Source organism: Euphorbia lathyris, chromosome 2 (assembly GCF_963576675.1).
Source record: "Euphorbia lathyris chromosome 2, ddEupLath1.1, whole genome shotgun sequence".
NCBI lineage: Eukaryota > Viridiplantae > Streptophyta > Magnoliopsida > Malpighiales > Euphorbiaceae > Euphorbia > Euphorbia lathyris.
The window spans coordinates 35,791,970-35,864,058 of NC_088911.1; the positions used below are offsets into that span (position 1 = coordinate 35,791,970).

At 35.0% G+C, this 72,089-nt stretch overlaps 1 protein-coding gene, 1 long non-coding RNA gene, 2 other non-coding genes and 1 pseudogene across 8 annotated transcripts; 2 read left to right on the forward strand and 3 right to left on the reverse strand.

Moving 5' to 3' along the window:
* Positions 1-8,133: 8,133 nt before the first annotated feature.
* On the reverse strand, positions 8,134-9,305 carry LOC136217602 (uncharacterized). Its single transcript, XR_010683505.1, has 3 exons — positions 9,224-9,305; positions 9,010-9,114; positions 8,134-8,477 (listed from the first exon to the last, which is right to left on the reverse strand). It is a non-coding gene; the product is annotated as an uncharacterized lncRNA (long non-coding RNA).
* Positions 9,306-23,190: 13,885 nt separating this feature from the next.
* Positions 23,191-23,351, reverse strand: LOC136221078 (U1 spliceosomal RNA). Its single transcript, XR_010684869.1, has one exon. It is a non-coding gene; the product is annotated as a U1 spliceosomal RNA (small nuclear RNA).
* A 3,528-nt stretch (positions 23,352-26,879) lies between these two features.
* LOC136221356 (small nucleolar RNA R71) lies at positions 26,880-26,986 on the reverse strand. The gene has a single exon (XR_010685125.1). It is a non-coding gene; the product is annotated as a small nucleolar RNA R71 (small nucleolar RNA).
* Positions 26,987-36,795: 9,809 nt separating this feature from the next.
* LOC136217763 (phosphate transporter PHO1 homolog 10-like) lies at positions 36,796-42,311 on the forward strand. Of its 5 annotated transcripts, none has more exons than XM_066004412.1 (14): positions 36,796-37,370; positions 37,623-37,959; positions 38,068-38,116; positions 38,660-38,734; positions 38,837-38,966; positions 39,055-39,175; positions 39,264-39,525; positions 39,675-39,779; positions 39,860-39,904; positions 39,994-40,143; positions 40,262-40,543; positions 40,627-40,763; positions 40,868-40,995; positions 41,600-42,311. In XM_066004412.1, the coding sequence occupies exons 1-13, from the start codon at positions 36,923-36,925 to the stop codon at positions 40,971-40,973; spliced, it is 2,247 nt and encodes a 748-aa protein (XP_065860484.1). In that variant the 5' UTR covers positions 36,796-36,922; the 3' UTR covers positions 40,974-40,995; positions 41,600-42,311. The 5 variants fall into 5 exon arrangements, with proteins under 5 accessions (XP_065860484.1, XP_065860485.1, XP_065860483.1 ...); XM_066004413.1 differs by having other exon boundaries at positions 41,630-42,311; XM_066004411.1 differs by having other exon boundaries at positions 40,868-42,311.
* Positions 42,312-67,880: 25,569 nt separating this feature from the next.
* Positions 67,881-72,089, forward strand: part of LOC136217765 (probable ribosome biogenesis protein RLP24) — a 5,395-nt pseudogene continuing 1,186 nt past the window's right edge.

Below are 72,089 nucleotides of genomic sequence, written 5' to 3' on the forward strand. Positions count from 1 at the left end.
ACCTCAAAAGAGGCGATCCAAGCAAAAGGAGAGATAGAGAAAATCAGTGAGATATAGAAAAGATGAATTGAAAACCCCTAGGGGCAGTTCATGCAAAAGGAGAGATAGAGAATATCGGAGAGATCCCGTTGAGTTGAAAACCCAAAAAGGGCAGCTCAGGCAAAAATTAGGGAGAAAATGAATACGTTAAACTCTGGTTAAAAGCGAGAGCCCCTTTGACACGAGCTCATCAAGACCAAATCCTCATCCTTACAACCCTTGGTTTCAAACTTAACCTCGCCCTCATCCTCGCACTCCTTGGGGACGGCCCGAACCATCATTTCTCGATCTGAAGCTACGAAAATCCTCCAAGCCTATGAAAAGGGAATCCATCCGAGTATCGCATCCACATGTACATAGTTTGCATTCCCACATGTCCATACATCCATATAAAGCAAAGCACATAGGCCACACGTGCACACATTCAAACACACACACGGTCACCTGCATACGCACATATAAGTGTTTACATGCATCCATAGATTAGGCTACATCCACCCATCTCTATGCATCACCACATACCTTTCCTTAACACAAGCTCATCAAAACCAAATTCCCGTCCTTATAACCCTTGGTTTCAAACTTATCCTCACCCTCGTCCTTGCACACCTTGTGGATGGCCCGAAGCATCATTTATCGATCTAAAGCTACCAAAATCCTCCAGCCTATGAAAAGGGAATCCATTCGACCATCTCATCCACACATACATAGTTTGCATACACACATGTCCATACAGCCGCATAAAGCAAAACACATAAGCCACACTTATGCACATTCAAACACACGCACAGTCACCTGCACACACACACATAGGTGTTTACATGCATCTATAGACTAGGCTATATTCACCCATCTATATGCATCACTACACGCCTGCGGTCGATTTAGAGACTAGGGTCGCTAGAAAGAGCTATTTTACATGCGGTCGATTTAGAGACCAGGGTTGCTATTGAGCCATTTTGCCTGCGGTCGATTTAGAGACCAGGGTTGCTTTTGAGCCATTTTACCCACGGTCGTGGACCAGGGTTGCTTTTGAGCCATCTGACCCGCGGTCATGGACCAGGGTTGCTTTTGAGCCATCTGACTCGCGGTCGTGGACCAGGGTTGCTTTTGAGCCATCTGACTCGCGGTCGCAGACCGAAGTTGCTTTTGAGCCATCTGACTCACGGTCGTAGACCGGAGTTGCTTTTGAGCCATCTGACTCTCGGTCGCAGACCGGAGTTGCTTTTGAGCCATCTGACTCACGGTCGCAGACCGAAGTTGCTTTTGAGCCATCTGACTCACGGTCGCAGACCGGAGTTGCTTTTGAGCCATCTGACTCACGGTCACAGACCGGAGTTGCTTTTGAGCCATCTGACTCACGGTCGCAGACTGGAGTTGCTTTTGAGCCATTTGACTCATGGTCGCAGATCGGAGTTGCTTTTGAGCCATCTGACTCACGGTCGCAGACCGGAGTTGCTTTTGAGCCATCTGACTCACGGTCGCAGATCGGAGTTGCTTTTGAGCCATCTGACTCATGGTCGCAGACCGGAGTTGCTTTTGAGCCATATTTACCTAAAATCGTAAATCGGGGTAGCTATTTAGCCATTATCCCCGCAGTCGCAAATCAGGGTAGCTATTTAGCCATTATCCCCGCAATCTTAAAATAGGGTAGCTATTTAGCCATTATCCCCGCAATCTTAAAATAGGGTAGCTATTTAGCCGTTATCCCCGCAATCTTAAAATAGGGTAGCTATTTAGCCATTATCCCCGCAGTCGTAAATCAGGGTAGCTATTTAGCCATTATCCCCGCAGTCTTAAAATAGGGTAGCTATTTAGCCATTATCCCCCCAATCTTAAAATAGGGTAGCTGTTTAGCCATTATCCCCGCAGTCGTAAATCAGGGTAGCTATTTAGCCGTTATCCCCGCAATCTTAAAACAGGGTAGCTATTTAGCCATTATCCCCGCAATCTTAAAATAGGGTAGCTGTTTAGCCATTATCCCCGCAATCGTAAGCTAGGGTAGCTATTTAGCCATTATCCCCGCAGTCGTAAACCAGGGTAGCTGTTTAGCCATTATCCCTGCAGTCGTAAACTAGGGTAGCTATTTAGCCATTATCCCCGCAGTCGTGAACTAGGGTGCAACCCAAAGCAGAGTCTGAAGAAGTCAGAGAACAACGCCGGAGCGCGCAGCGCAAAGGTCAGGTATGTTCCCTCCTACTCTTTACGTGTCTTTTACTTTTATATGTTTTACATTGCATGTGTTACGTTAGCAAAAAACGTTTTCGAAACACACACATCACTGTCAAAATAGAAAAGTAGGGGCAACTGTAGACACCGAGTCGGAGGACCTGTGACGAAAACCTGAAAACAAGACAGTTGAAGCGATTGATTCCGGAAGTTTTTGAAAAATATACATAAAGAATAATAAGCGAAGGAAGATTAACGGCACGGCGTGGGCGCGCAACGGCGTCCCGCACGCGGACGACGATGGTTGAACGCCCGCTTGACGGCTCGAGACGTGCGCGCGGCGTCCGTCGGACGCACCGCGAGTCGCATGCTCTCGACGTCCAAGCGATGCCGGGGACCGATGGCGGTGCGCACCCTCGTAGGCCGTTGAGCGCACATGCCTGGTAGCGCGAGGCACGCGTTCGGCGGCCGCGACGTGCGAGCGTCCGGTGGCGCAGAACGCGCACTCGGCGGCCACGGGGTGCACGCGTTCGACGACGCGGGGCACGCCCAATGGCCGTCGGGCGAGCGCCCAACCACGTCGGGCGGACGCCCAACGCGTCGGGCAAACGCCCGACGAAGGTTTGGCGCGGGCGCCCAACCTCGCGTTGGGCGGCCGCCCAACATTGTTAGGCGGTAGCCCAACGCATGGTTGGGCGGCCGCCCAACCTCAATGGGCGACGCCCAAATTTTTTTGGGCGTCGCCCATTGTTACGGGATCCGTGGGCCTATATAAGGCACGAATCCCAAGGTGAAAAAGGAAGGAGGCTTTTGGAGGGATTTTTGGATAAACTTTCTCACTCTAAACATTTTTAGAGAGAGAGAGTGAATTTTTTTGAGAAAAATATTTTTTTCCTCAAAAATTTCAAATTTCCTAAGTTCAATTTTTTACTAAATTTTCATTAAAAACGGGAGCTCGCGGTTCGTGGAATCAATCGGCTTCGACTGTGAGATACCGAATTAAAGGTATTATCCGAGGACTAGACTCTTTATTTTATTTAATTTATTCTCTCCTTCTATTTATTTTTTTTATGCTATAGTTTTTATTCCTTTAGTTATTTATTTATTTTGTCACGTTTTATTTAGTTAGCGTATTTATTTAATTTTCGTTTTGTGTTAAATAAAATTCGGTTTTGTTTTAAAATAAAAACCTCGTTTTGATATCCCAATACGAACCGTGATCCGATAAAAAGGTAGTTCGGGTGTCGAAAACGTTGTAATTATAAGTTTTTTTTTAATTTAAAAGATATTTCCAAATAACGTTTTAAAATAAAAACATTGTTTTAGGAACTTCCGTTTTCGACTATGATCCATTTTTGGTAGTTCGGAAGTCCAAAATGATTGAATTAGATTTAATTTAAAGCTTTTGAATAAATCTGGAAAATATTGGAGTGCTGCTGTAGTTTGTCAATTCTGTCACTAAATGCTGTTTACCGACGGATTTTCCGTCGGTAAATCCGCCAAAATGTAAAAAATGTCATTTCGGTCCCTTTTTCTTAACTTTTAGACTTTTAATCCTTAGTATATATATATATAATTATGTAATACATGTTTTTCAACTTATTTTAGAACTTTAGTATATATATTTATTTTAGAATATTTGTATATCTCTTTTTATTCTATTTTGTAATATAAGTATAAATATATATATATATATATATATATATATATATATATATATATATATGTATTTCCTTTTTTTATTAACTTAGGTTATATTTAAATATTAGTTACTTGATATTTTGAGAAATAATGAATAGACATTAGCATATGGTATTTTTGATATTTAAACTATATTATTTATGTATATATATGTATAGTTTTTTAGAATATTTGGGTTATTTTAGTGATTATTGAATTAAATTATTTTAGATAAGTATTACTTTCTTAGTTATAGGATTTACTCATTACTTTCACATTTCAAAGTATAAGGTATATTGTGTTTATTATCTTCATATACATATAGTGATTTTTGGTTAAAATCTTATTTTCTTATCTTCCTTTTTGATTTAAATGTATACATATATATATATGGTCTAAAACCATTTTCTTTATTCTTTTGGCCCATTCATGGGCCCATGTTCTAAAAGGGCTTCATTTGAGTGTAAATGCTAATTTATTGTAATTATAATAGCTAAAGAGTCCATTAAGTAAGTGGGGAAAATAAATCACCAAAAAAAGAGTTTTCAACTTAAACTAATGAACTTTTAGAGTTTCCTAATTTGGATAAATAGAGTCATTTTGTTAGCATTTCGAATCACTTCTCAAAAGGTCATGTTTTACCTTAGCCCGTTCCAACGACGGATTAAGCGAACATTGTAATTAAAATCGTTTTCCTTGCAAATAATAGAGTTTTGAACCACTTTCTTAAAGAATTTGTACAAAATAAAATTGACTTGTATGTTTAACCATGTTTTCTCATTAAAAGGTTTTTATCTCAAACGTTTTTAAATACTCGAGTCGTTCCAACGGCGATTCGGGTAAATTTCATCAAACGGGGTTTTAAAACGCACCTAAATCGTTCCAACGGCGATTCAGGTGCGAACCATGTAAATAAATCTGTTTTGGGGAATAAGTTAGTGTAGTATAAACACACAACATGACATGTAAATGGACTGTAAATAAATCACTTCTTCCTTTCCCCTCTCCGTGTATGTATAAACATAAATTGGTGATTCTTTACTGATGTGGCTTTTCAATATCATATGCTCAAAACGGTTTCCAAAAAGAGAAAGAAAAGGGTTTCAAATGAATTTTAAACTTAAAGAAGTATACGATTAGTCCGTTATCGCCTAACATGCTGAGTAGGAGGCCGGTGGTTCATAACCGGGCGATGTCGGGGTGCCTAGTAGCCTTTCTCCGGAAAGGAGCTAGCCTTCTCGGCTCGTGCCTAAGTTTCCCGAACCCACACCGGTCTCCCGCAAGGGATCGGTGTTCATTTTCCCATTCGTGGGTGGCAACTCTTCCATATCTCCGAGCTTCGGTCCTGCCGAGCAGCTTGATTCCACGATTGGTTGCTTTCGGTGCCAATCACCGCTTACATCGCCATGAGGTTGTCCACCCCCCGGTCCGCCCGGGAGATTAGGCCGCGGCACCTCGTCTAACAACATGCACGATTTTGTTAACAGTAATGAAGTGTTTGAAACACATATTTTGAATTGGATTGGATGAATTAGTGGTTTCTTTTCTTGGATGTGATATCTCAGTTTTGAGAATGAAGGATATAATGAGAACCAAATGACAGCAGTAAAATTGATTATGGTGATAATTATGAAGATTGGAAATGGGTACATGTGATGAATATTGTAATTTACAGAGAATGTTGAAATGGAAGTTAGATATTTAATGGTGGAATCAGGTCTATTGAGCCAAACCTTGAATTGTGATTTTGTTTAACTGAATGTGTAGGATTTGTGAATTTCTTGAGTAGATTGTATATATCTGTTTAAAGTGGAAAGTTGTGTAGGTTAGTGGCTTGTTTAACAAAATATGTGTAATCATATGTAAATTAATCAGAATAGCATTAGAAGGTTGAAGTTAAATTTTAGTGCTATACATGTTTAGATGCAATATAAACATGTTAGATCCAGTTTGTCATCAAAATATTGTACCATATAAGAAAAAAATTTATGTTTCAGCTTCTTACATTGGAAAAAAATTATTGTATGTTCCAAAAAAAGATCGTATGTTCTAAAACATGTATCATATGTTCTAAATCTTATATCATATGTTCTAAATCTTATATGATATGTTCTAATCAATATATGAGATCAGTTCTCTTTTTCTGGATAGTTTCTGCTATCATGGTTAGCAAGCTGTTTATAGACTCTGCATAACCTCTTTTTTTCTGGTTTTCCTCAACAGCTTTCTCTCTTTCACCCTTCAATCTTTTATCACTGTTTCCTTTTGGAATATGTACACCTGTACCTTTGTTCTTTGATATTTTCGGTGCTTTGACATTAATTTCTGTTGGTACACTAGTTCCAATCAATATCTCAATGTCTTGATTTTTTGAACGAGTTTTGTTTTTCTCAGTGTCTTTTTGAGTGTTTTTAGCTTCTAAATCCATTATGATTGCTTGAAACTTCTTCACAAGATCCTTTATATTTTCCTCACTACCTTGAGCTAAATAGACACAAACATTAATCTCTGACCATAGTTGATTCAGCCATGTTTTCTTATCAATTGTAGCAGCACATTCTTCCATAAGATTTCCTTGCAGATTTATATTTTTTTGACTTGTTGCTAATGTAGTCCATCTGTTAAGCACATACCTTTTTGGAATTGATTCAAGCATTTTTGCCTTCCAAACCCACACCATGTGTCTGCATGGTAAGCCCTGTCTCTCAAACTTCTTGCACGAACATTTTGTTTCGTCTTCAATGTTGGTGTACGTAACCTGAAAGGTTTTTGATGTCCTTTGCTCTTTGATAGTGTAAATTTCAAAAGGAGGTTGTTTATAGAATCCTTCTATTCCCCAAAAAAAAAGATCCATTATAAACCTCTTCCTGAAACTCATAAAAGACAGTGGTTGTATAAACATCAGCTCTATGTGTTTCAATACCCATTGGTGTTTTGCATACATGTCTTTTATGTTTGGCTTCATTGTCATTGTGAGCTTGGTTATGCCTTTGTGCATCCATTGCACTATCAAATCTCATATAAAATTCTACAAGACTTAGATGAGAATTTGTAAAAGCAGTGAAAAAGTTGTTCTCACTCTCTGACCTTGATGTAGTTCTCATAATTCCTCCTAGGAATAAGTCCCTGAAATACGCTGGAATCCACATTTTTCTAATTTCAAATATTTGACATAGCCATTCATGTTTCTCCAAATTAAACTCTGAAAGGATTGCTTTCCATTTTTCATCAAATTCTGCAGGTTCTATCTCAACACTCCAAACAATTGGTTGAATCCTTTTTAAGAAATTGGTTTCTTGCATAATTGTACGACCTATTAAAAGAACGAGTTAGTATTTTCATAATATACAAATATTTTGAACATGCGAATAATATATTGGAACATACAATTTAATACCTGATCAAAACATATAGTAGAACAGTCAAGCAGTAAAAAATTTAATTGTAAACAAAGTTTTAGAATGCTTACCTAATTTATCATTCATCTTTTTCATAATGTGCCACATGCAGAATCTATGTTCTGTTTTTTTGAAAACATTTTTTATTGCAATCTTCATTGTTGGGTCTTGATCTGTTATTAAGCAGGTAGGTTCATTGCTTCCCATTGCATTAAGAAACGTTTTGAAAACCCACTCAAATGATGCAATATCTTCTTTAGCAATGAAACAAGCAGCGAACGTAACACATTTTTTGTGGTGGTCTACTCCAGTAAAGGGGCCAAAGATCATGTTATATCTGTGGAAATAGTATAAAAAAATTTGTAAATAAGAAAACTTATTAAGAATATAAGAATAAGATTTTAGAACATGCCAATAATATATTGAAATTCATTAATAAATATTTAGAACATTGCAATAAGAAATCAGTACATATAATATAATACCTGTTTGTTTGGTATGTTGTGTCAAAAGATACCATATCACCAAATAGAACATAATTCTTTCTACAAATTGGGTCTGCCCATAAAGCTCTACAGAGATGATCGTCTTCATCCATATCAAAGTCAAAAAAGAATGCAGACCATAGAAGTTTTTTCTTGTTGAAAATGTCAATAAACATTTGGGCATCTGACTCATAAATGTAAGCCTTTAAATCTATGTGGAAGTTTTTGAAATCCTGCTTAGATGCATCTACATTGTTGTATCCTCCAACATTTTCTTTTATTTGTCTGTATGTTCTTACGGGTCCAACATTCATCTAAAGAAAAGACATTAAGAGATTTTATAAGGAAAGTAAATACAATTTGAAATATTGTAGATGTTATGTTCTATGTTTCACTATGAACTGTTAGAAATGTACAAGTAAAGATGTTTGTAAACATTTTAAATTTATAATATGACTCACCTTAGAATTATCAACAATCATCTTCTTGTGTAGTATTGTCAGATTTCTTCCCTGTTTTTGAAATTTCATACATCGTGGACTGTAAAGTGGGTGTGTATGTTCCTCTTTTAAACGAAAGACAATATATTTTCCATCATTGCAGTACTTTAAAACAATTTGCGCTTGACATCCAACACGTGTTATTAATCTTCTTCTTGGTATGTGTCCTTCAATTTCTTCAACAATTTTTTTCTGCTTATGGCCTGCTTTATTGCACAAACAGTATTGAAAAATGACAAGATTTGAGTTTTTTCTTTTTTTAACTGTAGATTTTCTAATATTAAATCCTGCTTCAGTGGCATATGCTTTGTAAAATTCAATACCCTCATCAATAGTATTAAATTTTGTTCCTACAGTAGGTATTTTTTCTAGAGAGCAACATGGCTTCCATTCTTTTGTTCCTTCAGGAGTCTGCCCAAATTCTACTTGTTGAGTGTAGGATATAATTGCAGTAGTAGAATCATTAGGCTGCTCTTGATTTGACACTGCATTTAAGTTGAATTTTTGAACATATGTGATAATATATAGAACATATGAACAAATGTTTAGAACATTAGGTACAGTTTGAAGAATGTATTGAACTATATATTTCAATATACTCAATTTTATTTTTTCAACAATTTTTAGAACTAATTATAAATAAGAAACGAATAATATGTACTATTATCTATAGAACACATGAACAATTATTTGGAACTAGTTTTTTTAGATTATGAAGAATGTTAATTGGGAATGTACCTCTTTCTATAGTTGAAGACAGAGAAATTTGATGATGATCATCATTCTCCTGTAGATCATTGTCTATTATTTCATGCAAATCCATTGTTTCCATCTGGATAGAATCTGAATTATTTCCAATTTGTTTCAGATTTAACGAATTTCTGAATAATTATAAACATAAGAAACAGAACAGAGAATAATATTCATTTATAGTTGTTGGATATTTCATTACCTGATTGATGCTATTGAGATCAATTGCTTTCAATCTTTTTGTTTGAATGTAGATCGTCTTTTTAATCTGATTTGCGATTTTTGAATGACAGAGCCATGAGGAAGGAGGAACGATGATGAGGAAGGAGGCTGATCTAATTAATGAAGGAGGATGGATGATGAGGAAGATCTGAGGTTGAATTACAGAAAAATGATCTGAGGTTGAATGACAGAGCCATGAGGAATGAGGAATGATGATGAGGAAGGAGGCTGATCTAATTAATGAAGGAGGATGGATGATGAGGAAGATCTGAGGTTGAATTACAGAAAAATGATGAAGATCGAAGTGATGGAGGAGGTGCGATTGTTGATCGTGATTTTGCGATGATGGAAGAATGATCTGCGATTGTTGATCCTCAATTTGCAAGAGTGAAACGCTGTAGTTTTGTAATTGGGATAAGTTGTTGTTTTTTTAATGTATAAAACTACGTAGTTTTGGGGTGGTTCTCACCTAAGGTGAGTTCTCACCTAGGGGAGGGTTCTCACTTGATCCCTCCCCTATATATATATATATATATTTCTCATTTTGCCTTTCATTTTTCTAATTCTATTCATCTCTTACACTCCCATCAAAACATCATGTTTGAAGGCTTAACGTCTTCTTTCTTCCTCATCACCTCCAAACTCCAGCAAAAATGTGAGCTTTTGATATGTGTTTATTCTTATTTTGCTTTAGTTTTTAGATTTTCTTTCTTCCTCATCTCTACGTTCTCATACTATTTTCTTTTTCTTTTTTCAGTGTATCCAAAGGTTAAGGTTAGAACTGAAGGTGAAGATCATGAATATAATTGCACTTCTTTGCTTCCATTTGATAGAGTTCCTAAAGAGAGCAAAGAAGTGCAATTATGTTCATGATCTTCATCTTCAGTTCTAACCTTAACCTTTGGATACACTGAAAAAAGAAAAAGAAAAATAATATGAGAACGTAGAGATGAGGAAGAAAGAAAATATAAAAACTAAAGCAAAATAAAAATAAACACATATCAAAAGCTCACATTTTTCTGGAGTTTAGAGGTGATGAGGAAGAAAGAAGACGCTAAGCCTTCAAACATGATGTTTTGATGGGAGTGTAAGAGATGAATAGAATTAGAAAAATGAAAGGCAAAATGAGAAATATATATATATATATATGGGAGGGATCAAGTGAGAACCCTCCCTTAGATGAGGACACTTTGTTAGGTGAGAACACTCAAAACTACGTAGTTTTGAGTATAAAAATCAATTAAAATCAATAAAAAAACACTCATTGCTACTTATGGGACACGAACATGGCTCTCCTATCTACACTCCACCCTACTTACCACTAAGACAATTACTTCTCTTGTTTATTATATCACGCGCGCTGCTTAATATAACATTGTACTAGTAGCTTCTATTGTTTAATATTTGACGCATGCACTTATTAATATCGATTAAATATTCATAATAATGAATTATTAATAGAATGAAAAATGAGAAAAACAAAAAATATAAAAAAACTTGAAAAAAATGCAATAAAAAAAACAAAAAACAAAAAAAAATCGCGATGGAAATATTTCATCACGTTTTTCGAGTTTTTCGTTTTTCGTATTTTCAAGTTTTAACATTTTTTTCATTTTTAATGTTTTCTAGTTTTTTTTGTTTTATCGTTTAATAAGAATTGTGCATAATAAGTATTAATAACAAAATGCAAGAGTTAGTCGTAATGAGGATTCATGTCTATTATTTATGTAATTCTCATTACATAAATTTGTAAAGAAAACTTGAGTGATGTATTTGTGATTCTAAAATCTAAGAACATGCTCTAATTTCTTATTTATTTAATTCCTTTATATTTTTGTAATTTATGTTATATAAGAAAATATATTTTTTAAAACAGACGTTAGAACATATTTTAACTTTTAAAACACGATCTATGAAGTTTAGAACGTACGACATATTTTTTAGAACATACGATATGTTTTTTAGAACATGTGTTATGTTTTTTCAAACATGAGTTATAAATTATATTATAGAACAAATGAAAAAACGATCCAGATATCTACTGATTTTTTTAGAACATTATACTTAATTTTTGGAACACAAACTATATATTTTTAAAAAAAATATTAGAACATATATTTTAACTTTTAAAACACGAACTATGAAGTTTAGAACATACGACATTTTTTAGAACATAAGTTATGTTTTTTAGAACATGTGTTATGTTTTTTCGAACATGAGTTATAAATTATATTATAGAACAAATGAAAAAACGATCGAGATATCTACTAATTTTTTTATAACATTATACTTAATTTTTGGAACACAAAATATAAACTTTAGAACATACGTTATGTTTTTTAGAACATACATTATGTTATTTAGAATATGAGTTATAAATTATATTATAGAACAAATGCAAAAATGGTCCATATATTTACTATTTTTTAAAAACATTATGGAGTGTAAAATTAATCCAATGGTGAAAACATACGAAGTAAGGCTTACTTTGTCAAAAACAAAGTAAGCATAGCCTTTACCATGTAACAATATTTAGAACATCGTCCTTAACATTTTAAAATATAAATTACAAAAATATAGAGGAATTAAATAAATAAGAAATTAGAGCATGTTCTTGGATTTTTTTTCTATTAATAATTCATTATTATGCACATTTCTTTTTTTTCCTATTAATAATTTATTATTGTGCATATTTAATCGATATTAATAACTGCATGTATCAACTATTAAACAATAGAAGCTAAAAGGCAAATAATATATTAAGCAGCGCGCGGCATATTATATAAGAAAACCAATTGGCTCAGTGGTAAGCAGTGTGTAGTGTATTTGAGAAGTCCAAGGTTCAAACCCCCCTATAAGCAACAGCGATTTTTTTTAATTTTCCTACTCAAAACTACGTAGTTTTGAGTGTTCTCACTATAAAGAAGTGTCTTCACCTAAAAAAGGGTTCTCACAAGAGCCCTCCCCTAGTATGATAAATACCATATGAAGATTTTTATGGTTTTTTTTTGTTTGAATGTTTTCCTTTTAGGGTAGAGAGGTAAGAAGCCGTATGCATACATCATTTTGATTTTGTATGTGTGGAGTCTAATTATTCATGTGGGCAAGAAGTTTTTTTTATATGACTATCCATTCTTTAAAAAAAATAATTCTTCATCTCCGAATATTCCAACTAGGGATGCAACTGGGGCGGGGAATACCCGTACCCGTCGGGGCCCCGCCCCGTTTGTTAACAGGGACGGGGACGGGGACCAATATGGTCCCCGTAGGCGGGTACGGGAAATGTTATCCCTGACCCGCGGGGATCCCCATACTCGTACCCGTGAAGCCCCGCCGGGGATCCCCGTTTATAAATGAAACGCAAAAACATTTAACTTAAAATGTAAATATGGAGGATCAAACCTCTAACCAATTGAAACACCATCAAACGTCTTAACCATCCGAACTCATTTTATTTCTTATTATTCATTCACTAATTAAGTAACAAATATTACAATATATTTATAAATATTAGAATTTTTAAGCAATTGATAAAATAGAATTTTTTTTTTTATATACAGGAACAATTAAAAACAAGAACAACAGCAGCAAAAAAGCAGAAAAAAACCCCAGCACAAAACCACTAAAACAGACTCAATACTAACCATTAAAAGCAGAAAAAAGAAGAAAAAGCAAACATAAAAAAAACAAGGACACAGCTATTCTCTGCTTCTCCACCGCCATTAATATGTAAGTGAGCAAAAATGAAAAGAAAATGGAAATGATATGAATTTAGGTAGTGGTATTTCAATTCATGAGAAAAGACCTAAGGGAAGGCTTGTAGCTGCTACTCCAAATTAAAAAAATAATAAAAGATATATATTTAAAAAAAACCAATTAGCTCGGATCATGTAATTAAATGACCAATTAGCTCGGATCATGGGTAAACGGGGATTCTCCGTACCCGTGGGGATTCCCGTGGGGCGGGGACGGGGACAGCTTTTATCCCCATTTAGCTAGCGGGGATGGGGACGGGGATGGGAAACCAAATCCCCGCCCCGCCCCGCCCCGTTTACATCCCTAATTCCAACATATACCTATTGTAGCACTCTATTTTTTCAAATGTAGGTCTATACGGTATGTGGTTTAGTCAAAGACTTGTTTGATAAAAGAGTGTTTTTAGCTTATTTTTTTTTAATTTTTTGGAAAAAAATACATATTTTGTCTTTAATTTATACCTAGTGTTGATTTTATAGTTTTTAGGTCATTTTAATGTGATTTCAATTTTTACTGTCAACTTTAGTCAACCTTTGGCTTTAGGATTTTCGGTTTTATGTTTCTAGTATTTATTTTCTTTCCTAAAAATCAATTTAGGTAATTAAATAAATAGTTAGGATATTTTGAATTTTAAATTTAATTTAACTTAAGTTGTTAAGATTTTTAGATTTTATTTTGAAATTTTGAGTTTGAATTGTATTTTGTTTATGGACAAGGATTTATGGCAAACAGTCCAAATTGTTGGAGGAGACACGTTGTCTGTTGCTTGCGCTTCTTTCCTCATTTAGGTGCATAATGTCGGACACATAGTCAATTTTTGTGATTCTTATCTTCTGGCTGATTTGCTTCCGTGCCTTAATAAGCTTCTAGATCCTTCTTGCTTTTGGACCAGCAGTGAGGCTTTAGGTCTTTCTAATTTCTTAAGGCCTTCTATTGATTTTCTTTCTCTTTTATTTTTAGTCACAACACTTAACACATTCATTAGTTCAATTAAATCAATATACATTTTTATACTTAAATTATTTTAGGGAATTTAATTTCATAATAAATATTTTTGTTATAATAAAAAATAACTGTGGAAATCGTGTTTCAACAGTAAGACCATCCAAGACTTTGAAGAAGGAAAGTCCACGTTCAGACCTTCTGCAGGCCAACTTAGTGAGATGTCCATTGGTTTGACTGGCAAAGCCAATCTAGGGTTGGATTCCCAGCTCGACGAGTTGGACTTGCGAATCAGTCATATTTTTAGGTTTTCTTTGCCTATTTAAAGATCCGAGGTGTTCATTCCCAAGGCAACAACTTGTAAATTATCCATCAATAGTTCATAGTTCATAGTTTTTATCCATTATTCATTGCAATTACTCTGTATCCCTTGAGAATTCAACCCTCAAATCCTCCATCTGCCATTGAAGTACCAAAGCCCCTTCCATATCCAGTTTCAAGGATTCTCAAGTTCCATCCTCCAATCTCAGAAAGACGGTTGCTTGAGTCGACATGTTCCAAAAAGGGATTTCTACCCTCTTAATCTCTGTTTACTTTAAGATCCTTCCTATGAATTCTGAGTTGGTTGTATCTGTGACAAATTGTTCTTCATCTTTAATATAATTTTTAGGTTTTTATTTCAATTGAGTTTCTTATCTGTCTGTTTATGCTTTTGCTTAACTTGAATTAAATCATTCAAAAGTCCAAATGTAAACTTGGTTCATATTACGAGTCTAATTCAGCTATCTGATAACATTGGGATATTATCCAAAGGATCAAAGGAGATATTTGCCCAAAACGGCCGTGTATTGATCACCTGATACCGGAATGCCATGGCGTATCAAGCAAGGGGATCCGACAGGCGGATCACCAAGACTCCGCCACATGAGATCCGTAGTCAAACCTATGTGGAGATCCGCCATAACCCCTCCATCCGCTAGCGGAGCAACTGAGCCGATTCCGCAATAAAGGCCATTAATGAGCTATTAATGAGCTAACGGACATACTTAAAGGAAACCAGTAACCGCCATTAATGAAGCCTTAATGGAGACTTTCTAGTTACTAAAGGTTACAACTTCATGACTATATATAGCTTGCATCTCAATCTATCAAGGTACACATTCACATAATCCTAGAAACCTTACTTTGTCAATTCAGTTTACTCTTCCATACTTTATACTGACTTTGGCATCGGAGCTTCCCCCCGTTGAACCCAACGACGCCCCCACACGGACAGAAGCTAATCGGAAATTCTCCACTAGTCATCAATTGGTGCGGTGATCGTGGATCCTTAACCAAATAAATGGTTTTTCGTTCACAGTAAGATATGACGAGTGGAGATCAGAATCCTTCATCGGGGATTGATGTTGGGGTTTGGTGTCCTATAGTCAATTGTTGCAGGATACAAACTTAATGTAAATGAATTGTTCTTTATATCATTTGTTTTAATGAGATATATGTTTTATAACTATATAAAGGCAATCCCTTTGAAGCACTATATAAAGTCTAATAAAAGGAAATCCGTAAGTTTGTTTAAAGTGATTATAAAGTGTTCATACAAGCATGAAGTGAGACAAAACTTTATAATAAACTAATAAACTCCACCCCAAGTGATTATCAACTTCATCATCAACAACAAACCTGTTGACAAAACAAACAAACTTAAAAAATCAAATAGGAATAACATAATCAGAAGCATAATACGTATGTTCTGAACAATAAAGCATGTGTTCTAAACAATAAAGCATATGTTCTAAAATATAACAAACATTAAAAAACATAAACAAAAAATAAAATAATTATTTTCACATACATTACTTCAGGATCAGACTTATTCTTCATATCTGCACCATCCGATTTCTCAACAAAATTTTTTGCTTGTGTAGATCCACCTTCAGTTCCAACAAAATCAGACAACTCTTGACTCAACAAATTAAAATTTGGAGAAGAATTTTTTCCTTCAGAATTCTTCATTGGAGTTTTACTCTCTCTCTGATCTTTCTTCTCTCTTTTAATTCTTTCAACCAACGCATCTATCTCATCAAAAAAATCAGAATTAAAATAAGGATGACTATCTTGACTAGACAAATCACAATCAACATCTCTAGTCATTGCTGAATCTTTTTTACTTTCCGGTTTGTTCTCATTAACTACTTCTTCTTTCTCTCCTTCACTTTGAGAAACCGGATATTCATTGCCTCGAGAATATTTACTCCACAAGTTGTTGATCAGATTAGACATCTCAACACTTGTACCATCTTCACCAAAAACAACATTAGCTTCTTTCAACATAGAGTACATTTCATTAACTTTAGAACCCAATTCTTTAGCTAATGATTGGAACTTCGCAAGAAATTCCTGCATATACAAATCCATAATAAAAATCAGGGCATGTTATAAACAATATTAAGCATGTTCTAAATTTTAATAAACATGTTCTAAAATGTAATAAGCACGTTCTAAAATTTAAAAACATAGATAAAGATGTAATAACATACAAAAATTTGACCAGGTCCACTAGAAGAAGCTTCTCCACATTCGTTCCTATTCGCTCCTTCAACATCTTGATTATCTTCTCTTGGCACATTTCCTTCATCCATATCCATACTTTCTCTTACCAAATTTTCTCCCACCACTATTCTCTCTAACACAATCCCACTTCCAAAGCCCCTCATCTTTTCCAAAACCATCCTCTTTTGTATTCGTTCTTTATTCCAAACAGCTATCAGTGGAATATCTCTTGGATTAACAACATTAGCTCGTTGAAGCCTATCAAAATAACTTATCTACAAAAAAAATAACAAAAATGAACAAGTTATACACAGATTAATAAATAAACAACAAACAAATGTTATAAAACACATAATAAAAAAAGAAAGAAAATTAAACTTACCAACAAGAAAGGAAGGGGACCTGTAAAAAAAGTAGGACTCCTTTTCCATTCACTGACAGAATCCAACAAATGCTTATATGCAAAAGAACACCAATCCAAATTTGCAATCTCCTTAACATTCCTACAACTATAAAGAAACTTATAGTTCATAGACTGGTTCTTGGTAGAACGAATACAACAATTCACAACACAGAATACAAAATGCAACAAAAATTCATCACACAACGGTTTCGTCTTCAGATCATTCAACTTAGCAATCACAGTACTATTAATTGGACTCCCAATCTCAAGACCAAAATACGACCTCCATTGAGCAAAAAAATCTGAAGACTCGTCTTCACCAACATCTTGTGGCTCCTCAATCTCTACACCTCCACAAGGCAAGCCATAAACAACCTTAAAATCATCCTTAACAAACTTCAATTCTTCACTATTATCTAGCATAAGGCTACACCTATCAACATTAAAACTATTCACAAGTTTTTCACAAAAAGTAGCATTATGAACATCTAAACTTAGATGCAAAAAACCACCAAAACCAATACGCTTAATTGCATCCTTATGAGTCTCCGGAATATCATGGAGAATACCCATAAACTGTTTAGGAGGTATTCTTTGACCAAGAGCAACCTTATTCCGTTTGGAAATATTTTCATCATCACCTACACTCAAAACATTCTTCCTCTTCTTTAAAAAACTAGAAGCAACAGACAAGTTCCTGGCAAACTTCACTTTCTTTACCTTCTTAGCATCAACATCTTCCTTTACCTTCTTAGCATTAACATCTTCCTTTAACGCATCAACCGAAGCTTCAGAAACTTGAGAAGAATCAACACCTTTACTAGATATACTCCTTGTTTGACGCCTAAATATACCTTTCCTAGATTCACTACTAGTTTGCTGAATAAACTCACCTTTCATAGATTGACTCCTGGTTTGCCGCCTCAACAAACTATTGGACGGAACGACATAACTAGACAACAAATCATTGTCAGCAGGAATGGCTGGCATTGAAGGTCTTTTAGAGATTGAAGGTCTTTTCGAAGTCCTCTTAAATCTTTTAGAAGTATGTCTTTTTTCACTTCTATCTTCAACAGGAACAACAGGTTCACCTTTCTTCTTATTTTTTTTATCTTCATCAGAACAATATTCTTCCATAATATCAGCCAACAATTTCTGATCAACCACATTCTTGGGAAAAATCTCTTCTCCATCATTCCTGCCCATTTTCTAAAAAACAGAACATATACTCAACATTTTAGAACAAACAAATGCAAATATAAAACAAATATACAACGAAACATAAAACAAATGGAATAACTCATCAACCAAACATAAAGTAATTTAACAAAGCAATAACTCAACAACAGCACGTTTGATCAATATTTTAGAACAAAAAATGCAAAAACAGAAAACAATAACAGAACAAACTCAAAAACGTTCTAAAACTAACTACATTTGAATACAAAAAACATACAAAATCATACCACAACAAACTTTGAAAGTTCAAACAAGCGAAAACACCAAACAAACAAAAATAGTTTTAACAGAACAATAGTTCAATATTTTAGAACAAAACACATGCAAATATAGAACATACGAACATAATTTTAGAACAACATAAAAACATTCTCAAACTGAATAGATTTGAATACAAAAATCAAAGAAAAACATACAGGAACTTCTTTATAAAGATAATACAAACGAAACCCTAGAAAATCAAAAAATATACAAAATCGAACTCAAAATCAACAAAGAATATAAAACAACAAAATAAACGAAACACATAAAGCAACAAACCTCCTTCAGACGAACAAATTCACAAAAAAAAAACCAAAAAACGAAAAAATGCAAACAAAAACAATGAACAGAAAAAACGAAAAAGATATGAGCAACTAACCAGATTTAAGAGGAACAAATCCACGGTAGAATCGATGAAATACAGAGCGGAAATCTTCTATAAAAACCAAAGTTGATCGACGCTAGATTAGAAGAGAAATGACAGAAGATAGAAATGAGGAAGAAGAAGAGGAAGAAGTCGAGGAACGAAGTCGAGGAACGAATAGACTCAACTCTTCAACTTCAGAAACGCGCGCAATCAGATTACCAAAACACAACGTTTTGGTTAATGAAAAACCCCCAAAACTACGTAGTTTTGGGTGGTTCTCACCTAAGGTGAGTTCTCACCTAAGGTGAGTTCTCACCTAGGAAAGGGTTCTCACAAGAGCCCTCTCCTATATATATATATATATATATATATATATATATATATATATATATATAGGAGAGATCATGTGTGACACATCTCTTATGATGTGACAAGCCTTATTGTGTGACAATGACCAATTTTGTAATTAACCAAAAGGAGGTGGCAAATTTGTAAATAAAAGGAAAGAGAAAATTGTTTTATTTTTTTTCTTTAAAATGCATTTTTCCACCTTTTCCAACCTCGTTTTTCAAAAAAATTTATACCGTTGGACTCGTCTTAATTAAACGGCCATTTTAAGATCCATGAAGCTCAAGTAAAAAAAATTCCGGTGAACGGAATCCGGGTGGGTGTTTTTCGGCGAGCAAAAACGTGTCCAGAAAATTCTCAAAAATTTTCAGAAAATGTAAAACATTATTCTAAGAAACTTTAATTCTTGGGTCGAAGCGAGATTTCTTACGGTTTAGTCCCAATAAAACTCTTTTCTTAATTTTATCCATTTTACACGCTTTAACAATTTGTTGGGTAAGAAATGTAAGGAATCTCGCTTTAAGCCAAGAATTAAAGTTTCTTAAAATAATGTTTTACATGTTTTGGAATTTTTTGATAATTTTCTGGACACATTTTTTGTCCTACTTACGTTGTTCCAAATCAGTGTACCATTTGTTCCAACATAATACTTATATTGTTCCAACAGAAAATTGTTTTATTTTTTTTCTTTAAAATACATTTTTCTGATATTTCTAACCTCGTTTTTTGAAATTTTTTATACTATTAGACTCATCTAAATTAGACAGTCATTTTCAGATTCTTGAAGTTCAAGTAAAAAAAATTCCGGTGAACGGAATCCGGGTGGGCGTTTTCTAGCGAGAAAAAAAGTGCCCAGAAAATTCTTAAAAAATTCCAAAAAATTTAAAATATTATTCTAAGAAACTTTAATTCTTGGGTCGAAGCGGGATTTCTTACGGTTTAGTCCTAATAAAACTTGTTCCTTAATTTTATCCATTTCACATGCTTCAACAATTTATTGTGTCAAAACTGTAAGGAATTTCACTTTGAGCCAAGAATTAAAGTTTCTTAAAATGATGTTTTACATGTTTTTGAATTTTTTGATAATTTTCTGGACACGTTTTTTTGTCCTACTTACATTGTTCCAAATCAGTGTACCATTTGTTCCAAATCAGTGTACCATTTGTTCCAACATAATACTTGTATTGTTCCAACAGAAAAATGTTTTATTTCTTTTCTTTAAAATACATTTTCCCGATATTTCTAACCTTGGTTTTCAAAAAAATTTATACTATTAGACTCGTCTAAATTAGACGGTCATTTTAAGATCCCTGAAGCTCAAGTAAAAAAAATTCCGGTGAGCGGAATCCAGGTAAGCGTTTTTTGGCGAGAAACAAAGTGCCCAGAAAAATTCTCAAAAAATTCTAGAAAATGTAAAACATTATTCTAAGAAACTTTAATTCTTGGGTCGAAGCGGGATTTCTTACGGTATAGTTCCAAAAAATTGTTGAAGCATATAAAATGGATAAAATTAAGGAAAAAGTTTTATTGGAACTAAACTGTAAGAAATCCCATTTCGACCCAAGAATTAAAGTTTCTTAGAATAATTTTTTACATTTTCTGAAATTTTTTGAGAATTTTCTGGGTACTTTTTTGCTCACCGGAAAACATCCATCCGAATTCCGTTCACCGGAAATTTTTTTACTTGAGCTTCATGGATCTTAAAATGACCGTTTAATTAAGACGAGTCCAACGGTATAAAATTTTTTGAAAAATGAGATTGGAAAAGTTGGAAAAATGCATTTTAAAGAAAAAAATAAAACAATTTTCTCTATCATCTCTTTCATTTTATTTACCAATTTGTCACCTTGTCCTTTTTAATTATCATCAAAACTACGTAGTTTTGTTATGTCACACAATAAGCTCATTGTCACAACTTAAACCCTTGTCACGCTGGATCTCACCCCTATATATATATAGGTTCCACAAAGAGTGATTTGGGCGATAAAAATGTGAGGATTGATTGATTGATTACCATATGGGGAGAATGGAGTAATTCATTTCTTCATTCCTTGATTTCTCATGTTTTGACTTTCAAATTAGTCTAATAAAATATTAATACTCTATAATTAATTGATTATTTCCTTATTATTTTGAATATGTGTAAAATTAAATTATTGACTCAACATACGAAAAATGAATGAAAAGTAGGGATTGATTGATTGATTGCTTACCGTTAGGGGAGAATAGAATAACTTCGTTTCGTTTCTTTATTTCTCATGCTTTGACTTTCAAATTAGTCAATAAAATACTAATACTCTATAATTAATTGATTATTTCCTAATTTCGAATACGTTAAGCTATCAGTTACGTAAAATTAAATTATTCACTCAACGTTCAAAAAAGGAATGAAAAGTGGAGATTGATTGATTGATTGTAGCTAGTGCAACGACCGAAGTTTTATGTCTCAAAAATATGTTTCAAGAGCTTAAATTACAATCCTCTATTGTCCCATCATTTATTAGGATAATGCATGTGCTACATATGTTAGTGCAAACTGAGTGGTTTATTCTAAAATGAAACATATAATTCTTGATTATCATTTAGTTCATGAAAATGTTCAATCGGGAAATCTATGAGTAGCTTACATGTCGACTAATGATCAGCTAATAGATGTTCTTACAAAACCTATCTCTCGTTCCATTTTCAACAACTTGGTTCACAAAATCAGTCTCTCTGCATGGCCGGCCGTTTTGAGGGGACGTGATAAGGATTATATTAGATCAGTTCTGTTAATATCTATGTTTTTATATTGTATTTAGGCTTAATACATTATTTTTCCCTGAACTTGTTCAAAAAGCTTGATTGGCCCCTGAACTTTTAAAATGTTCCAATAGCCCCCTGAACTTGCATAAAATGTCCAGTTAGCCCCCTAAACTTGCGTAAAATAAATTGATCACTCGGTCGTAAAAAAATAAGTTAAATGCAGAATATGTATTCCACGCATCTTAGAATGTTATTACATAATTAAAAAATAGATTAAAAATGAAGTTATTACTTGCTCAATTATACAACTTATCTTCTCTAATATTAGAATTCTATACTCCGATTTTGGTCGTTTTACTTTTTTTAAGACTCGTAGAATACATCTTCCGCATTTAACTTACTTTTTTTATGACCGAGTGATTAATTGATTACATTTTACGCAAGTTTAGGGGGCTATCGTACACTTTGAAAGTTCAGGAAGCCAATCAAGTTTTTTGGACAAGTTCAGGAGGCAAATGATGTATTAAGCCTTGTATTTATCTATCTTTTATTGTGGTAATTAGTTCTAATATCTTTCTGTTAATCTAGCTTATCTCTATGTATTTTTAGGATTGTATTTCTATTTATATTGTATACAATCAATAATAATCACTTCTTCAATTCTCTATAAAAAAAAAAAATTCCTTTCTTATACTGTTATAATCACTTTTGTTTGAAATTCAATCTTCTGTTTTTTTTTTGGTCTTACTGATTTTCATAATCATAATAAAAATTTCCAAGAAATTTGTTGATTTCCAGTTACACTTCCTTGACATTGATCTCCAAGTAACAATGTCTTATGAATTCAATTATTTTCAAAGTATTGATAAATTCAATTATTTTCAAAGTTTTTCCATTCACATTTTAAGAGTATCTTAATGCACTTTTTAAAAATAATATAAATAATTGACTCTTAATAATTTAATAGTTACCAATACATCATATCATCTCCAACAATAATTTAGTCATACTTTTAGTGATTTGAAGAGTCATTAACAACTTTAAAGGTTTCGAATTTTCAAACTCAGGTAATTTTTTTACTAAAGTATAATTTTATTTTAATTTTGTTTTTCTAGATTTGTACGGGATTGGTTTTCGATTTGATAGTATAATTTTATTTTTCTGGACTTCTACGGAAGATTTTAAGCCTTATAAAATAAAGGAAAATATTTTTGAAATGTCAGTCCAAATACCCATAATAAGCAACCAATTAAATTGATATTCAAAGTCCTAGTCTCAGAACCAATTATTCGACCATATAGGAAAAAAAAAACAAGATTTAAACACTATAAATTGGAGAGGGGCCGCGCGAACGCATGCCCCCACTTGCACAAATTATGATGTAGGCTCTCCCACTTGGGGAGACCTTAGGATAGCACCCCTCCTATGTGCAATGGAGGTCACTAACCTAGGCCATGGGCCATTATGATCACCCATTAACCCCATCCAGGTAAGTATGTTTTATGTTGCTCTGGCCTTTCTATTTATAAGTCACTCCTCTTTGTACCATTCACTATATTTTCGATGTGGGACTGTAACCAAGTTCTTTGATTTTCTCAAACTGAATTCGCCAGCTCTACCGCCTCCTCTTTCACACTTCCTGGCTTTTGGCCATTTTCTCACATGTTTTCTTCTAGTTCTGCTTATATTATACTCTAGGATAAATGTCAGCAAGCCAAGCCAAGTGCTTTAGAATGTTAACTTTTTCCCAGCTATAATGACTTAATGTAAAAAGTTCAATTGACTAGATAAAAAGAATATTTTTTTGCCTTTTTTATTACTTCTTATTATTCAATTTTTGGTTTGTAATTTTACTTGCAAATTTTTATTTTTGGTCTATTTTAGCTTTTCCCGGATGAAATCATCATATTTGAGTAGTTCTGAAATTTAAGTGTTACAATTGCGTTCATAAATATTTAGAGCTTATATATTTGGGAAAAGTACGAAAAAATGCTCGTGGTTTGCCTTGTTTGTAAATAGAGGTCCGTGGTTTAAAAGTTTGCAAATAGAGGTATGTGGTATATTTTTTTTACAAAACAAAGTATTTAAAATTAAACTTTTAAGTAATTGATAACAATAAGAGTATTTTTTTAATTTTTTTTCAATTACATTTATATATTGACAAAATACAGATCACAAAATCAAATTGCAACCGTGTAAAATGAACTTAAATATCAATTTAGTTCATAAACTGTCAGATTAGTAAAAAACGTAAAATTTCACCATATTATTTATTGTTTCGATTTAGAAAGTTGTTTTTTGCGGGGGTTGTGTTTAGCTGATATGTAAGAATAATTTTTTTTAAGATAAAAACGTCTTTGGTTGTAATCAGAAATTAAATGTGTAATTGTAATACTTTGTTTTGTAAATAAAACATACCACATACCTTTATTTGTAAACTTTTAAACCACATGCCTCTGTTTGCAAATTGGGTAAACCACAAGCATTCTTTTCGTACTTTTCCCTATATATTTTTATTGAGATGGTTTTGTTTAGAGCTTAGTTATAGGACCTGTTTGGTTCAGCTGTTAGCTAATAGCAGTTGTTGTTAGTTGTTTGCAGTTGCAGTAAGCTGTTAGCTATTGCGGTTAGCTGTTTGTTATTAGCTGCTTAATTACTAGTGTTTGGTAAAATTATATTGAATTGTTGCTGTTCGGATTTAAAATGTCTAAAATGGACATGTTTTAAATTAATCAACGATGAAATTATAAAAGAGAAAATGTGAAAAAATGCCCATAACGTTTACAACTACAAATAATTTTACTCTAAACGTATGAAATGGTGCAATTTTACCCATAACGGTGGCAGCTAAAAGCAATTTTACTCCAATTGCACTTATCAGTAGTTCTAAAAAAAGAGATTTCATATTTTTTTGTGATTTAATAACAAAATTAAAAATTAATATTTATAAACTCGGCGAAATTTTTTTTGTCCAACTCGTACAAAAGACAATATATATTTTGTATTTTCTTAAAAAAATTCACGTCTAATAATATGTTTGTGATCAGTTACTAACGATGCTAAAATGGTGCACATGTGAAGTGTAGATAAAAAATATTCATGACCAAAAAGACGTTTTGACAAATTATTTCTCAAATTGACCAAACTTTATGATGGGTTCATAATTGACTCTAATAACCATATTTTATTTCACTAAAAATGGGCTTATGGGCTGTTAATTGTTATCAATTTAGGACTAAAGGACCCTTATTGCAGATTTTGTGAAGAAAAATAGAAACAGCTGTCAAACAGCCCGTTGCAGGAAAAAGTAAAGGAAAATATATGGACCAAAGGGCAATAACATGTAAAGAGAAGGAAGACAACCAAGCAAAGAGGTGGAACCAGTGGAGATCTAGCTTGCTGAAGAAGATTTGGGCTTTGAAGTGTGCAAGTGGCCATAATCTGTCAAAACGGTCTGCTTTAGTGTACTTTCTAGTATATTTTATGTTTCTTCCCTCCTAGTTAAATAGACTACTGTGAAAGGAGAGAAGGATGACTTTTTGGAGATCTGAAACTTCATCTTCCACGAGAGTTCTCTTTAATTTGAGACCTAACTCCATTAATGGAGATTTATTGCAATTTATGTGGTTGTTCACTCATCATTATGAGTGAGTAGTCAACCGAATGAGCTGAGCCAGCTCAGAACAAGTGTTGTAAGTTCTCTTTATCTATTTATGAATGAATGTATGTTATTTAATGGTGTGTTTAATGATGTTCTTCATGCTTGAGTGTTATAACTCTTATCTTAGTGTTAATGAATGATAGGGAACTGCTTTCATTCTCACGTAACTCTCATTAAACATACAAAACCCGAAATAGGAATATAAGGGGTTTGTATCAAGGGTTTTCTGAAAATTAAATGCTACTTCGTGTATAATGCAAGAAAGAACCATCTTAAAGGATGCTTGAAGTTGTAGTAAGTCTTAGAATCTCAAGAACACACGAGAGTTGACTTGAGTGAGCCCAAAGTAGAAACTTTGACCCACATCATATTACATTCACGAATAAATAGAGAAAAGTTAACTGTAAACATTCTGTTCATGCTAGGCTTAACTTCTTCTCTTTGTTTTATTGTGTTAAATCTTCATTCTGTGCATTCTATCTTTATAGATCCGCGACTTTTACATCATTTTAATTAAGTTGTATGAAACTAATCTTCATTAAAAGAAAGAAGTTACTATTACTATGAACACCGTGTTCTATAAGGTTTTTTTGCTAAAATTGGTCATCAATCCCTGAGGAGACAATACTCTACTTATCATTTTATTACTTGTATCTAGTGCACTTGCTAGAGTCTGTTTTAAGGACAACAAGTTTTTGGCGCCGTTGCCGGGGATTGAAAGCAACAATTTTATCTGAAAATTTCTGTGAAACAAGGTGTTTTTAATCTGTTTGTTCAATAGTACAGTCAAAGGCAGGTCTTTCTTACAGTCTATGCGTAGAGCTGGACCGCCAGCCTTTCCTATCGATCTTGAGTTACAAAGAATGTGTAGAAGGAACCAGGCAGCAGCTAGACGAGCAAGACAAAGAGAAAGGCAGAGGCAAAGAAGAATGGCCGAAAGAATACCAGAACAACCTGCTCCAGAAGAAGAAGGTGAAAACAATAATCCACGAGTCATGAGAATCAGAGACTACTCTAGACCTACCACTGAAGGGCACTCGTCATGTATTGTGCTGCCTAAGGAGGGGAACAACCTGTTCGAAATCAAGCCATCCATGCTACAAATGCTTCAAGCTGCTGTTCAGTTCGGTGGATACCACAATGAAGACCCCAATGCTCATATTCAGGATTTTGTTGAAATGTGTAACACTTTCAGAAAAAATAGGGGGGTAGCCGATGATGTTATAAGGTTAAAGTTGTTTCCTTTCTCTCTAAAGGATAAAGCAAGAATTTGGTTGAAGAACCTTCAACCCGGATCAATAATTACTTGGCAAGAGATGGCTAGTGCGTTCTTGATGAAGTATTTCCCACCAAGGCAAGCTATCAAGTTGAGAAACGAGGTTTCTCGTTTTATGCAAGAAGAAGATGAGTCGTTAGCTGAGGCTTGGGAATGTTACAAGGAGCTCTTGAGAAGGGTACCAAACCATGGCATTCCCATATGGATGCAAGTTCAGAATTTCTACAATGGAGTCACCAATACCTATAAAATTCAAATTGAGTCCATTGCAAATGGTAACCCCGAAGATCTTGAACCACAAGCTCTATATGATCTCATTGAAAGGGTGGTCAATACAAGTTACATTTGGCACTCAGTGAGGAGTGATGGGAAGAAGATTTCAGATTCTGATGTTGTTTCAAAGTTGACAACTTAGGTGGAACAGCTTGCTAAGCAAATCAGCAAGATGAATGTGTCTTCCATTCACAATGAACCTCCATTTTCTGATGAATGTGACTTTTGTGATGGTCCCCATTTCAATATCAACTGCCCAAGAGTTAAATCAAGCAAAGCCAACCAAGAACAATGTCATTATGTTGGGTACAATCAAAAAAATCCACCCAATCCATACTCAAACACATATAATTCCGGTTTAGGGAATCATCCCAACTTTGGGTGGACCCAGCAGCAAAATCAGCAAGAACAACCTAGATATCAGCAACAACAAAGAGGTCAATACCAACAACAACCTCAGCAACAATACAAACAGCCTATTCAGGCTAAAGAAGAGGTTGAGCCAGATTTGAAAACCATGATGATGCAATTCATGAAGCAAACTCAGGCTTCCATCAAGAATCTAGAGACTCAAGTGCATCAATTGGCATCATCATCCTCATCCAAGGAAAAGGGTGTCATTCTAAGCAATACCGAGCCTAATCCTAAGGGAGATGTCATGGCTATCACGCTGAGGGCTGGTAAAGAAATCTCTGCTCCTATTAAAACTAAAAAAGTTGTTGATGTTGCAGGTACCTCAAAAGAAGCTGAAACTGTTAAGGAACGAACTGTTCCAGAGGCCACCAGGCATGTTGCTAAAGAACATGAGCCTATTCAAGTTCAGGAGGAACCTGGGGACAAGTATATTCCACCTCCTCCCTATGTATCATGTGTTCCTTATCCAGCAAGGCTTGTGAATCAAAAGTTAAAAGAGCAAAACTCCAAAATCCTTGATACATTGAGAAAGTTACACATCAACATTCCAGTTGTGGAAGCTCTGGCTCAGATGCCAACTTATGCCAAGTTCCTGAAGGATATTCTGTCCAACAAGAAAAAGCTTGAGAACATCTCCATGATCCAACTGAATCGAGACTGTTCCTCAATATTACAGAACAAGCAGCAGCTTCCTAAAAAGCTCAAAGATCCAGGGAGTTTCTCAATCCCTTGTTCCATTGGTAAATTGAATATTGAAAATGCATTGTGTGACCTTGGAGCTAGTATCAATCTCATGCCGTATTCTGTTTATGCTAAGCTAGGCTTGGGAGAACCTCAACCTACTAGCTAGGATGTCGATTCAATTAGCAGATAGATCTGTATGTTATCCTAGGGGAATTGTGGAGGATGTGCTAGTTAAAATAGGGAAATTCATATTACCCGTAGACTTTATTATCATGTACATAAATGAGGATTTGCATGTACCCATCATTTTAGGGAGACCATTTTTAGCTACAGGTAAGGCCTTGATAGATGTTGAAAAGGGACAATTGTTTTTAAGGATAAATGGTGAAAAAATAATTTTTAGGATGAATGAGGCCATGAGGCGTGCTAAATCAAGTGATGATACATGCTATTTTTTGGATGCATGCCATACCTCGTCTGTTTTGCAGGACTATCACCAAGACACTTGGGAAACAATGCTGGGGGAAGAAGTGAATATCTGTGAAGGAACAAGTTGTTCCCTAGAAACAACAACAAAACCACCACTTCCACCAAACACAATTGGGCCCTCACACAGAGAACCACCTGATATACCCACCCCCAAAAGGTGGCATGATAAAAAGATTCAAGGGAAGGAATTCCATGAAGGGCAGAAAGTGCTCTTGTATAATTCCAAGTTGAGACTGTTCCCTGGAAAATTGAAGTGCAGATGGTCTGGACATTACATTGTGAATAAGGTGTTCCTTCATGGGGCTGTAGAAATTTTTAAACCAGGAAATGAATCTTTCAAAGTTAACGGCCAGAGGTTGAAACCCTACCTTGCACATGAGGTCCCAGGAGTAGTTGAGACCGTCCACTTCCAAGATCCACCATGATTCAAAGAGAACAGTGTGTTCGCTGCAAATACCAATTGCAGCAAATTAATTAGGTAACCCCCAATTTATCTATCCCTTAGTTAGATTTGTGTTAAATTTCTTTTTAATTTTGGTATTTTTATGCACTAACATGACTAATGTTGAATTTTGTGGTCCTTCCTAAATTTTGTTGGCAAAGGTTTTAAACTTTCATTTCCTAAAATTAGGTTTGAGTTTGAATTTTTACCAAATTAATTTGGAGGTGTTTGATGTCTTCCTCTTTCGGTAACGAATCTAACCCTACTTCTAATTTCCTGTTTACTGCATGCTTTGTTGATAATCTGCAAAATTTCCACTCTCACGGCGTTTAAGTTTAACATTGAGGACAATGTTACATTTTAATTTGGGGATGGGGAAAAGAAAATGAATATCTTGATATATTTGTTGTGAGAACGTGATAAAAGCCCTAACATTTTGATGAAAACTGTGATTGAAAGGTGAAATTAGCTTGTGAGAATTTGAGGAAACTCAAAATTAAACACTTGCTTGATATGGTTGTTAGTGTGTCATTCGAACCCCAAATGTTGTGTCATTCCCTTTCTTTTTCTGTCTTGTAAATGTTAGTATATGTTCGTAGTTTTTCTTAATTCCTCGTACTTTGTGTTAAATGTCTAAAAATTCTGTGTTGTTCTATGTTTCTGAACAGCATGTTCTGTTTCTAGTTTTTGCTCTATGTTTTCCCTTTCTTTCTGTATATAGCAGCAGAATAATATATATATTAAAGAAAAAAAAGACTTTCAATTGCCAATCAATGATTGCATGCTTGCACCTCAAATTTAGTGTGTGGTGAACCTAGTGATAATTCAATTTTCAAAAGATAGAAGTCTGAAAAATTTTAGGTTTTAATTCAAAATTCAATTAGAGGACCTTAAGCCCTATTGCATGTAAAAGCTCTAAATTGTGAGAACTTGAGCCTACATTAGCATGTAAATGCATTGACTCTTTATGAGAGGGCTAGTACATATTGTCTTTATGTCACGTCCGGGCCTAAATTTCTAGAAGTTATACCGTGATAGTAATATATATGATAATTATTAGGTGGGTGATTTTTATTTGTTGTTAGAGGAAAAGTTTGGAGTTAATTCGATGGTTTTAAGTGTCAATAAAAAGTTTAGGATAATTTTTAAAAGATTATATAAAGATGAAGGATCAAATCGGATATTTGCCAGATTTTGTATATAAATCTCAAAACCTACGAAGAGGCAGAGATTGTCTTTTCCTTTCTTTTCTTTTTCTATTCCTTTTATATTTATCAATTTTCTCTTCACCGTTTCTTCACCGTTTCTTTGATTTACGGAGATTCGACCGTCCGAATCACTCGAAATTGGAAACATAGCATCCTTATCTATAGATCTAAGTACTAACCGAAGAGTTTTTGAGTTTCGGCAATGTTTGGAGCGAAATGTCTTAGACAGAGTTTAGAGGCGAATTGAACGGGTTTGTGGTCTTTAATTAGTAGCCAAGGTAAGCAACTATCAACTATATTTTGAGTTTTATGTATATAGATAAATATATATCAAAGATTTTTCAGAAATTGATATTTTAGGGTTATGCAGGAATTTTGAAAAATTGAGATTTTTCACGATTTTTGCTATTTATTGTGAAATTATGGTTCAAATGAAGCTATTGATTATGCTTCTATGTGAATTTCAGATTTTACTTGATTCTGTTGATTTTAAGGCTTAATTTGGTTGATTTACATATATACATATATGTTTTTGGTTTCAATATATATCTATATTGAACAAAATGAATTTGATGATTTCTTACGAATTGTTTTTGGATTGAGAAATTTGTTGCGGTTATTGTTGTTATTATTTTGGGTTGAAGTCCAAATATGATTTTAATGATACAAAAGGGCTAATTGAAGCCAAATGATTTTTGGTTATCAAATAGTTTGGAGTTTGATTGTGAAAGGATATTTGAGCACGCTATGATTTTATGATTTTATATCCATCGAGAGTTATCCGGATCGGTGGTTCCATATTTGAAGACCATGTTCAGTGAGGGACATGGCCTGTGTACACAGTCTGAAGACCTATTGGGTATGGCAGTGAAGTGTTGGGTAAGACCATATGGGATAGGCAATGTTAAGAGACGTCTCGATTATATATGTGGTTATGGATTGATACTTAAGGGGAGAAACTCGAGGATGGATACAATGTTTTAAGTTCATTTGGATTATGTTTTCGGTTATTATTGATTTTGATATAAGGTTTTACGTTTGATTAAATACGAGTTGGTTTGATAAAACACTTATTTGAGTACATTTTATAAGGTTTTGATTAAATCCCTTTTTAAACGTATTTATGTAGCTATGTTAAGTAAAGTTGGTTTTTATAGCTGATAGTTTCTTACTGAGATTTTTGTCTCACCTTTTTAAATGTTTTAATGTTTTTAGGTGAGAAAGTACATGATATAGAGAAGGTTGTCGACCGTTTAGGCGGGGTTTGGAAATTGGCTGCTTATTGTGAGAATTATGGTTAGAACTTTGGTAATTTAATTGTAATATAATGGCGTTGGATAATTTGGAGACTCTTAAGTGTTGATTATGATCTTTCTATTTCACACTCGATGCCGATTGAGGTTGTCTAGGGTCGGGTGTGACACTTTAGGTAGGTTTTGCTTTGGTTGCCTAGTCAAAATGGTAAAATTTTGGAAGAACATAGGATGAAAAAGGCATTTAGATCCCAAATTCACTCCACAAAAAGCTTACCCGTGCATTGCACTCACACTTTTAGGATATCCAACTTGTGTCTTAGCCTATTCTTTCTTAAACACTACTTAAAGGAACCAATTCCCTTCACTTTAATCCCAAAACGCCTTGAATTTGTCTCATGCCTCAGCACAAGCTGCTCTAGTTAAAGAAAAATACATTTTTGAGAAAATCTGAGTGTGTAAAGATAAAATTGTTGAAATGATGATATTTGAGGGATGATGATTGAGTGAGGACCACTTTTTGAATAAGGTTAAAAAAATATATCTCAAATAGGAATTTTAAAAGATAACAAAAATATCTTTGAATAAAGTCTTTTCATTTTCAGGACACATGTTCATATCTTGAGCCTGAAATGAAATGTTTGGATGATTGTCTTTTGTGTGTTTAAAGAATAGTTTGGCCAATATTGTGAAACAGGCTGTGCAGAGTGATTAGGTTAAGGCAGAATTGCTAAGTTTTGAGAACTGAGTATAGTTGAATTGCATTGCATGTGAACAGAATTCTTACACTTAAATAGCCATTCAGTTCCATACCTTAGCCTTAGCCTAACATTATAACCTATGTTTAAGACCTTTTGACTATGTTTGGAGAATTTTTAATCTGTGGAGATAGGGCCAATAAGCAAAATCATAGCCTATTGATGTGTGTACTGAGCTGAGGAGTGAAGTTCCATTCCCTTCCTTGTGGCAACAAAGGCCATTTGAGAGTGAGTGAAAATTCCTTCCTTAGTGAGTCACTTTGGGGCATACAGGTTGTTTGATTGAATTTTGAAGTTCAACCTTAAGCTTTGACGAATTTCTTGAATTGGAATGCATATTTTAGATCTGGTCTAACCACATTTTTTATCAAGCTCTTGTGTGCTAATCAAAGGTTGAGTTAGTTGAAAGTTGAATAAAGTTCTGCTGTTGCTTTTTCTATCCTACTGTTAATTTAATTGGCTCGGAGCAGACTAGAACAGAATCCATCAAGATCTCTAGTTGCAATCCATGCGTGATAGAAACTGAAAAGGCTAAATTATTAATGTTTTATAAAAGGGTTAAAGTGTTATTTAGCCACCCACCTATTTAAAGTTTTTGTCATTTGACTCTCACTTATTATTTGATTATATTTGACTCCTGAATTATTTTAATTTGTGGAATTTTACCAAATTTAGATTGAGACTTAATAAAACCATTATTTTTCATACAGTGATATTTTGATATATAGAGTTACATATCTCATGTTTTAAAATTTATTTCCCACTTAAATTTTTTATATGAAAATGATTAATTAAATAAAAAATAAAAACAAATCTTTAAATTAAAATCTATCAAGTTTAATAGGATAAATTAATATATATTAAATCTCCATTTAAATGGTAGACAAATGATGGATAATGTGGTGATCGCCCAAGAGATGGTCCACACGATGAAGATTAGGAAGGGGAGGAAAGGCATTGTGGCTCTGAAGCTGGATTTAGAGAAGGCCTATGATCGAATTAATTGGGATTTCTTGATGGAGAGCCTTGAGAGAGCTAGAATCCCGGACAGCTGGAGAAGTTTAATTAAGGTATGTATTTCTTCTCCTGTGTTTCAAGTTATGGTCAATGGGGATATGTCGGAGGAATTTTCCCCGGGCAGAGGAATCCGTCAGGGGGATCCTATGAGCCCTTTCCTTTTTGTTATTGCTATGGAGAGGCTCTCTCACCTGATTCAGGATGCGATTGATAATGGGAGTTTCCACCCTGTGGCGATCAACAGCTTCTGTCCCCAGGTGACTCACTTATTCTTTGCAGATGATGTCCTTATCTTTCTTGAGGGTAATGAGGAGCAGTTGAGAGTCATTATGGATATTCTGGATTGTTTTTGTTCGGCCTCTGGGCAGAAGCTTAATATCCAGAAATCTAGGATGATGTGCTCTAAGAATATGAATCAGAGAGTCTGTAAGAGATTAAGTGATCTCTCAGGTATTCCTCTTACTGATTCTCTTGGGAAGTATCTGGGCGTTCCCCTCCATAGTGAGCGTGTGTCTAAAGGCTCCTTCAAAGAGACTTTGGATAAAGCTAATTCGAAGTGTGCCACTTGGAAAGCCAAGACTCTGTCTCTCGCTTGCCGCCTCACGTTAATTCAATCTGTTAATTGTGCTGCTCCCAATCATATCATGCAGGCTTGTAAGCTTCCGGATCCTGTGCTTAACGATCTTGACAAGATTAACCGTAGGTTCCTGTGGGGGGAAGCTGCGGAGGGCAGGAAGATCCATCTTGTGCCTTGGAGTGAGGTTTGCCAGCCTAAAGATTCTGGGGGTCTGGGTATTAGGAAAGCAAAGGACAATAATAAAGTTTTATTAATGAAACTCCTTTGGCGTATGTGGCAAAACCCCTCCTCTCTTTGGGTTCGCCTCCTTTGTGGTAAGTATCGGAAAGACAAAATCTTCGGGGGCCCGAAAGAGAGAGTTGCTAATTGTTTCTTCCTCTGGAAAGGACTTAGTGCTGTGTTTGATGAGTTCTGCTTGGGAGTTGGCCTGGAGGTGGGGAATGGTAAGTCCATTAGTTTCTGGTTTGATAACTGGATTGGGGATAAACCGTTAATTGAGGTGTGTTCTTCCCCCCCGCCTAGTGATATACGCAACTGGAGGATTGCCGATGTGGTTGACTCGGAAGGGGACTGGATCTGGTCAAAGTTTGATACTTTCTTTAGCCTTGAGACTCTCCTTAGAATGCGGGGAGTGAAGGTGAGTAATCAAGAGGAAGACTTGGATAGGCACTGTTGGGCGCTGACTAACAATGGAGTTTATTCTTGCAAATCGGCCTTTGAAGCTTTCTCTCTCTTTAGATCTGATCCTCCCTCGGATGTGTGGAAGTCGATTTGGACCCTTAAAGTTCCTTTCCGTATTAGGAGTTTCCTGTGGCTGGGCGTTAAGGACAGGCTTCTTACTAATTCGGATAGGCACAGAAGGCACTTGGCTGATTCTGGAGCTTGCAGTAGATGCAGAGGCCATGTTGAGACTTTGTGCCATGCTCTTAGAGATTGCTCTAATAGTAAAGAGGTTTGGAGGAAAATTCTCCCACACCATATTTTCTCTTCCTTCATGGCACATTCTGAGGTCGACTGGTTCTCTGATGGTGTTAGAGGAAAGTTGCTTCCAAACATGGAGCATGGTGACATTTTCTTTGCTATTATCTGTCACCAAGTTTGAAAATGGAGAAACGAGGAGATTTTTGGAGATAAAACTGTTTTTATGACAAACTTAGCTGATTTCTTCTCGAAAAAACTTTTCTCTATTATCGATAGTTTCAAAGGAGAGTCCCTTGCCAGAGCCTCTCAGTGTTGTGATGTCCATCTCGTGGGATGGAGCAGGCCAAGAGAGGGGGTTGTGAAGCTGAATACTGATGGTTCCTGCCTCAGTAACGGTAAGATTACGGCTGGAGGTGTGCTTAGAGATGTAGGGGGCGTCTGGCTTTCTGGGTTCTCCCAGAATTTAGGGTTGGGTTCTTCCTTTTCTGCGGAGCTCTGGGCTATTCTTACTGGAATCAATCTTGCTAAAAGGCTGGGTGTTAAGAGGCTCTCTGTGGAGTCTGATAATTTGGAAGCAATCAAAATGATTTCTGAGAATCATTCTATGGGTCTTAACAGTCGCAACCTCATCAAAGCTATTATAAGGCTTTGCTCCTCCTTTGAGTTCGTAGAGTTCAGACACATTTTTAGAGAGCAGAATCGTGTTGCTGATCGCTTGGCGGCGGCGGGCCATGAAGGGACGTTAGGCGTTACTACCCTTCCTGTTTCCCCTAGTTTCATCTCTCATCTTCTCTTAGAAGATAGGATTGGGGTTAGCTTCCCTAGACTAATTCCTGGGTAGTTTGTTGTTTTTCGTTTTTCTTTTCCTTTTCTACCAAAAAAAAAAAAAAAATCTCCATTTAAATGAAATAAAATTCTACCAATTGAAATATGTTCTAGTCCAAATAAATAATAGATAAATAGTCTAATGATAAAATTTTGAATTGATAGTAACTATCAAGAATTGATAAATTATATCTATGGTTACTGAATTTTATTCATTTTAATATTTTATCTATTAAATTTTAATTTTTAATGCTATGATCATTGAATTTTATATTTTTTAACATTGGTAGCTTTTATGACTGTTAACCAACATTTATGATCTTTTATTTCCCTTTTTTACCCATTTTCTGTCCTTTTCCACTTTTAAAATCTATCCATTTGCGAAAATGTTGAATCAGCTCTCGAGGAAGAGAATTCCATGATACTCTAAGGATGTAGAAAGAGAAAGGAGAGTTAGAGAGATGTAATGGAGGAGAAGTAGAAAATAGTAAAACGAGTATTTTAGGTTTTAGAGGAGAGAAATGAGAGAGAACAAGTCAAAAAGGATAGTAGGTCATAAATGTTGGTCAATGGTCATAGTGGCCACAGGTTTAAAGGGGTGTTTGGTTGCTCATTTTCATGTTCATGTTTGCCTTTTTAGATGTCTGGTTAGTGAGATTCTGTTTGCATTTTATACCTGAAAAGCAGCATTAAGTGTTTGGTTACATATTATTTGTCTTTTACATCTCAAAAGCAGCTTTACAAAAGTAGAGAATCTATGCTTTTTGGAAAATCAGTTTTTTCAAACAGCAAATAAACAGTAAACCGTAACAACAAACAGCAAATAAACAGTAAACCGTAACAACAAACAACAAACAACAAACAGTAACCATAAACAGTAGGTAAAATAAAAATAACCCTGCAAAATGTGAAGCTCAATGGCTATAACATAAAAATTGAAGTTCAGTTGCCACGTAAAATTCAATGGCTATGTGTGTAATTTATCCACGTAGAATTTGCACCTCCAAAAGTATCTTGCGAGTGAAGCATAGAAGCATAAAAATTGATGTGCACCACGTAATCAGCTTGTTCAAGTACGTGCGAATGTGGCGCATATATCACCATAATGACGCGTGTATGTCTTACACAGCTTAATGGCGGTGACTCTCATCTGATATGGGTTTCTTCGTCTACACTACTTTCTCTGTTCTCTCACTTTCTCACTCTCTCAGTAAAGGTTTCTCTGCTAATTAACTTTTCTTTCTTTCAATTCGAGTTAATTGAAATTAAAATGAGGTTTGGTAAAGAGTTCAAGAAACAAATGGTGCCTGAATGGACAGAAGCATATATGGATTACAATGCCCTTCAATCAATTCTAAGAAAAATCTTGAAAAGCAGGCAACTCAAAACCTTAACTGAGCTAGAGCTTCAACAACCGACCAAAGGGGACATTGAAGACCAAGTCATACACGTCAGCACTTCAAACCAGGAAGCTGCTGGTTGTATCTACAAAACGGAGTTCCTGAAAAAGGAAGAAGAAGGTGGAGATCTTGAAGCTTCCTTCTTTCAGAAACTTGATGAGGAGCTCAATAAGGTCAATGCATTTTATAAAGACAAAGTGGAGGAGATGATAGGCGAGGCATCCTTGCTTAACAAACAAATGAATGCCTTGATTGCATTGAGGATCAAGTTGCAAAAAAAACCCAATTCAGATTGTGTTGATGAGACAGCAATTTCAGGTAAATGAACATTTCTTGTTACAATTCTATGTTTTCCAATTGGGTAAATGTGGTTTTAAATAACATAAATTAGTGTTATCAACAATCGTTTTGAGATCTTAACTAGGGATTTTAATGTTAGTAAGCTAAAGGACTTAGATTTTAGTGTCCGGTTTTGGAGCATAAAGAGAGGAAGCTCAAAGTTGAGGGGTATGTCATGTGTAATTTACTCTTTTCCAATTAGGGAGTGGTTTAAAATTTTGAAGCCATAAGCTGCAGGAACGCATAATGTGGATTCAAGTGGTGATGATGATTCTGATTTAGAACTGTCAAGTGTTCCTTTAGAGATCAATGATGAAGCTCATACACTTAATCACATTGCAACTCAGGAGAATGATGATGATGATGAGAAAGATCCCATGAAAATACTTGATCGAGTGAAGATTAAGAATACACTTGAATCTCCAGTTTCAACTATAAAAGGGGTGTTCAAGGACTCTAAAGAAGAGGAGCTGAGCTTCAACAAAGTGGAGATGAAGAAAGTTGAAGAAAGATTGAGAGCTGCCTTCATTGAATTCTATCAGAAGCTTCGTCTTCTAAAGCACTACAGGTGAGTGATTGCCATGAAATACTAGTGCTCTCAGTGATTCTTCTTCAGTACAGTTTCTCCACTCATAGGACTAATATATTTGTACTGTTTTTAAAATGTCTGAACCAGCTATATGAACCTTGAAGCATTTTCCAGGATCATGAAGAAGTACGAAGAGGTTATATATTCATATTTTTCAATTTGCATCTTATAAATTTGACAAAGTAGCTCATTGTATGATTTTCTCTAGCTTAATGCATTAGGAGCCCTTGTATTTGGCCAAATAATTCGATTTGACCCTTGAATTTTGGAGATGTCCCATCGGCTCTTTGAACTAGTTTATAGTGATTTATTGGTCCTTTTGAATTCTCTTAAACTCACTTAAAGTGATCTATATATTGACCCATTGAACTCGTTTAAAGTGGTCTATTGGACACTTAAAGTGATTAACCTCTTAAACTCACTTAAGTGATCTATTAGCTCTTGAACTTGCTTAAAATGGTGCGCTTTTCAATTTGTTTAAATCCCCACTTTGCTCTACCACGTAAGATTTAAGGGGTTAATGATGTCACTTTAAGCAAGTTCAAGGGCTAATGATATATTTCCAAAGTTCCGGAGGCCAATCGTATTATTTGGCCAAGTACAAGAACTCTTGATGTATTAAGCCATTTTCTCTTGAAAACATGAAAAACTACTTCATATTTGTCATGGCTTATTGCAGATTACATCAAGGAGGAGAGTATCCAAATCATACATGAAAATAGTGGATGACTCCTACCTCGGCAGCTCCGATGAGGTACATTTGGCAAATGAAAATTTATATTTACCATATGGTATTAGAACCACATGAAAGGAAGTACCATTTTTCGTAACTTCAATTAATTTGCTGTTATTGCAGGTGAGTGACCTCCTTAAGAGGGTGGAATTTACATTCCTCAAACATTTCTCCAATTCAGATCGCAGGAAATGTATCAAGGAATTGAGACCAAAACAAAAAAGAGAAACACACAATATCACATTCTTTTCGGGTAAGTTGCATCAGTAACCGAGTGCTTTTACTTAGAATCTCAGTTTCAACACAGCCATTGAATCGGTCGAATCCATTGTCGTTGTCAGGCTTTTTTTGTGGTTGCTCAATTGCACTATTGGTAGCTGTCATTTTGAAAGTAAAAGCACAGAAACTGATGGATAAGAAGGAAGGGATCTCGTATGTTGTAAACATTATCCCACTATACAGGCAAGAAAGAATCATGTACCGAATTAGTAAAACTTGTGCTGTTTAATTGATTAATACAACTCTTCCAATCTTTCTAGTTTCATTGCAGTTTATTTGCATACATTGTGCTACATATGCTCACTTATGCAACAAACGTTTACTTCTGGAAGCGATATAAAGTCAATTATCCATTTATATTCGGTTTCAAGCAAGGTACAGAACTCGAGCATCGAGAAGTTTTCCTTCTAAGCAACGGTCTTGCTGTACTTTCTCTAGCCAGTTTCCTGGTGAATTTACACCTGGATTCAGGACCAAATGCACCAAAGTACAAGACACTAACTCAGCTGCTGCTTCCTTTGGGTTTGGTTGCGGTAAGATTCTATCCATAAGCGGTACCTCTAGTTTATTTCAATTAGAATGTTCTGTTTTGAATGTAACCAAAACTTTCCAACAACAAACCACTTAGATGATTTTCTTTAGATATTCTAAAAGTTCCTAATTAAGTATGTTCTGTCTTCAGGTGATTTTGGCCATACTTTTCTGTCCATTTGATATCATATACCGTTCAAGTCGTTTCTTCTTTAACCGGTGTTTATTTCGTTGCATTTGTGCACCACTATACAAGGTATTAAGTAAAAGGGTTAACATAGAATAACTACATTATGAAATTTGCATCTGTTGCATTTTGACAATCTACATGTGTAGGTAAGGCTTCCGGATTTTTTCTTGGCAGACCATCTTACCAGCCAGGTAAAAACCAGTTCCATCCATGAATTAAGTAGGGTGAAAAAGAGTAGAAGTTGCATTTCGTTGCTTTTAATGCTATGCTTTAATCTCAGTTCCAAGCCATAAGGAGCCTCGAGTTGTACATTTGCTATTACGGTTTGGGGGAATACTCTAGGAGACAAAGCAAATGCCATAACCATGGTGTGTACAATGTTTTGTACTTCATTCTTCCTGTGATACCATTCTGGCTTCGGTTTCTACAGGTAAATCATTTCCTTTTCTTTCCTCGTCTTCTGCGAATCCGTTTTTGTTATAGTATCATTTGTTATGGTAATGATCATGATAAAGGATAGAATGTTAAGGGGGCGCTGAATTTTGTAGTGTTTCCGTCGATTATGTGAAGATAAAGATAAAGTGAATGCATTCAATGGTTTGAAATACATTTCAACAATTATTGCAATGGTGATGAGAACCATGTATGAACTAAGGAATGGGAGGACGACATGGTTGGTGCTGGCGTTGATCTGCTCGGCTATTGCAGCAATGGCAAATACATATTGGGATATTGTTGTAGACTGGGGCCTTATGAGAAGGAAATCAAAGAACCCTTTCCTCAGAGACAAACTTGTACTTCCACATAAAAGTGTCTACTTTGGTGCAATGGTAAATATTAATTGACTGAATTGATACTTCTCTATTCCAGTTGTGAAAGTCGAAAATGATTTTCGGATTACTTTTTCATTTAGGCCTTGAATGTCATACTAAGAGTTGCTTGGATGCAAATGGTATTGGAATTCAGTCTGCAAAAACATCACAAAATGGCTGCATCCACTCTAATAGCCTGCCTGGAGATCATTCGCCGCGGTATTTGGAGCTTTTTCAGGTTCAGTACTCAGAGTTCAGGATATATAGCCATTATTTGCTGAGTTGGTGGCAGTTTTTATAGAGCTTTGCTTGCTAATGTTTGAAAGGTAAATCTTGTTGCAGGTTGGAGAATGAACATTTGAACAATGTTGGCAAGTTTCGAGCATTCAAGTCAGTCCCACTTCCATTCAATTATTACGATTCTGATGATGATGACAAGGACGATTAACCACGGTGGTTTCCGATTACAAGTAACTGAATTTATAGGAGATTCATATACATTATAAATTATATAAGAAAGAAACAAGTAAAAACAAGAACTTACCAGTAGCAAGTATATATGCTAAATGAGCTTAATTTATTGTTATAGGACAAATTTGAAGTTGTGTATGTTAGAAAAATGGCTTTGAAACTTTGGTGTGTTGAATAAAAATGGCTTTGAAAGTGTGGGGTATATTTGTCTTTAACCACTTTGCTCTCAAGAGCACTTTTACAATCCCACATGGGAAACTTATAACCTTTTGAGTGGGTATATATAGAGTTGGGCTTTAGAAGCCTTTAAATTGTGTTAAGTGGTTTTTAACAAATATTCCACACGCGCGTGTTCGTTCGTTCGCGCGACGTCTGCCCGTCCCGATTGGACTCGAATTTTATTTTTCTTCCAGCTTTGGAAACATACTTTTTCTTTCAATCGTTTTTCTGGGCAATTAAAAATACTTTTTTGCTGTTCTACAATTGTTAAGCCCAAAATATACCTGAAATATCATATATAAATACGTTAAATTTACATTAAAATCGTGCTAATTATATTCATTTGGAATACTTTTACGTCTTTATTTACTTCTTTGATGCAAGGTACTTAATTATTTGGTTAAATCCAAATAGGAGCGAAAACGAAGCCAAAACGGAGCTAAAATGGAGGAAAAACCTAAAAAACGTACCAAGAATGCATATCAGTCAGAAGAACGTTCAAAGAAGGACGAAAAGCAGTCGAGAAACAGGGAAACATCTCTCTGTCGCGACTGAGATTTTCAGAATCTCAGTCGCGACAGCGAACCCTTCTGCACACAAAACACATGTTTAAATCGGAAAAACGCGTCTGTTCGTTCGGATAAAAGCAACCCTTCACCAGCGGACACGACCCGTCATTTACAACCCTTCAACAACTATAAATAAGTGATCCATTTCAAGAAATCAAGGTTGGAAAAAGTTAGAGAAATTAGAGAAGAAAGTTATTATGTTGAGTTTCTGATTCAGAAAAGAATCAGAAAGTTTAGATTTCATTTCTATGTAAATAATCGTGTTGTACACGAATTGTTATTAGATTAGTTATAAATAGTATTAGTTTAGTTTTTATTCTAGTAGTGGACGAGATCAGTCTCTATTCCGAAGATCCAGCGAGAAGAATTGACGGCTGAAGCGCATGAGGTTTGACGAACCTACGGAGTTTGAGAGAAAGATTGACGACCCGGATCTCAAAGTTTTCGTTACAATGCTATCCAAGTTTCTACTTCTCTGTTAACTTGTGAAAATTCACATTTCATTAATGATATACTTATTTATTCAATACATTCTTACTGTTGTTATTTTGATATTGTTCTGACAAAATGATTTTCAAAATGATAAATTGGTGTTTTTATTAAAACGTTCTATTCCATCTTATTCATATAAGAACTTTGTTGAACACTTGACAGATTTAGTTTTTATGGATGACATGATCGCTGATCGCGGCTTATCAGACATAAAACACTAGTTTGATTAAGGTAGGAATCACCTCAACATCAGGGGGATTTCTATGGTTCGAAGCCATTTAATTGAATAAATCGCTATATTGTTACATGTCCATAATCTTACAAAGTTAAAGTTGTTTTCTTTGCTTTATGAAAATAAGTTCTATTTTATTCCAATTGCGGAAATATCTGTCTTGTAATCAAAACCACAAAGACGGAACTGTTCTCTAAACTCAATATAATCCTTCTATCTAATCCTAATTTACCAAAACCAATTCAATCAATTAAACGATATTCTTTTATTAAACCTAAACACGTGACTAAACCGAATTAAATAAAGTTTTAGTTAAAAAGCGTTCCCTGTGGGTTCGATATCTTTTATTACTACAAGCGTATACCGTGCACTTGCGGAAATCGCTCAACAACAATCTTCGACTTTGAATGCACAGGTTCGAAGGTTTCTGTGTTAACCTTGGGGTGCGACCGGAGTTACAGATTGCACCTCGGTCTGCCGAAATCGCTTTCAAGGCAGTGGCCTCCGCCACGGCACAGTTCGATTTCCGATTTCCGTTCTTAATTTCAATTCGGTTTTTCTGTAACCCTCATTTGTTTCCTACAATTTGAAAGCGAATCTGTTTCGCAATCATGTCTGCTTTAATTGCGAAATCCCTTCCTGACCTCTCCAAACTTGAACCTCTGGACGGTCTTAATTACAAAAGATGGTCGCAGAAAATTCTGATTTTCTTTGAACAGCTCGAACTGGACTATGTTGTTGTCCAGGATCCACCCTCTGACCCAAATGGTCCTGCCATGTCTCTGATTGTTCAGCAGTACGACACTCGTTCTGCAAAATACGAAAAAGACAACAAAACAGTTAGGGGTCATCTCCTAAATCATATGTCGAACCCACTGTTCGATATTTTTGTCAATAAAAAGTCCGCCAAAGAAATTTGGGATACCCTCAAAGAAAAATACGGGTCTGATGATGCAGGTAAACGTAAATACGTGGTTGGAAGATGGCTCAATTATCAAATGGTTGATGAAAAACCAATCATTGACCATTCATGAATATGAGAATCTAGTTGCTGAAGTTCTGGGTGAAGGCATGACAATGTCTGATCTGCTGCAAGCCAATGTCCTACTGGAAAAAATTCCACCCTCCTGGAGTGATTTCAGAAACCATCTGAAACATAAGAAAAAAGACTTCAGTCTCCAGGAGCTAGTCAGCCACATGAGAACTGAAGAAGCAAATCGAATGAAAGATAAGCAACTTTCCTCTAAGTCTGTTTCAATTAATGCTAATATTGTTGAATCTGCTGTGGTGTCAAAAGACAGGAACAAAGGATCTTGAACCAAATTCCAAAAAGGCTCAAACCAAAACAAGCCTTTCAAGAAGAATGGAAGAATTCAGAAGAGAAAAGTAGTGGAATGCTTTGTGTGTGGTAAACCTGGCCACAAGGCATTTCAGTGCTACCAAAGGAAGAACCAACAGAACACCAATCATAATCCAAACAACAGAGCTGCTCCACAATCCAATCTGGTGGAAAATGAAGAAATTATTGCTGCTGTTGTGGTTGAAGCTAATCTGGTGGAAAACAAAACGGACTGGATTCTAGATACTAGAGCTACAAGGCACTTATGCTCAAACAATGACCTGTTTAATCACTTTGAAGACGCTGCCGATGGGGAATGCGTCTACATGTGAAACACCACTACTGCTGGTGTTGTCGGTAAAGGAACAATTTTAATTAAGTTAACTTCTGGAAAAAGCTTGTCTTTAAATAATGTGTTGTATGTGCCTGCTCTTCGTAGGAATCTTATTTCTGGTAGCTTGCTAAATAAGGCTGGTTTAAAAATTATTTTTGAGGCTGATAAGGTTATTCTCACTAGGAATGGGACTTTTGTGGGAAAAGGGTACCTAGCTGATGGCCTCTTTATTTTGAACACTGTCCATGTGAATTCTGTTGGTATTAATGCAACTACATCTGCTTCTGTTTACTTGAGTGAATCCATTAATTTGTGGCATGGTAGATTAGGACATGTAAATTTTGCTTCCATTAAAAAATTGGGAAATATGCATGTTATAAATGTCACTAATTCTGAAATTAATTCCAAATGCTCTATATGTGTGGAAGCAAAATTTGTAAAGAAACCTTTCTTACCTATTGAGAGTAGAAGTACAGAACTGCTTGATTTAATTCACTTTGATTTGGCTGATTTTAAAAACTATGTTAGCAAAGGTGGCAAAAGATATTACATTACTTTTGTTGATGACTTCTCTAGATATACCAAAGTATATTTATTAAAATCAAAAGATGAGGCTGAGCATATGTTTATTAAATTTAAATCAGAGGTAGAGAATCAATTAGACAAGAAAATAAAAAGGCTTAGGTCCGATAGGGGAGGAGAGTATGGAACTTTTTTCCTTAAGTCCTTTTGTGAGAATAATGGCATTGTACATGAGACTAGTGCACCGTATACACCTCAACAAAACGATATAGCTGAAAGGAAAAATAGAACTCTCAAAGAGATGATGAATGCCATGTTAATTAGTTCTGGGTTATCTGATAACATGTGGGGAGAAGCTGTCTTATCTGCATGTTATATTCTGAATAGGGTTCCTCATAAAAAATTAGATAAAACTCCTTATGAATTGTGGAAGGGGTTTGCACCCAATCTGAATTTTTTGAGAGTTTGGGGTTGCTTGCTAAAGTTGCTTTTCCATCCTTTAAAAAACCAAACATAGGACCCAAGACCTTTGATTGTGTTTTTATTGGTTATGCCTCAAATAGTGCCGCTTATAGGTTCATGAATATGAACGACTATAGCATATGTGAATCTAGAGATGTAGTGTTTTTTGAAAACACCTTTCCCTTAAGGAAAGACAAACAGTGTGATGCAACTAGTGCTTCTGCTTCATTACATATTCCTACTCCAACTGTGTCTGCTTCATCTTTATCTCAGGATGAGAATGAAAATGATGTTGCTCTAGAACCTAGGAGAAGCAAAAGAAGAAGAATAGAAAATAGCTTTGGACCATATTTCATTTCAGCCTTTCTATTAGAAAACCCAGACAACATTACTGATGAAATTATGTCTTCCTATCTAATAGAAGAAGACCCAAAAACATATAAAGAAGCTATTACTTCTATAGATGCTGATTTTTGGAAAGAAGCTATTAAGAGTGAAATAGATTCCATTATGGCCAACCATACATGGGAATTAGTTGATCTGTCAAAAGGCTCTAGACATATAAGGTGTAAATGGATATTTAAACGAAAATTGAGGCCTGATGGATCCATTGAAAAATTTAAGGCTAGATTAGTTGTAGTGGGTTATAGTCAAAAGAAAGGAATTGACTATTTTGATACTTATTCTCCTGTTACTAAAATCTCTACTATTAGAGTTCTTATTGCAATTGCAGCAATTCATAACTTGGTGATACATCAAATGGATGTAAAGACGGCTTTTCTAAATGGGGATTTAGAAGAGGAGATCTATGTACAGCAACCAGAAGGACACGTCATACCTGGACACGAGGACAAAGTGTGCAAATTGAAAAAGTCACTCTATGGGTTGAAACAAGCACCCAAGCAATGATATGAAAAATTTAACAGTGTTTTACTTTCCAATGGGTATGTGGTTAATGGATCGGATACATGTGTCTATTCTAAGTCTTGTGATTCAAATTATGTGATTATATGCCTATATGTGGATGACATGCTTATCTTAGGGACAAGTCTAGATATGGTTAATGACACAAAATCCTTTCTCTCTTCTCACTTTGACATGAAAGACATGGGAGAAGCGGATGTAATTCTCGGCATCAAAATTACTAAGACAGAAAATGGGTTCTCATTAGGACAGTCACATTATGTTGAAAAACTGTTGAAAAAGTTTAACAGTTTTGATGTAGTTCCAGTTAGAACTCCTTATGATCCTAGTGTAAATTTAACAAGTAATAAGGGAGGAAATAGTGTCTCCCAAGAGGAATATGCTAAGATCATAGGTAGTGTAATGTTCCTAATGAATCATACTAGACCGGACATAGCCTATGCTGTTAGTAGATTGAGTAGATACACTCACTGTCCAAATAATGAACACTAGAGTGCACTTTATCGCTTATTGAAATATTTAAGAGGTACCATGAATTATTGTTTGCACTTTACTAAATTTCCTGCTGTTTTAGAAGGATATACTGATGCAAATTGGTTATCTAACAATGATAAGGTGAGTTCCACCAGTGGCTATGTTTTTGTTCGAGGTGGTGGTGCAGTGTCTTGGAAATCATCCAAACAAACCTGTATTGCTCGATCAACCATGGAATCTGAATTTATAGCTCTTGAACTGGCTAATCAAGAAGAAGAATGGTTGAGGGCTCTAGTAGCAGATGTTCCGTTGTGGGGGAATTCTTCTGCACCCATTTCAATGCATTGTGATTCATAGGCAGCTATCGGTACTGCAAAGAATAGTGTCTACAATGGAAAGAGAAGACCTGTTCGCATTAGACATGGAATTTTGAAACAACTCTTGAAGAATGGAGTAATTGCCCTAGACTATGTGAGGTCGGAAAAGAATCTAGCAGATCCTTTTACAAAAGGGTTACCTAGAAGAGTTGTACTTCAGTCGTCGAGGGGAATGAGACTAAAGCCTGTTGAGTAAAGGAAATATGGTGGACACCATTCGTGGTCAAACGAAGCCATATTGTCCTTGTTATGCACTATACTACTCCCATTCCTATGGCAAATAATAGTGTGTGTGTAATCCATAGCCCGATTAAGTGGTGGTTCATGATCATGGACCTGATGGATGTGTTTTGAAGGTTGAGTTACGAGAAACTCTTAATGATCTCATTTTGAGATCACCTACTTGAGTGTGGAGGTGGGCCGCCTTCTATGAAAGACTCAGACAGTCTTTCTAGAGCACTCATGAGACCCAAGGTGTACGCATGGCCTTCAAAAGCGTTGTAATGTATTATCGCAGAACAGCAAAAGTTTTTAAGGTTATTTACGTGTTGTGGGGTCTCAGATGAAGTTTTAGAAGTTCAAGAGTAATTCACTTCTAAAACGTCACCATGTTGCCTCATCTCACTACGTATCAATTCAATCGAAAGACATTGATACTTAAGTTCTTCATAACCTTATCTTATTCTTTTTATTTGCCCAGAAAAAATTATCTTCTTTGTACTATTTCAAAATTGCTTTTATAAAGCCATTTGTGGGGGATTGTTAGAAAAATGGCTTTGAAACTTTGGTGTGTTGAATAAAAATGGCTTTGAAAGTGTGGGGTATATTTGTCTTTAACCACTTTGCTCTCAAGAGCACTTTTACAATCCCACATGGGAAACTTATAACCCTTTGAGTGGGTATATATAGAGTTGGGCTTTAGAAGCCTTTAAATTGTGTTAAGTGGTTTTTAGCAAATATATCACATGCGCGCGCTCGCTCGTTCGCAAGGTTTCTGTGTTAACCTTGGGGAGCGACCGGAGTTACAGATTGCACATCGGTCTGCCGAAATCGCTTTCAAGGCAGTGGCCTCCGTCACGGCACAGTTCGATTTCCGATTTCCATTCTTAATTTCAATTCGGTTTTTCTGTAACCCTCATTTGTTTCCTACAGTGTAAGCACATGTTGAAACGCTAGTAGGATAGTTGCAATTGGACTGGCAAGTTGTATAAATTAGTTGTGTTGAATAACATGTTATTCGTGTTGGTTTGAGCTGTTAAGAGTATCAAGTCGGTAAAGCTAGAGATCTCGAGTTTGAACATCACAAAAAGAGTTGGTCTGGAACTGATTAATTTGAATAAAAAAGTATCAGTCTCGAATTAATTAATTGGAATCACGAAAAGAGCACAATTGAACATCATATTGGTAGGAGAAATCTCAAGGAGAGCTTCTAAGTCATATCAGAAAGCTTTTTAACTTCCATTGCAGGAACTTTGGCTCCATAAATTATCCAATAAATCGTCAAATCCTGAGGAAAAAGAGTTCCACAACAGATTTCGAGGATTCTCATCACAAATTATCTGAAAAAAAACATCTCACAAGATAAAAACATGATTCCAAACTTGTTTTTTTTTTATTGCAATTCTTCCTTCTTTAAATTTCTCTTTGTTTTCTTCTGTTCTATTCTTTAATGATTTTAGGCACTTTAGAATATAATTGTTGGAAATTTATTCCAGAACCTATCAGTATTTCTGAAAAATTAACCAAAAATACGATGAACACATGAAAATCTAAAGTAAAAAATTATTTAATAATTTGATTTATATATAGAGAGAGAATCAATCACAAGATGAGCTCATATAGCAAATAGAATATTCAGAATTCGAATTTTTATATGGGAAGATTGGAAATTTCTGAGGATATGATTACCGATTTTTTTGACAATGGAAAATCCAGTATGTTCATTGCAGGAATTAAAAGGAAACAAAACAAAACAAATCCAGTATTCTTCTATAAGAAAGTTAAAAAAGGTAAAAACTGGGGCGAGAGTTGGAAAGATTATTTTACTGTAATTCTACCTTACAATTATGCCAAACCTTTGGGTATGCACGCTATTCATGTCTACAGCTCATAATGAAAATCAAATTGGAAAAATACTACAACTGGGATTGGTGGAGTGCGCCGGTGCTATTTTTATCTTGTAAACAATTATTTTTCAATATCTATAAAATACAGTCCCTTTTTTAAAACGCAACTCTCTAAATCGAAACCATAAACCATTGAACAGAAACTTTATGTGTTTTACTAAACTAAATTTATATTTAAGTTCATTTCACGCGGTTTAATCTTTGATATTTGTTTTGTCAATATGTAAATGTAATTTAAAGAATAAAATAAAAATGTTCATAATTGTATCAGAACTTAACAATGTAATTTAAAATACGTTATTTTATAAAATAAAAAACATATCATGTACCTTTATTTGTAAACCTTTAAACAAAAAACCTCTATTTGCAAATAGGGTAACGGCAAACATTTTTTTTTAGTACTTTGCCCAAAAATATATTCAATAGTGTTAGCGATATTTAGTGAATAATGCTAATTTTCAACCTAGTCACGTGTGATTAGGGTGCGGTCGTGCCAGAGAAATTATTTCTCAATTAAAATGGGTTAAGTTTATGGAAATTGCGCGTCAAAACTTGAAATCTAAACGATGCGATTGATGAGGGATGCAAGGCTTGAAAAAGTCCATCTTCGGTCTCTAGCGTCGTTATAAAAACTTTGCTAGATAATTTAATTTTATTTAAGATAATGCGAATAAATTAAAAACGAGTAAAATAAAGGAAATAAAAGTGCGAGATTGACATGAGATTTGGAAAAAAATTGGTATTTATTGATATAAATGTAAACCGGAATACATATGTTCGAAGTAAATAATGAAACCGGTTACAATTGAAATATTTCTATATTAACATATAGTTAAATCAATTGAATTGAGAAAAATAAATCAATACATAGGAATTGAAATGCAATGATAAAAAAAATGATATTCAACGACAAACTCGGAACCACAATAGCTATCTCGATGAGGCGTTGAATTCGGTGTCAGCTTAAGATCGGATATTGTTTGCATATTCATATGCTAATATTCTCCTCTAATTTAGTTACATCGGATACAGCCATGCTCCTTTGGTTTTAATTATTATTATTCTGTCGATTATGTGAAGATAAAGATGAAATGAATACATACAATGCTTTGAAAGAACCCTTTCCTAAGAGACAAACTTGTACATAAAAAGTGTCTAGTTTGCTACAATACTTCTCTATTCAATCTGCTGAATTTGAAAATGATTTTGGGGCTATTTTCTCCTTTAGGCCTTGAATGGGATACTAAGAGTTGCTTAGATGCAAATGGTATTGGAATCCAACCTGCAAAAACATCACAAATTGGCTGCATCCACTCTAATAGCCTGCCCGGAGATCATCCGGAGCTTTTTCAGATTTGTCATGACAGTACTCATTTGATGAGTTTATAACCATTATGTGCTGAGTTGAAGCCTAGTTTGGTTTCCATATGTATAGAGTTTGAGTTTGCTATTGTTTGAAAGGTAATTATTGTTGAACCCGGTTGGAGAATGAACATTTTAACAAGTTCCGAGCATTGAAGTCGTTCAATCAGTACGATGATTCTCATGACGATGACAAGGACAATTAACCATCAAAACAGCAGCATTAAATTTCTTGAACCTGTAAAGTAGCTGAATTTAAAGGTGATTCATACATTATAAAAGAAAAACTAGCAAGGTATACATTATTCTAAATGACCTTAATGGTAGAAAACATCCTAGGTTTCCATCTATGAGATCTTCTTAGATTAATATAAGAATGGTAGAAAACATACTAGGTTTCTATCTCACACAGGCTGACCATGAAGCTCAGATCGAATGTTTTACTTCATTCAAATAAAACTGTTACTGTTCAAAAGCTGGAAAACAGATAAAGATGAAAATATATCACTAGATAGCGCAGGCCGCTGTATATAGGCTAAAAATTGCACCTAAATAGCGGTTATCTTGCCACCCAGATGGCTGAAACTGCCAGGATAACTCACACTGCCATGAAACATGATCATATACCATCCAAAAGGAAGCAATTTCATGTTTAAATGCTCCCCAGTTAAAAAAATGCTCCTAGATTCATCATAAACCATCCACGAAAATCACAAAGTGGACAACAAAATTGACGGTTCATTTGACAACCAAATTGCTTAATGCATACTGCTAAATTCCACATGCCCAGTTCAACAATGTAAGCCTATTCTTAAGCAATATGCTCTATTACATCATACAGAATACTCTAAAATTCAAGTTTCAAGAGACGATGAAATCGGTAGCTCAATAGGCCAAACTTTTAAAATTGAAACAAGTTATTTTAGTCAAACATGTCCAATCATGCATATGAAGAACTCAATCCCCTCTGAAAAATAAAAAAGAACTTTACTTTGTTGAATCAGTTCCTGCCATCATTGCTGTTCCATCTCCACCTCGAGCAAGTTATCCAAACCTTGAGTCAGCATACGAGCAATACATACTTTATTAGGTTCACAGAGAGAATTCCAAAGTATATTGCATTTTTATGAAAATTGAGGTCCTTGGCTTATTTTATTTAGTGCAATTTTAATTGGAGAATGAACCATTCCTCAAACCTGCGATACTGGTTCTGTGCGGGTAGTGGCATGCGAACTGCTTTGTAAAGACATTTCATCTCCATTATAGCTAGGCCTCGTATCCGAATTTGGATCCTTGGCTATCTAGATAGATAAAGCATTCTTCCTTGTCCCTTTTGAATCTTTTACCCCATCCAATCACTACTACCCCGTGATAAGCTAGGTTGTTATTACCATTTGGAACCGATCTTGCATCTCCTTTATAAAGGCGTCTACCGTCTTCCGGATAATCAGCTTTCACTTGGAATATGCCAAGAAAGTCTTTATCTTCTTATAGAATTGTTTTCATTCTCCCATAATTTGTTGCCTCGCCGTCATTTATTATAGCTTTCGGTGTCCCACATCTATATCTTACCATTTTCTACATTAGAAATAAAAAACAATAAAAATTAAAATTTCGACCTAAATGGACTAAGTAGGACATTTTAGAAAACATAATATTCCAAATAACAGAGACCAGACCTGTTGATGTTCATGGATCGGATTGGATCAGACCCAACGATCTTTTATCTAAAAATACTCAATCTAAATCAAACCTAGTCTTATATTAATTTAGGTGGGTTTGGATTCAAAATCAAATTCCAGACTCAATCAATTAAATATATACTTTTTTTTTACTGAAGGCTGGGACGGAGACGAGAACCCGGACATCCCAACTATGTTGGCACCCCTGGGACCCGTCGAACCCAATATTATTAAAAAATAATAAAAGAATACAAGGAAGAGAGAAGTCTAAAGGAAACGTAAGTGAGCGATATTACAGTGATCTTCAAAAATAAATTGATTGCAAAAAACTGGTGCAGATGGCCACCAGATAATCTCAGACGCCGTTACCCCATGACGAGCTAAACTTTCTGCTGCTTGGTTTCCTTCTTTGTAGATGTGGGTGATATTAATATCCATTGACGCTCTGCGGGCCAGGCACCAGAGCCAATCTTGTCGAATTTCCGAGGGAATGTTCTTTGATTTGGTACGAAACAAGTGAATAGCAGTAGCAGAGTCCGTTTCGATCCAAAGCTTGCGCCAATTCTTCTCCCAGGCCAGTTCAATAGCAAACATGATAGCCTTTAATTCCGCAAGCAATGCATAGGAATTTTGGATCGGGAAAGCAAAGCAACCCGTGGCGAAGCCTCTTGCATTTCTGTAAATTCCTCCCGCACCCGTCGGTCCTGGTGAACCCGTGGCTGAACCGTCAGTGTTTACTTTGATCCAACCTGCCTATGGAGGGACCCAACGCACTTTGATGAATTTTGGCTCCGGAGGAGGCCTTAGCCGTTCTGTCGTAACCGGCCAGGAAACGCTACATTCTCTGATAAATCCCTGCAGCCGATTAACTGAATTTTGGATTGAAGGGAGCTCGCCATCGAAAATGGCTGCATTCCTAGTACGCCAGATGAGCCATGGACAGGTCGTGATTGCCAATTTCCAAGCACTCGACCAGGGGCATGTTGCCAAGCTCTGCAGGTTGCTGAAGAACTCATTAAACGATTTCGATTGGGGAAGATTTATACCAAAAAAAGTCGCAATAGCCCGCCAGAGAGTATTGCTATAGACACAATTCACAAACAGATGGAGAATGTTTTCAGTGGCAGATTTGCAAAGCTCGCACCTAGGCGCAAGGGACAAGCCTTTTGATTGCAGAATTTCCTGCGTTGCGATTTTACCATGGAGCAGTTTCCAACACAGAAAAGAGCGGCTTGGGGGAATAAATTTCTGTCAAATAAAACCACCCCATTCTAATGAGATTTGAGCCGGCATGAGAGAATTGTAGCAGTCCTTTACCGTATAAATACCGTTTTTCGCAGGCTTCCAAATGCATTTATCACCCTCATCGAGTCCCTTCTCAATATTGCTGATATTGATCTGAACCTGCTCTGGGAAGTTATCAATGTTAGACCATGCTCCATCAATAAGGAAGTCACTAACCGGATTGAAGAGATTAGTTTGTTGTTTAGCCGGGATAAGTAATTGAATTGCAACCGGCGGGTCAATCCACCTGTCTGACCAGAAATTTAAGCTTGAGTCGGTGCCAATCCACCATTTAATCTGCCCCTGTAATGTGTGGTAACAACTTTTGCAAGATGACCAAACAGAAGAATTGCATGAATTGTTTGGCTTGGCCCGAGGGGTAAAAGAAACGAGACTTTAGGAGGTTGATCACGAATGAGTTCCCCTGAATGAGATCCCAACATATTTTTCCCAGTAAAGCCATGTTTCCCTTGTCAAAATTTTTTATTCCAAGGCCTCCGCTTTTAGTGTTCTGGCATCAGATATTCCATGGCACAGTAATTAGCTTCCGTTTATCTCTGTTACCGGTCCAAATAAAGTTTCTAACAGCTTTATTGACATTATTCAAAAGGCTTTTAGGCCAGGGATAAATCAGGAAAGTGTGAATCAGTGCCCCTGACATGGCCGATTTCACCAAACTTACTCGCCCAGCCATAGAGAGAGCATTTCCTTTCCAATCAGCAAATTTGCTTAGGAACCGGTCCATGAGAGGTCTGAGATGGCGGGCTTTAGGAGCGCCCTGGAATAAGGGAACTCCAAGATAAACGAAAGGGGGCTTTGCGATTTTGATATTCAGAATTCCAGCCATGCGCATAGCGCGCCCCATGTTTATACCAGTGCCAAAGTATATGGCCGACTTATCCCAACTACCATTTGACCAGAATTTGCTCCGTACATTTCAAAAAGGTCCCTAATAATTTTGATGTTTTTCTTGGTGGCTTTCCCAAAGAGGAGAATGTCATCAGCATATAAAAAATGCGAAGGGAAAAGCGATCTGTTCGAATAGGTCATATGGGAGAAGTGGCCCTCTTGAACAAGCTTGTTTAAGCAACGACTGAAAAAGTCCTCAGCTATACCGAATAAAATTGGGGAGAGCGGGTCACCTTGCCTAACACCACGGGAGCAGCCAAAATACCCATGGCTATTACCTCCGATAAGAACTGAGATTCTGGATGAAGCAAGAATGTTGAGGATCCAATCTCGGAATTGCAGAGAGAAACCAAAAGATTCCATTACAGACAGCAGGAAGTTCCAGTCAACCGTGTCAAAGTCCTTGTGAATATCAATTTTCACTGCCATGTTGCCCCCGAAACATTTCTTATTGAGTAGATTAACTCCTTCTGATGCCGCAGCAATGCATGGTGTATACTTCTCCCTCTGATGAAGCCAAACTGATTCGGGGAGATTATTTTTCTTGTTACTGAAGCAAGTCTGTCAGCCAGAAGCTTTGATATAATCTTATAAGAGAAATTACTCATCACAATCGGGCGAAACTGAGTGATCAGATTCGCACCGTCAATCTTCGGAAGCAGTGCCATAAGATTGGAATTTTGACCCGGTAAGATGTAGCCTGTTTCAAAAAAAATGGGTGACCATGTTGCATACGTCTATGCCCACGATCTCCCAATAGTGTTGATAAAATAAGCCTCTGAATCCGTCTGGACCTGGCGCACTGTCTTTGCTAAGGCTAAACACAGCATTCCGAATTTCTACTGAGTCAGGCATCCTGGTGAGCGATTCATTATCTTCCTGTGAGACCAGATTCGGAATAACCTCTGCAATTCGCCCTTGATTCACCCTGACGGCATCGCTGGAGAAAAGCGCTGAGTAGTAACCAGTGATGTGGCTGGATATTTGGCTGATATCCGAGGAGGGGGTGCCGTCAATCAAAATATTCTGAATGCCCGTCATCGCTTTCCGGACTTTAGCTGACCTGTGGAAAAAACTAGAATTTCTATCCCCAGCGGCTAGCCATTGGATCCGGCTTCGTTCTCTAAGGAGCAGCTCTTGTCTATACAGCTGTAAATCAAGGTTATTTTGAGCCTCAATCTCTTGGTGGTGCCTGTTAGCTGAGCATCCCAAAGAAGAAATCTCAAGCTGAATCTGCAGAAGAAGATCTTTAGTAGCACTGATATTTGTTTCAACCCTTCCGAAGACATTTTTGTTCCATGCCCGGATGACGGGACGAAGTGTCTTTAACTTGTGACACAACAGTTGCGCAGGCGGTAAGGAAACATGCATGTCCCGCCAGTGATCTGAGATTACTGATCTGAGCGAAAGATGCGTGGTCCACATTGCAAGAAATTTGAACCGAGGAGGTCCCAAGTTACCTTTATTGCAATTAATTAGTAACGGACAGTGATCTGACCTGTGCCTGGGGAGAGCGGTGCAGACAATACTATCCCAGCAATCCAGAAAAGCCTCATTAATTAAAGCCCTGTTTAATTTGCATTCCACATGAGCTTGGCCATGTCGACCGTTGGTCCAAGTGAAGAAAGGCCCTGATGTGTCGACAGCCAAAAGGTTCCCCTGAGTTACAAAATTGCGGAAATCAGCACAAGCCGCACCTGATGGACTGGATCCCGTCTTCTCATGAGTGCCCATAACGGCGTTGAAGTCCCCCAAAACCAGCCACCTGGCCATAGGTGTGCGTAGGAGATTATCCTAAAGATCCCTTCTATTATTTACAGTGGTCTTTCCATAAAAAAATGAGATAGAAGAGCTTATCCCAGCCGATGTAAAACAAACCGAGATGTGCTGCTCATAATTATCAATAACAGTAACTGAACCAGCAGAAACAGCAGAAGCAAAAAGCCACATGGAATTGCATAAATTAACCTTAACCAAAGATAAACCCAAAGAAGTCCAGAAGTTACCTGAGATCCTGTCAAGACTAACCATCGGTTCCGAGAGACAGAGAAGGTCTGGACGGTGTTTCTGACAAAGTAATTTTAGAGCTCTTTGTGTTCTTGGGTTTGCAATACCCCTGCAGTTCCAGAAGAGAGAAATCATGAGTACCTAGCAGGGGGCGGCTCCTTCTCTTGGAGCGACTTAGAGCTTTGGGCGGGGACTGAGCTTTTTTTGCTTTCTTTTTAACTGTATGCCAATTCTCTTCGGAATTAGTTATCTGCAATAATACTTCAGCAACTGGTTCAGTACATTCAGTACCATTCTCATCCGTATCTGATGTGAAGAAATTGAGAGGTTTGGACAGATCAGGTAGCCGGATCGCATAATCTCTAACATGCTGCAGGATATCATCCTCTGAGTCACCCCATCTTGGAGCTGTTTGCTGACTCACCGCAGGGATGTGGTCTGCTGGAGCGTTTTGCTCTGATTTATGCAGAACTATTTGAAGTTCTGTTGAGGGTTCTTCAATTCGCTGTTTTTGTAATGGTTGCGTTCTTTCCCTCCATTCCGGTTTTCTAGAGACCGAACGGCTTCTATTGTTCTTGTGAGAAGCCCTTTGGGGGACGGCTTTTTCTTTACCCGGGTTTGTATTTGGATTGTGTCGGCACTGTGCAGCAGAGTGACCGATGGCAGAACAAATACTACAAAGGGGTGGTAGGCGCTCATATTCGAGATAAACCCATTGCATTAGATTGTCGGTGTCAATACGGAGTTTTGTTTGCAGAACCTTAGATAGTTCCACGTCAATCAGAACCCGAGCATAATGGCCAAATTCTCCATTCACAGTATTTTGATCAAATCTAATAGGAATACGCACTGCCCTGGCAATACTAGCTAGGATTCTAGGGTCCCAAAATTCCCAAGGTAAATTGTAGAAGCGAACCCATACCTGAGCCGAGGTTGATTTGTGTGATTCGGGGTTGAAACCGGGCGTCCAAGGAGAGAAACGCATAGTGCCAGGCTTTAGAAAAAGCGCTCTGGTGCTCCAGATGGCTTGAATAGAGCTTGCAGTGGGCATTATGATATGGAAGAATCCCTTCCCCAGAGATATTAGTTTCCAATCCATATTTCTGTGCCAGATTTGATTCAACTTGATTTTGAGGTCGGAGTGCTTCCAGGGGGTGTCGCCTTTGGCCAGGACTAGACATCCAATCATAGAGTGTTGACACGACTTAACCCGTTCATTGTATATGGCCTGTTGAATACGGACAGCCTTAAAAACCCCTTCATCAGAGACCTTAGATACAGCTGGTTCAGGGCTTAGAGGGATTGAGCTGGCCACTGCGGCAGCAAAGGACTTATCGGCGGCGGAGGAGCTAGCCGGAAAGGGCTTGACAGGGGGCCGTCCAAAAAGGTGTGCAATGTTCGAGTCTTCATTTGTGTGTCGGGAAGCGAACTTCTCGAAGGAATTTCGTGAGAACAGATGAGCGATAGCTCCATCTGCCATGGATTCCGGCGGATTGGACATGGTTAATTAGAGAAAGAGAGGGCGGCGGAGAGCGGTGGGGGAAAGGTCGGAAGAGGCGGCTAGGGTTCCCGTATCTCTTTTAGATCGGGAATATAAACTCAAGAACAGGTCAGATGGGTCGGTCTGTGCTATTTTTATAAATCTCAAACCCGTCTAAAAAAGAACGGACTTTAACGGGCATGGGTCAGACTGAGCCTATAGACAATTTTTCATACCCAAGCCCAACTCAATAGCCACGGGTCTGGACAGGAAAGACCGGTACCTGGACCTGTAAACAGGTCTAATAGAGACTATTAGTTGTAATCTGCCAGCTTTGGATAAAAATAGAAAATCCTAATATGACTAACTTAACCCAAATTCAAATTGGTACTTTAATTTGATATTTAAGATAAAATCAGGCCAAATTGACATGTGTCAAATAATTACCAATCACAATTTTGGACAAAATTGATCTTACTAGCCAACTTCAAGAGCTAAACTGATCCGGGCCAAATTGATGCCCGAACTTAATTTTGGACTAAGTTGATTTTACTAGCCAACTTCAAGGGCTAATTTGATCTTAGATGCCAAGTTGAAGGGGCAAATTGATGCCAAAACTTAATTTTGGAGTAAATTAATCTTACTAGCCAAGAATAATTATAAATGTCATCTGATCATCAAGACAAGCACAATGAGCCTATAGAATTCTCTTGTAGTATTTTAGCAAATATTAGGTTTGTTTGATAAAACTGAAAATTAAAAATTTTCATTTAATTTCCATTTTTCAAGGGCTAAATATAATGTTCAATTTAAAATTTTAAGTTAAATATTTTAGCTAATCAAGATAAGTGATTTTTAACTTAATTGAACATTTTAAGTTGTTAAATAATTATAACTATAAAAAAACGCTTAATAAATAAGTTCTTAAACTATAAAATTAAATAATCCTTTAGATTATCAAACAGAGTCTTACTTTCGGAGGCTTGCATGTGAGATCTCTCATTCCAACATAAAGAATAGTTTTTTCTGTTGTTACTCCTTTCGTTTGTATCCATTTGAGAACGTCTTTAGAAGAAGGAACCTTATTAAGACAATGTTGTATACTTAACCTAGGAACTTGAATATTGGCACTTCTCAATCTAATTTCCAAGCAATTTACTATGGAATGATAGGCGCAAGTATCTGAAATTTAAGAAACGAAAAAGGTATGTAAATCAATTTTCCATACTAATTTCAAAATCTAAAGCACCAATTACGTACTTACTCGCAGCCTGCTTGTATGGCACTGGTACGAAATTCACTCTTGACAGTTTTTTTATATGACATGATGTCATATAATACATTTTAAGAAAAAGTATTTCCTTATCTTCTGTCATTATTCTTTGATCAAAACCTATTAAACAATGGAAAATAAAACTCTAAACGCTTAATATGGAGCATTAAGTCATTGAAACATATTTTAAAATGGACTACAAAAGCATGCGAATGAGAAGAAAATGTATGATTTTAATGAAGAAAATTTTAACAGTATGATTTTTAGAAAAATGTTTGAACAGTGAATAGAAGAAATGTGATTGGATGAAAATAAAAATAAAATGGAACACTACAAGTCATTTAGTCCAGTATGTGTAGAATTGTTTTTAATCATGCATATATAGAAAATAATGTCAAACTATAAAATCTAAATTTTATTGAAAATATTAAAAAAAATAATTTTAGAATAAGATATACAGATAACTACTTTTTGACAAAAAAAAAAACGGTGATGCGCTATCTTTATTTATCTAAAAATCAAAATTTATCCAAAAATAAAATAAAAAAATGTTTCACAATTTGTTTAAATTCAAATCATTTTTGCATTATTATAATAGGATTGAAGCTTAAATTAAACCCCAACTTAAGCTTAAATTATCCCTTAGCTTTGCATTTAAAAAATAAGCTCATTACTTTGGGCTTAACTTATAACCACGACTAACTTTACCATATTATTCTAAAAAAGTTAACTTAGACTCTAACACCCGATTTTCAATAACATTTATTAGTCATAAAACCGCATTAAAACGTCTCTTTTATTACCCATTAAAATCATAGTTCAAACATTTAATTCTAAGGTCAAAACAATTAAGGACTCCAAATGCAATCGTCTCAATCTTAATAATAAGAAATCCTAAAAGTAATATCTAAGTCAAGCATGTATAAGACTTTACATAATTATTAAACCTCAATATGAATAGCAAAAACAAGGCTTCTTACACCATAATTACAATGAAAGAAATCAACATATATATGATTTTTAAAGAAGAACCACTTAATGGAGTAAGAGAAAAAGGTATAACTCCAATTTTGCCATAATACCTATTTTGGTACTTTATTCTTTTTTTTTATGAGTTATTACCTATTAAGGTAAAGTCATGAACTGAATGTTGATTGCCAAAATAATAGAGCTAGACATATAAAGTACCTACTAAGCTTTAAAATAGAAATAAAACCATGCTAATTAACCAATTATTACCTTAATACTACCAAACTTTAATTGAGCTACTTATTTTTTGAATCATACATTACAGCACTAATAATTAAATAAATAAATCATAGAAAAATAAAAGTAGAAGCATAGTGATGATATTATACATAGTGTTAATCTCCATAATCACTACGCGCTACTCTTTTAAGCTTTATCACAAACAATCATTTTTTCAATAAACTGCTTTCAGAAGGAACCATTGCATGTTATTGAAAGAATAAAACAAATATAATATATAATAAATGATCTTTAGAGAAAGAAAAACTATTAAGCATGTGGAAATTATGTCATTAGTTGACTTCATCACGAGTTTTTAGTGATCAATGTGGTATATAACAATTAATTAATGCAGGTTATAAAAAGAAGAGAAAAAAATCGGTTGAAGTCATGTGAGCAATAAAAGAAGCATTTGAAACTTTGAGAAAGATGGAGACAAGGTGTATATGATTAAGACTAAGCATTCAATACTTGTTTGGAGAGAAATATATAATAAAATAAGAGTAGATTGAGCAGTTCATTTTTGTTTTGGAAAAGAACAATATGTCAATTAATATTACCAAGCAACAGAAGAAGAAGGAGGAGATTCTTAATTCCATTGGAACTTCATGTCATATGGTTATGGTTATTGCAATAGTTTAATCTCTTCTTATAAAACTAATTTAAATTATGAAAACAATTTATTTAAATGATTGCTTACAGATAGCTGTCAACTGAGATCCACTACAAAAAAAATGGCTTTTAGTAAGGGGAAAAATCGTTATTAAAAGTCCAATTACCCTTATTAAAAGCTTTTAATAAGTGGAAAAGCCCCTTATGGGCCCCTTGTTAAACGTTGCCTTGCTAATTGTTTTTAATAACGGAAATGAAACCGCTTATTATTAAACTTACAATAATGGAAAATCTACCATTATTAAAAAACGTTTGTAATAATTAAATATCCACTTATTAAAACTAATTATAATAAGACAAAAAACACTTATTAAAAACTAATGAGATGTTTAAAAGCCACTTGTTATACACTAATTATAATAATTAAAAACCCTTATTAAAATATATTATTAATAATAAATGAATCCCTTATTAAAAAGGTCTTTATCACAAAAATATATAATAATAAATAATGGTTCGTTAAATCGTCATTTTTCACAATTAAAACATCTTAACACAAATTAACCATAAAAAATTATAATATAATAAAAATTGAAAGGTCAACCATCCAATAATTACAATATATATCCCAAAAATTGTTTGTAAAGTTAATTTCATCAAGAGAGATACATACAATTTCCTATTTACCTAACAAAATATATCAAAAAAGTTGTTAGGAAATTTAATCTCTGTATCTTGAACCAAAAAATTGATTGATTGTCCAAATATATGCTCGATCAAGTGGCAAACTGTTGTTGTATCAAATAGCCTACAAGAAATAACAAGAAAATTCCAGAATTAGTTGATCACACTGATAAGTTTTAGACAGACAAGCATATTTGACATTAATATCTTAACTCTCATTTTACTTTCAATTCTGAAAACACTCGTCATGTATATTGATTATAAACAATGAACAGTTTGAGGAGGGAAACGTCTTTCTATTTGGAGTTTCGATCTGGAATTTTGGAAGAAAAAAGAGGGAATCGAAATTTTGAGGGGGAAACCCAAAAACATAAAATTTTGTCCCCTATATTTTTAGGGACAATTTTTTCGTCCCCATTTTTCGTCCTTGTTTCCTCCGTCCTTGATTCTATAGGGGACGAAAAGAATGATGTCGTCCCCATTTAGAGGGACGATTGTCGTCCCCGCTCTTAAGGACGACTGTCGTCCTCGTTCCTAGGGACGACATTTCATCCCTATTCTTAGGGACGACATTTCATCCCCGTTTATAAGGACGACTATCGTCCCTATTCTTAGGGACGACATTTCATCCCCGTTCCTAAGGACGACTATCGTCCCCATTCCTAAAGACGGTATGTCGTCCCCATATAATACTGATAAAAATTTCATCCCTACAATAAGATACAACAATCATCCCCAAAAAATAATATGATAATTATTAAGCAAAACAAATAAATTATCCATTTTAAACTAGCAATTTACTAGTTCATTTTCAACAACACACCAAACACTCATATATAGACATAAAAAAAATCACAAGGTTAAGCTGATTATGAACACAATAATTTATTATTTAACGGTAATATTCAACAGAAAATGATTAAAAACGGAATAGTACATATCCATTGAGCTTGTTCTTCCCAAACAACATTATAGTACAAATATGCCCTACAATAATTTCTATGATCAATAAAACAATATTCAAACGCCTCTTGAGCATTAAACTGTTTCATTCTGCTCACCTCTTTGTTAATCTACAATGATTAAAATAGTGTAAGGTGTTCCATCTGCAAAAGAAGTCCATAAATATATCATTATATTTTCACAACGTAACAATATAAAGAAGTAGAATAAAATCATGCAAGTATAGTATCTTTATCATACAAATACATTTCTGCTCTGTCTGATCATACAGATATTATAATGTTATAACATTAACACTTGTTCACCAATAATCTACAATTGACTATTCATTAACTATTTAAATTCATAAAAGTAAATCCATCAATTTTTAATGTAAACATGAGACTTAAATTAATGGGGACTTCCCTAAATCAATTTTCTTATAAGTAAAAAACATAAATTATAGAAGTATAAAGCCACGAGCCAATTTTAGCTTAGTATTAGCAGGGATAAGGTTTTCCATAACTTAAACCCAATTATCACCCTAGAATACTACATATCACTCTAAAATTCAAGCTATAAATATTCTAATTCTAGCATCAAGACAATGTAATAATTTAGCTTAATATATAGCACCAAGTATGAGAGAACATATCATCTTACTTTATTGTATAAGACATAAATTAAACATGTTCAAAGCCTTCAGCATCATGAGTGTACGAAGTTCTCCCAAACGAGCATCCATCATATATTGGGACTAGCAACAACTGTCCAACATGGCCTGTTTAACTACGTAACAACACAAATATTACACAAGGCACAAGCGATAGAAGAACAACTATGGCATGTGCAATAACGAATTTAGCAGCACCAAATAATGATCGACTTTAAAGCATAACCCATTAAAGTCCTATTTAGTTATTTTAATAAAATGAAAGCTTACGATCAAAACATTTATTGGAAATAATTAAAATGAAGATATTCTTTCTTAGAGACTGAAACATAAGGAAAAGTAAATTCTTACAGCTTCATCCTCTGCATCATAATCTTCAAGACTAGCTTCTCGCAGATTCTGAGCATTTTCTTCCTCATCGTCATCACGATCCATCTGATTTGTATGCTCCCTGTAACTTTCATTGCCATCTTCATCTTCTACTTCTTTATGATCACCCATCATGTTTATTTCTGCTTCTTCCATCTCATAGTGTGACTTTGAGCTCTTATCCTTATTTCCGTTCTTTCCATTTTCTCGTCCTCTTATCAATGTGACCACCCTCATCATCTTCTATCTTCGACCTGTCTTCCACTTAGAACTGGCTATACTGCTCTTCCATTGCTCCCGAAAGCAATACCAAAATTAGGCAAATGAGAAACTGATCTTAACCATGTGCTTATTTCAGATAAAGTATCTTATTAAGACCTTGGAAGTACCTTTGAACATTCAATAGATACTCTAATTTCATGTGAAGGTGCAGGCATATGAAACAGAGCAAGTTTTTAACTACACATGCTCAAAGTTCTCTTCTAGTTGTTGCACCTTTTTAGTTCATCCTATTGCTTTCTCCTCTCTAATTTTTTTGCAATTAAAATGTTGATGTTATCAGCAACTAATGTAAAACAACGCTGACCAATACAAATGGTTTCAAAGAAAGTTAATAGTTGCGGAGCTGGAATTTCCTCTGTTCTTTAAAATCCATGGCTGTGAAAAAAAAGATAAGAATTGCGAAAAGGTAAAATCCTTTTTTTAAAGAAAAAATCCAGAAATTTAAAAACAAACTTGGTCTATCAATTGTTTAAGGTATATTAAGCTCGTGAAGAGTGCTGAAACCACAATTGAAGCAGAAGAAAGTTTGATAAGAAGCTCAATCAGACCCTGCCAACATAATGGAAACACAGAACTTGAGAGACAATTAAAAATGTGCTAATATAATGTCAAACTTGATTTGTACAGATGATGGACATTGTATATTGGTTGGGATAGATTTTAATTAGTCCATGCTTAAGAAGTTAATTCAGCATCTAGTCGCAGCTTTGAACACCCGAAAACATTATGTGTCATGGTGTGTAAGTGTAAAGCATACAACTTTTGGAATTTGGCATACAAAAATAAGGCAGAAAATAACATGCTTTAAATTCTAGAATTTGCTATTAGAACTTCTCATGCTATAAGAAACAAATGCATCAGACTTGACACAAATGGCTTGAATCTTTAATTAACATGAAAATTTTCATGAAAATCATCCTTAACCTACATTACCATGGAGTTTTCTAAGGTTACCAGAGTTTGCTTCATTGAACATATAGAGCAATAATTTTAAAGCACTATTTGTTCCTTCTTAGCTTCTTAGTTATACAAAAATAATAGTTGGGCTTTTGTGGAATGAAATCTGAAGATTCAACTATGCTTTATGGAATGAAAAGAAATTTTACCATCCCTGCAGTATCCATATCAGGCCTCACCATACTACTAACTTTTGAAACAGAGCTTGATAAAACTGGAGAATTAACACTGGAGAATTGGACCCATTTGGCAGCAATTCCTGACAATACTCTCTTTTCAAATACCCATAACATATAAAATTCACAAATAAAAATACATTGCATTGGGGGTAAGGGTCAATAGAACAGTGAAATTGCAAATAAAACAAACAGGAAGAGTCTAATTAAATTTTACCGAAAACAAATTGACCTAATTTTAAGACTCGAAACTAGATAGATATATATAGTTATAGAGAATGAGAATGAGAGAGTAGATATACCAATGGTGAAGGAGAAAGGGCGTGAGCGAGACAATCAATGAGAGTCGTGGAGGAACAATGGTGAACGACGAGGAGAGGATAACGACATGCGATCTTCAACCGATTGAGAGACAATTAGAACATTAAGGTAGAAACTTCAGCAACAACAAATAAAAAGTGGAGGATTTCAAATCCATTTACGAAGAGAAGAGCTGAGGGTTGAGGGTTTGGAAAATTTTCAAATCAATTTGGCAAATTGGAAAGAGAAGGGCTGAGCGTTTCACGGAGAGAAAAACACAAAAGTGAGAAATGGAAAATAAACAAAGAGAGTTTGTTTGTCCCTTATTTTATTATTGGAAATTAATTTATTTTATATAAATACTCATCAATATAAATTTGTCCCCTATTCTAATGTTTAAGAGTATTAGGCACTATATGAATATTTGTCCCTATTACTAATTTAACAATCATATTTAAGGACAATCGAATTTAATTGTCCCTAACTATTTGTACCCAAAACTCTCTTTTTTTGTAGTGACATGTTATTGAAAGAATAAAACAAATATAATATATAATAAATGATTTTTAGAGAAAGAAAAACTATTAAGCATCTGGAAATTATGTCATTAGTTGACTTCATCACGAGTTTTTAGTGATCAATGTGGTATATAACAATTAATTAATGCAGGTTATAAAAAGAAGAGAAAAAAATCGGTTGAAGTCATGTGAGCAATAAAAGAAGCATTTGAAACTTTGAGAAAGATGGAGACAAGGTGTATATGATTAAGACTAAGCATTCAATACTTGTTTGGAAAGAAATATATAATAAAATAAGAGTAGATTGAGCAGTTCATTTTTGTTTTGGAAAAGAACAATATGTCAATTAATATTACCAAGCAACAAAAGAAGAAGGAGGAGATTCTTAATTCCATTGGAACTTCATGTCATATGGTTATGGTTATTGCAATAGTTTAATCTCTTCTTATAAAACTAATTTAAATTATGAAAACAATTTATTTAAATGATTGCTTACAGATAGCTGTCAACTGAGATTCACTACAAAAAAATGGCTTTTAGTAAGGGGAAAAATCGTTATTAAAAGTCCAATTACCCTTATTAAAAGTTTTTAATAAGTGGAAAAGCCCCTTATGGGGCCCTTGTTAAACGTTGCCTTGCTAATTGTTTTTAATAACGAAAATGAAACCGCTTATTATTAAACTTACAATAATGGAAAATCTACCATTATTAAAAAACGTTTGTAATAATTAAATATCCACTTATTAAAACTAATTATAATAAGACAAAAAACACTTATTAAAAACTAATGAGATGTTTAAAAGCCACTTGTTATACACTAATTATAATAATTAAAAACCCTTATTAAAATATATTATTAATAATAAATGAATCCCTTATTAAAAACGTCTTTATCACAAAAATATATAATAATAAATAATGGTTCGTTAAATCGTCATTTTTCACAATTAAAACATCTTAACACAAATTAACCATAAAAAATTATCATATAATAAAAATTGAAAGGTCAACCATCCAATAATTACAATATATATCCCAAAAATTGTTTGTAAAGTTAATTTCATCAAGAGAGATACATACAATTTCCTATTTACCTAACAAAATATATCAAAAAAGTTGTTTGGAAATTTAATCTCTGTATCTTGAACCAAAAAATTGATTGATTGTCCAAATATATGCTCGGTCAAGTGGCAAACTGTTGTTGCATCAAATAGCCTACAAGAAATAACAAGAAAATTCCAGAATTAGTTGATCACACTGATAAGTTTTAGACAGACAAGCATATTTGACATTAATATCTTAACTCTCATTTTACTTTCAATTCTGAAAACACTCGTCATGTATATTGATTATAAACAATGAACAGTTTGAGGAGGGAAACGTCTTTCTATTTGGAGTTTCGATCTGGAATTTTGGAAGAAAAAAGAGGGAATCGAAATTTTGAGGGGGAAACCTAATAAGTAGATGGGCGGTAAAACCAAAATGTTTTAACAAGGGTTTTTTTATTACTAATATAATTATTAAGGGATTTTAATTTTATTAAGGAAATAAAAATAAAAATATTTTAATTTAGAGTGAATTAATAAGGGGAAATTTTAGTCAAATTTAATAAAAAAAAAGTTTGCTTTAATAATATAGTAAGGATATGTATGAGCAATATACTTTTAATAAGTGTAGTTTATACCCTTATTAAATTTTACATATTAATACTCATTTTTCTTATAATGATCTTATCATATAGAAGAAGGTAACACTATAAAAAAATATGAGTTTTTGGTACAAAAACTTAAAGACAAATTATAGTTGTTGTGCTTAATTATATTTTTAAAATTAATATAGAGGACAATTGTACATTTTGTCTCCCATTATTTTTCAATTTAGAAAAAGGGACAAAGTATATTAATATATATTAGAATTGGGCACAATTGAATTATACGGTGCTCAATGGTATTGTAAAATTCATTAGACACATTTATATTTGTCTCTAATATTTTTTTATAATAAAATATCAGAAAATTTGAAATTAATCGGAGTTATATTAAGAAAAAAACTTACCTCCTCTCCTTGTTCTCTTTCTTCCATTCTTTTCCTTATTTGCTTATCTTTCTTCCCTTCTCTTTTGTTTTTCTTTTTTCTGGATTAATGACTTTATCATCTCTTATCGCTTCACGACGGCTGGATCTCGGTGGAAGGCGGTGACAGCAGCTCCACGGCCTCGTCAAGTTCCAGCACGGTCTGATTACGCAACAACAAATTGAGGTGTTCCTTTTTAAAAGTTTAGGGTTTTAATTTTTGTTGGTTGATTTAGTTTATGAATTAGCTTTTGCAGAACTTTGATTAGTTCTCCATTCAATTTTCAGCAATGTTCAGATCAATTTTGAGGAATGGCGTTCGCACTCGCAACAATTTCTATCCTCTTCAATAATTTAGGTATGGTTCTTTCCATGGGTTTGAATACTCTGAAACCTGGCTCTCTCTATTGACTTCACAGATCATTTTGAAAAACCTTAATTGTTTTACTATCTAATTCGACCTTCTCCTTTTACTGCCCGAACAATTCCAAAAGCTATAATCTAACCTTCATAGGCTTATCAATGTAATTTCCCCCTTCTTTTTTAATTTCCCCCCTTGTATAGACCTAAATAAAAATGTCAATTAAAGAGAATGAGACTAATCTTACTTATGGTAGTGATGGAAACAGAGATTAAACAACTTTCCTTTCTAGTTGATAGCCCTCTGCTCTCTGTAATTTTTGTTAAGTTTTGTCTTCTCTCTTTCCCTCATTTGGTTCAGTGTGGTATTTATGAAGTTAGCTAATTGATGAGGAAAGTTTCTTTATTTTTTGGTTTTTCTTTGCAGAAGACAAAAGACAGAGGGATTGCGTTCCTTCAACAGAAAAACACTAGATAAAGGCAATAAGATAAGTCTTCATCTTCCTTTAGATTACCCCTAAATTCGGCAATTATATCATTTATTGTAAACATGTAGTAGGTTTAATAAGAATCCTTTATATAAGGCTCATATTCTCTGTTCTTTATTGTTATTCCTGTGTGTTTGGCACTTTAGTTATCCCAAAGTAACGGGAACTTATAGATTTGAAGTTTTTCTTTGGTTTATTAAATTAATCTAGGTTACTTGGACCACTTTGAAAAACTATTTAGTTAATAGTTATTATTAGGAAATTCTTACTCGTCTTTACTTTGTCATTGAGAAGTTTGTGATGGAGTCAACTCTACTTTGTAGGGATTTGAATTGCTGGTTATCCTATATTTTCAATCTTGTCTGAAAGCTCTTATCTAGTTGTCCTACTGCAGTAGCAGAGGGATCTGAACTTGGCACTATTGTTATTTTTTTGTTAATTTGCTTTTGGTGAGACAAGGTGAAATTGCTTGATATGCATGACTTGAGAATTACACATTATCTTTAGTTTCTACATTATTGTAGTTGGTCTAAACGCACATGAGGTACATATCTTTTAGAGCAAACCTTGTATAAATTAGTTCTAAAGTACTTTCAGTAAGTGGCGGAGGCATCCCGAAGCTCGGGGGACTGACGTCCCCATCCTCGGTGCCTCCCCTTAGTAGTGTCGTATAGGGCTGCCTCCGCCCCACCTAAATTCTGGCGAGAACCATGTTGTAATTTGGTGAATGTTTCAGATAAAACTTTGAAAATAGCCCTTTTGTTCTGGATACTGAGATAATGAAGATAATGGAGCAGCCAGCCATATCCAGAGTTCAAACATTATGGCTCACCGATTTTAGAAGAGGTGAAGCCTTGTATCAGCACCAAGCTCAATAAAAGGCCCCATGAATTAGCACAAACTACCTCTCTGCCCCTGTTGCAACTTATTTTTGCAAGCTACCTTGTTGGATAATAATCTTTCCAATTTGAAAATGAAAAGTCTTGTTTGGGTGGTTGTTATTTTCAGGGATGGGAAATTAAAAAATGGGAATTTTGGGAGCTTTTCTAGTTTTTGTAAGAATAAAAAATGGGTTGAAGATTGCTTTTGTCATCACTTAGTTCCTTACCACTTGTAAGGATTTAGAATATAAAGAAACTTTTGTTTTATCTTGGTAAAAATCTATTATTTTTTGTTTTAGAAAAAGATATTCAAATCATTTTTATGTTTTTAATATGATTCATATATATATATATATATATATATATAGTGACGCTATAGAGAGGTATTCCCTCACTTTTTATTCTAAGGGAAGAATAGCCTTCCTCCAATTACCAAACAATATCCTCCTAATTTAATTAACCAATTTTAACAACTGTCTTTCTCTCTCATTCTCTGAAACCGATTCACACCTATTGTCTCTCTCATATTTCTGATTGACTACTCTCACTCTCTCTCTCTCTGATTGAAGGTGCCTAGAGATATATCACTACGATAATATTTCTGTCAAGATCTCTGTCCAAATTGGGTGATTCGCCAATTAAAATAAAATTAGTCGCTAAATTTCACGAAATACTTGTAGTGAATCAGAAATATGAGAGAGAACCGTGTGAATCCGTTTCAGAGAAGGAGAGAGAAAGAGAGGTGTTAGGTTACCCTCGCCATCTTCTGCCTCTCTCAAGTCTCGCCGGAGGCTGTTGCTACTCCATCTCTATCGACAGCTGCCATAAGGAATCACCTGAGCTCTCGGCTGTAGCTCAGAGTCGCGAGTGTTTCTATTGCTTTTTGAAATTGCTAGAGCAGATCGGAGTTGCCTAAGTTCAACGGAGATGGCATGTTGCTGCTGCATCCCCATTGAGTATATCGACACAAATTTTTTATTTCACGGAATTACATTGAAGACCTGAGACCTCATCTTGTATTGCTTCAAAGGAGGGGTAGATTGTAGTCGGCAAGTCCATCTGCTGATTTGCTCCACTAGCTTCAAAGGAATTAGGGTTATTTGAAACTGAGACACAATGAGATTGGAAAAATGTTGGTTCTGCTCCTCTACCGTATACCCTGGACATGGTATCCAGTTTGTTCGTAATGATGCAAAGATTTTTCGATTTTGTAGATCCAAATGCCACAAGAACTTTAAAATGAAGAGAAATCCACGCAAAGTAAAATGGACCAAACTTATAGGCGATTGCATGGGAAGGACATGACAGAGGATACAACCTTTGAGTTTGAGAGAAAGAGGAATAGGCCTGAGAGGTATGACAGGAATCTCACAGAGAATACTTTGAAGGCTATTAAGAAGATTGATAAAATCAGAACTGAGAGGGGAATCAAGCACATTGAAAAGAGGAAGAAGGGTAAGAAAATCAAGGAGTTTAAAGAAGCACACAAGGAAGTGGAGCAAGGTATTCACTTGGTCAAAGCTCCAACATTGCTTCAACAAGATCCATCTCTTACCTTACCAAAGATCAAGGTCACTGTACCCCAACAGCAAGTGGAAGAAAATAAGGCAATGGAAGAGTAGTTTTGTTATTAGTTTATGCTGTTGCCTTTCATATCTTGCACCTTTAGAGCATTTGAATTTAGGGCTTACTCATCTCTTTTGGAATCAATTGGGTTTTGTTATGATTTTACTTCCTTTGCCAAATGGTGCTGGTGGTGATAGTTTTGCGTTATGTTTACTCAGATAACACAGAACACAGAACGGTTCAATTTTTTTTTAATTAAAAAAAATTAAACAATGGTGCTATTACTGTTGTGGATTTAAAAAAAAAATTAAATTAAAATTGGTTAATTAAATTAGGAGAATATTGTTTGGTAATTGGAGTAAGGCTATTCTTCCCTTAGAATAAAAAGTGAGGGAATCCCTCTCTATAGCCTCACTCATATATATATATATATATATATATATATATATATATAAAGCACTCAACAATATCTATATTGGCTTGCAAAACCTATATTACATGGATACTCTTTAATTGCATTTTCACATTTCATGTCCGTGTCTATTTTTATTTGAAGGCTATTTTATGAGGGTTAAACATTTGAAGGCTATTGTAAGAGGGTTATGTTTTAGAAATAATGTTTTCCGTGTCAATTTTCGGGTTTATAACCGTGCAACATAGTGCAAAACCAATTGCAAGTCAATTTAAAATTCTTGTGAGACATAAAAAAAATTACGGCTAAAAGAAGATAATGGCTAAAAAAATTACGGCTAACAAAGCAAGAATATGAAGAAATTTGATAAGTTCAACTTTTAATGGCATTTTTTTATTAAGTTGCTTTTGATTAATGGCCAAGTCCATATCAAACGTATTTGGAAAATCAGATAAATAGTTTAGCTTTTAAGAGATAATGAGGATA

Bases quoted from the DNA above. Each gene is read 5' to 3' on its own strand.
- LOC136217763 (XM_066004411.1), top strand. From the start codon at position 36,923: ATGAGGTTTGGTAAAGAGTTCAAGAAACAAATGGTGCCTGAATGGACA. The intron at 38,967-39,054 runs GTAAGTTGCATC...TGTCGTTGTCAG, and splicing joins CAATATCACATTCTTTTCGG to GCTTTTTTTGTGGTTGCTCA. The intron at 40,144-40,261 runs GTAAATCATTTC...TGAATTTTGTAG, and splicing joins TCTGGCTTCGGTTTCTACAG to TGTTTCCGTCGATTATGTGA.